The 53,877-nt window shown below is 49.4% G+C and overlaps 1 protein-coding gene across 1 annotated transcript; it reads right to left on the reverse strand.

Annotated features, from left to right (window-relative positions):
- Positions 1 to 30,949: 30,949 nt before the first annotated feature.
- On the reverse strand, positions 30,950 to 43,722 carry LOC133359643 (E3 ubiquitin/ISG15 ligase TRIM25-like). The gene is made up of 6 exons (XM_061578114.1): positions 43,109 to 43,722; positions 41,133 to 41,228; positions 40,577 to 40,813; positions 39,928 to 39,950; positions 38,452 to 38,567; positions 30,950 to 31,077 (listed from the first exon to the last, which is right to left on the reverse strand). The coding sequence occupies exons 1-6, from the start codon at positions 43,664 to 43,666 to the stop codon at positions 31,046 to 31,048; spliced, it is 1,062 nt and encodes a 353-aa protein (XP_061434098.1). The 5' UTR covers positions 43,667 to 43,722; the 3' UTR covers positions 30,950 to 31,045.
- Positions 43,723 to 53,877: the final 10,155 nt, after the last annotated feature.

The raw sequence follows: 53,877 nt of genomic DNA on the forward strand, positions 1-53,877 counted from the left end.
ACTTTCTACAAACAAACTGAGGGCACCCCAATGGGCTCCCCCCTATCTCCGGTTGTAGCCAACGTTTTCATTTAGAAATTTGAGACTGACGCCATCCAGACTGCCACTCTACGCCCGACCTTATGGAAGAGGTACGTAGATGACACTTTTGTCATCTGGCCACATGGCCGGCCTGCTCTAGACCAATTCCTCGACCACATCAATTCCATACACCCAGCCATCAGATTCACCATGGAAGTCGAAAAAGATGGAAAGCTACCCTTTTTGAATGTTCTAATCAAAAGGAGACCTGATGGTTCAATGAACCACTCTGTCTACAGGAAAGCCACCCATACGGATACTTACCTAAAACCGGATTCCCACCACCATCCATCCCAGAAGAATTCCCTCATCAAGACCCAATTACCATAGAGCCCAATGCATCTCCGACCAGGAACACATTGCCAGTGAACTCAAGCACATACGCCAAGCTCTTAAGGCTAATGGTTACTCTGACTACACAATCCGCAAAGCCATCACTCCAACCATCAAGAAGGATCCTGTTGAGGAGCCATTCAAAACCATCACCATTCTCTACATTGCGGGGGTCACAAAAAAGATCTCCAAAATCCTGAATAAACACAAGATCCAGGTCCGATTCAACACAGTACATAAAATCCGTGATCTGGTCCCGTCTGTAAAAGATGTGGTTCCAGACATACAGAACCCTGGCGTCTACAAACTAAGTTGCCTCTGTAGTAGCAGTTACATTGGAGAAACCAAACGACATGTCTCGAACCGAATCCGTGAACATAAAGCAGATCTGAAACACGGTAGGACAAACACCTCAGCCATGGCAGATCACTGTTACAATTCAGTGGGCTCACATGACATTGACTTCTCCAAGACAGAGGTTCTCTGAAAGCCATCTGGCTACCATGAGAGATTCGTTCATGAGGCGATCCACATATACAAACACAGAGACAATTTCAACCGAGAAGATGGATTCTGGCTCAGCAATCATTGGAAGGATGTAATTAACCATTTCGGATCTTAACTGATTGTGTTCACGTTTACAGTGACTTTCAGACCGCAGTCCACTCACTGGCATTGACGATATATCTTTTATTCTCCGCAGGGAATGGATTCTTTGCTCCGCTGCAAGTCTCCTATCACCACTCTCCCATTGACATATTTCGTTGCTTCCTCTTAGTACCTTTCACGCGACGGTCAATGGTATAGTGTATAGCAGATTGTATAATAATAAATAGTATAAAAGTGTAATGTTTAATATAATGTATAAGGTAATATATAGTATCGTAATTGTATAGTGAATATACAGCAGTGTGGTATACAGTGGGGTGGGTAGAATAATACATACTGTAATATTACAATGTATAGACACAGGTGCTGTATAGTAATGTAGTATATAATTAAATGTTGGGTTTGTCTATGGCAGTATAGTACGGGGTAGATCCGTGTGATGTAAGGAAAAAGTTTAGCTGGAGGCATATTATATTTTTTGCGACATCGAATTGTAATGTATGACTTACTGTTAGTAGCTCAGCTTATTGGAGAGTATATTTAGTATATTGATGATATTGATGTAGTTTATATTTTAGTTTTTTTACGTGGTGGTTTGGCTGCTGCAGCTCCTTACTATTAAAATTCCTTCCCTTTATTACTGCTATCCCTACTTCCTGCCCTTAATTACTGCTAATCCTACATAATACACGAGCATAATATGACTTTGAGACCACCACCACCTCCTACACATTCCACAAGTAGTGACCAATCCCATATCTGCATTTTCAATAAATATGCTAAATTCCTCTGTTGATATGCAAATTCCTTTTGTCAAGGCGCCCTTCCTCCTCTAACCCAGCTTAAATATACGCTGCCAAGCTTGGTGGTGTTCATTCAGACGCTGTCTTTCCGACAGCCCTGTTCTTCACCTGAGGACAGCTGCTTGCGTTGTGGCCGAAACGTCGTGAGAATTGTATTTTATTATGTTGTATTTTTATTATTTTATTATTTCCCTTCTACGTGACTTTACCGAAAGAACCAAGAAGATGAATCCCTGCAGTCACGAAAGCTTTAAATCGAAATGTTGTGTACAGTACTACACAGAGACACACAGAAGTGTTTATATAGTGTACAGTACTACACAGAGACACACAGAAGTATATATAGTGTACAGTACTACACAGAGGCACACAGAAGTGTATATATAGTGTACAGTACTATACAGAGACACACAGACTAGATACACACATAAGTGTATATAGTGTACAGTACTACACAGACACACACAGAAGTGTATATAGAGTGCACAGTACTACACAGAGACACACAGACTAGAGACACACAAACGCATATACAGCAATACACACACAGAGGCACAGAAGTGTATATATAGTGTACAGTATTTCGATTTAAAGCTTTCGTGACTGCAGGGATTCATCTTCTTGGTTCTTTCGGTAAAGTCACGTAGAAGGGAAGTAATAAAATAATAAAAATAAAACATAATAAAATAATTCTCACGACGTTTCGGCCACAACGCAACCAGCCGTCCTCTTCACCTGAGGACGGCTGCTTGCGTTGTGGCCGAAACGTCGTGAGAATTATTTTATTATGTTTTATTTTCATTATTTTATTACTTCCCTTCTACGTGACTTTACCGAAAGAACCAAGAAGATAGTGTACAGTACTACACAGAGACACACAGAAGTGTATATATAGTGTACAGTACTACACAGAGACACACAGAATCGTCCACAGGGGTATACAGACAGGACACAGAGGGCTTCACACAAGCGGTGAGTAAGAGAGAGAGAGACGCAGGCCCCCGTGTGTGCTGTGTGTAGCGATCAGCTCGCTGTGCCACCCGGGTTCGACTCCTGCTCACGGCCAACGCCGCTGACGATTATCCAAACCGGTCCCGGGCCTCCCCTAGGTCGACTCAGCCTCAAATGAGTACCTGGCACGGCCTGTAAACATCGCCAGCACCGGGGAGACAAAGACGGTCGGGCGTGGTGCTGTCCACACAGCCCTCCCCGTGTACCTCTCCGGCCTTAAAAGGCGCTCGCTAACAGCACTTGCCCTCGCCGCCTGTGGAGGCTACGCGGGGGATCTTTGTCTGTGCGCTGCCGCACGGAGCCGCGAGTGGCGGCGCCGCGCGCTGCGCTGCCGCCGTGCGCTGCGCTGCCGCCGTTTAGTGGCCACTCTCGCATCCACACACGCGCCACTCGCTCGTTGGTTACTTGTGTAGTGGGTTCGAATTAGGTGCACACACACACAGCTTGGAGGCAACACTATTTATTAAACGGTAAATAACATAACACTGTACATGAGGTGGTGACCACCTTCCTCAACTCACTAACACTCTGGAACGCGACACAGACTGGACCAGGCAGGCAACGGCCTGCCTGGCCCAGGACGACGACTCGGGACTTGACGACCGATAGTGTCTTCACTCTTCGGAGTACAGTACAACAGCCTTGCTCTGCGTTCACACCACGCTTATATCTGCTTTGGCGTGGCCGGCTCCGCCCAGGCGTGGCTGGCTCTCTCCAGGCCACGCCTCCCTTCCCAGGACACGCCTCACTTCCCCCACCTCTGGGAAGGTCCGGATCCCTCCAGCACGTGACCCCCCAGGCACCCCCTTGGGGCCCCCAGCCCTCGTACGGGCCAACACAGTAGTGACCGTTCTGTCACTACATCACCCCCCCCTGTATAAACACACAGCCGTCCCCGGCTGTAACACAACTGTGAATATCGAAAAGGTGTGCCTCCGAACCAGCAACATCAATAAATGACCGGCGACCGATAAGAAATACAATCACGTAATATATACAGAATCGACGATGGTAAAAGGGAACCGCATAGAAAACGGGGAATTAACAACAAATATACATGAAAACCGGCTAACCCACTTACGCTCCATCACAGCCCCCCCCCCCCCCGTTAGAATCACGCATGCAATGACAGTCACCCGTTAGCACCCCCCCGCCTTTCCGACGTGGCGTCACAACCAGTAGGACGCGTCGGCCATATCGGGGGGGGGGAATTTCCATGTTACCACCCCACCGCCTTTCCGACGCGGCGTCACAACCAGTAGCACACGTCGGCCATATCGGGGGGGGAATTTCCATGTTACCACCCCACCGCCTTTCCGACGCGGCGTCACAACCAGCAGCACGCGTCGGCCATATCGGTGGGATTTTAACCCAGTCTCTCTCCAAGACTCGCATCGCAGCATATAGCTGTACCGACCGAGCTGAGACGACCCAGTCTCTCTCCAAGACTCGCATCGCAGCATATAGCTGTACCGACCGAGCTGAGACGACCCAGTCTCTCTCCAAGACTCGCATCGCAGCATATAGCTGTACCGACCGAGCTGAGACGACCCATCGTTCACTCACTGCACAACATGCACCCTAACAACTGAGGGAAACAGTCTCAACGTAACAGGACAACTCCACCTGAACCTTACGAATCTCCAGCCCACTGCTTCAAGGCGCCTCAGAGAGTCTCAACCTCCGAGCCGTCAGGTCAAGCTGTCAGCCATAGCATGACGGGACCACCCTCCCTGAGCCATGTGAGCGCACAGCCCACAAGGCTAGACAAGCCACAGAGTGTCTCGATCTCCGGGCTGTCAGGTCAAGCCGTCAGCCATTGCATGACGGGACCACACTCTCCGAGCCATGTGAGCACACAGCCCACTAGGCTAGACAAGCCACGGAGTGTCTCGATCTCCGGGCTGTCAGGTCAAGCCGTCAGCCATTGCATGACGGGACTACACTCTCCGAGCCATGTGAGCACACAGCCCACTAGGCTAGACATGCCACGGAGTGTTTCAATCTCCGGGCTGTCAGGTCAAGCCGTCAGCCATTGCATGACGGGACCACACTCTCCGAGCCATGTGAGCGCACAGCCCACTAGGCTAGACATACCACGGAGTGTTTCAATCTCCGGGCTGTCAGGTCAAGCCGTCAGCCATAGCATGACGGGACCACAACGTTCATGTTAGACACGCAACACTCACTGGGCCATCCTGGTCAGGACCTGCGCCCCAAGATAGGTGACAGCCAGCAGCACAATTCCAAATCCCTGGCAGCATGTCACCATCGCAATTCAACACCATCACAACACATACAATTTGAATTATGATCCCCCAGAGAACTGATCCAATGCCGAACAGGTACGCACAATTTGTGACGATCCCGAATATTCAATGGTCACAACAATACACCTCACATCCCGTATCCGTACACATCATCTCTGAGACTTGCATTGCAGCATGCAGCTGTACCAACCGAGTGGAGAGAGCAACGCATTTAGACGGCAATTAACGGAAACGCACCCCAGGTCCATGTAGAACACAAAGGGCATTCCCGCACAAAATACATCTGTGCAACAACGGACAGGAACCAACCAGTGAGTTTGAAACAACCCGAACCTGTCATTTCAAAATCCCCTTCAACATTAACCATGGGACTCAGGGCATTCGAATTTTGAGAGCAAAAAAAACTAGACACAAACGTCAAAAATCGCCGAATTGATTAATACAGTATATGCAGTATACGTAGTTCGTACAGTCAATCATTTGGCGCAATGCTTCATCCAGTCCCCACATGGCAACACACACAATCAATACTCCAGACAATCCGTACATAGTAAATAATCACAAGCAAGTACCCAACATTCCATACTCTGTTAACAATTCCAAGCAAAGCTCCATACGGTCTGTACCTTGGCAACAATGACGATCAAAGTTTCTTACAGTTACACGTGACAATCACGAGCGAAACTCCATACAGTATACACAATAACAATGGCGATTTCGCAACAAAACGATGTAACAACACGAGTCATTAACACGGCAACATACAGGATATCAACGGAACTCGGGACACCAACAACGAATTAATCATTAACTACACGCAGAAGATACCGATCTCGACGCCGTAATTAACAACAACACTGTTACAAGCAGAAACCCGCATGGTCGCCGCGTCATTTTATCACGCACACAACCGGACGAACACGCTCCGCAAACCAGCGAGTAAAAAAAAAACCCGCGATCGCAACCCGGCACACGCAAGATCGGTGAAGTTATTATTATTTTTCTCGTGTCATGTCACGACTCGCCTGGCAAACTGTGAATATCGGAGGGCGGCAAGGTGGAGCACTGGGACGGCCTGAAGAATCTTGCATGGTGAATAAGGCCTGCTCTTGCGAACCCCCATCCACAAGACGCGCTCGAGCAGAAGGCTGGAACTCCCCCTCTGCAGGCGTTGATGTCGGCGGGAGCGGCATTTCGGCAGCAGGAGCGGCGTTTTGGCGGGAACAGCGCACCGACCCGCCGCCGAAATGGCGGGAACAACGTTTTGGCGGGAACAGCGCCCCGACCAGCCGCCGAAATGGCGGGAATGGCGTTTTGGCGGGAACAGCGCCCCGACCAGCCGCCGAAATGGCGGGCCCACCGCGTGGCCCGCATGCCCGGGCCTCCCCCGCCAGCCCCCGCAGCGACGATGGTGTCCTCTCGCTGCGGCTCCGTCGCTCCGTTCCCGATGGCGGCGAAGCAGCAGTGCGATGCAAGTCCCACCGCTCCGCGTGCAGCGCCATCTCTCTCTCTCTCTGTCACCGGGGCTGCCATCCCCGGGGCTGTCCGAAGGACGGTCGTCACACCATCCCCGTCGTACGAAGACGTCCAGATGAGTTTTGTATTTGTTTTTCGTGTGCCCATTTTACTTCCCTAGGATAACACCTAGCAATATTTATTTTTCCACAACTGACGCCAAATGTAGTGGGTTCGAATTAGGTGCACACACCAGAGGTGGGACAAAGTCATTGTTATGCAAGTCCAAGTCGAGTCTGAAGTCATCAAATTCATGACTCGAGTCTGACTCGAGTCCAAGTCACATGACTCGAGTCCACACCTCAGAGGTGGGACAAAGTCATTGTTATGCAAGTCCAAGTCGAGTCTGAAGTCATCAAATTCATGACTCGAGTCTGACTCGAGTCCAAGTCACATGACTCGAGTCCACACCTCTGGCACACACACACAGCTTGGAGGCAACACTATTTATTAAACGGTAAATAACATAACACTGTACATGAGGTGGTGACCACCTTCCTCAACTCACTAACACTCTGGAACGCGACACAGACTGGACCAGGCAGGCAACGGCCTGCCTGGCCCAGGACGACGACTCGGGACTTGACGACCGATGGTGTCTTCACTCTTCGGAGTACAGTACAACAGCCTTGCTCTGCGTTCACACCACGCTTATATCTGCTTTGGCGTGGCCGGCTCCGCCCAGGCGTGGCTGGCTCTCTCCAGGCCACGCCTCCCTTCCCAGGACACGCCTCACTTCCCCCACCTCTGGGAAGGTCCGGATCCCTCCAGCACGTGACCCCCCAGGCACCCCCTTGGGGCCCCCAGCCCTCGTACGGGCCAACACAGTAGTGACCGTTCTGTCACTACACTTGTACAAGGGTAACGAATACATAAACATTTATACTGGTAGGAACGAAGTGAAACAGCCTACAATAGATTATATCGTCTGTCCGTCCGTCCGATGTCCGATTAGGTGTAGCAACATCGCCCCCTACTGCAAACACTTGGCAGGACCCTACAAAAACCTTTAGACTCAGTGAGGCTTTCCAGGCTAAACAAGTGTAACATTCCCTTATAATTCCCTGAGAAAGTTTTTATTTAAAACATTTAAATGAAAAATTAACTCACAGCGGCCTAAAGCCTACAGCTAGGCCTAAAGCCTAGAACTAGGCCTCAAACTCTCCCTTCGTATCGTACCCACGCCATTTCATTTTATTATAGCCATTCATTTGTTCGTTCCTACCAGCCCACCCCGCAGGGACCTGTTAATTATTCAGTTGTATGTTTAGCCCCGCCCACCCCCCCCAACACGTTCCATTCATTGGCTACCACATTCAGATAAGCACCTCCCCCTTAACTTGTATTTAAGAGCTGGTCTCTTGGAATTTTGCCTCACTTGATACAGTAAATTTAGCTGTGACGGAGACTTGTGTTGCCTCCGAAACGTCGTGATTTATAATTTTACTTCTATTATTATTTCTATTATTTTTATGTTTAATATTTATTTTTACCTACGTGACTTTACCGAAAAAACCTAAGAGTATGAATCCTTGCAGTCACGAAAGCTTCTTTCTAGAATTGTGTGTTCAAGTGGATAATGTAATCGCTGCACTTTCTACCTACGTGGCTTACCAAAAGAGCCAAAGAGAATGGTTTCCTGCAGTCACGAAAGCTTCAAATTATTTGTATTTGTACAAGGATAACAATTAAATAAACACATTTATAATTCAGTTGTATGTTCAAGTGGATAATGTAATCGAACTTAATTTATTAATCTTAATTTACTTATATTTAGTGACTTGCGCACCTTTTAAAAAAAGGAGCTAATACCTCAGTCGGCTTTACCTATTAAGATAAAACATCGTTTAGTTTTATTTGTATAGTTTTGTAGAATTATATTTGTATAGTTGTATTTGTTTTTACATCGCTTCTTTGCTTTTCTCCCTATTTACACACCTATCTGTTTTATTTAGCATTGTTTGCTGCTGTAACTTGCCGTGACCCCGTGCCCATAGTGGACATCTGTGAAAACTTAAAGAGCTTCACAGCTCATCGGATTCCCCCTCCTGCAGTCTAAACCACGACTCTGACACTGCGCAGCTGCGGCGGTGTGGGACGTGGAGCGGGGTGGTGGTTGTAGTGGTGTTAGTGATGGTGTTGGTGGTAGTGGTGGCAGTGGTGGTGGTGGTTTTGGTGGTGGTGGTGGTCTTGGTGGTGGTGGTTGGTGGTGGTTGGTTGTGGTGGTGGTTGGTTGTGGTTGGTTGTGGTGGTGGTGTTGGTGGTGTTGGTGGTGTTGGTGGTTGTGGTGGTGGTGTTGGTGGTGGTGTTGGTGGTGGTGTTGCTGGTGGTGGTGTTGGGGGTAGTGGTAGTGGTTGTGGTAGTGGTTATGGTAGTGGTTGTGGTAGTGGTGGTAGTGGTGGTGGTAGTGGTGGTGGTAGTGGTGGTGGTGGTTTTGGTGGTGGTAGTGGTGGTGGTGGTTTTGGTGGTGGTGGTCTTGGTGGTGGTGGTTGAATGTGGTTGGTTGTGGTGGTGTTGGTGGTGGTGTTGGTGGTGGTGTTGGTGGTGGTGGGGTGGTGGTGGTGGTGTTGCTGGTAGTGGTAGTGGTGGTGTTGGGGGTAGTGGTGGTGGTGATAGTGGTGTTGGTGGTGGTAGTGGTTGTGGTAGTGGTTGTGGCAGTGGTTGTGGTAGTGGTAGTGGTTATGGTAGTGGTGGTAGTAGTGGTGGTAGTGTTGTAGCGGTGGTGGTGGTGTTGGTGGTGTTGGTGGTGGTGGTTGTAGTATTGGTTGCCGTGTGGGTCGATGCAGTGTCTCCTGGCAAGCGGTGACGGTGCGAGAAGTTCACTTGAAGCAAGGGCGGCCCAGTTTGGGTGTGGAGGAGGGGGGCACGGGGGCACAACGCCCCCCCCCCCCTAAAAAACCTGGACACCTTTATAAATTAATTTTCATGATTTACATATAAAAATAAAGTGAATGCTCCCACGATTCCCAATGTGAGGGACATATACAGTGAGGGAAAGAAGTATTTGATCATCTGCTTATTTTGTACGTTTTCCCACTGACAAAGAAATGATCAGTCTATAATTTTAATGGTAGGTTTATCTGAATAGTGAGAGACAGAATAACAACAACAAAATCCAGAAAACCGCATGTCAAAAATGTTATAAATTGATTTGCATTTTAATGAGGGAAATAAGTATTTAACCCCTTCTCAATCAGAAAGATGTCTGGCTCCCAGGTGTCTTTTATACAGGTAATGAGCTGAGATCAGGAGCACACTCTTAAAGGGAGTGCTCCTAATCTCAGCTTGTTACCTGTATAAAAGACACCTGTTCACAGAAACAATTAATCAAACAGATTCCAAACTCTCCACCATGGCCAAGACCAAAGAGCTCTCCAAGGATGTCACGGACAAGATTGTAGACCTACACAAGGCTAGAATGGGCTACAAGACCATCGTCAAGCAGCTTGATGAGAATGTGACAACAGTTGGTGCGATTATTCGCAAATGTCAGAAACATAAAAGAACTGTCAATCTCCCTCGGCCTGGGGCTCCATGCAAGATCTCACCTCGTGGAGTTGCAATGATAATGAGAACGGTGAGGAATCAGCCCAGAACTACACGTGAGGATCTTGTCAATGATCTAAAGGCAGCTGGGACCATAGTCACCAAAAAAACTGTGGGTAACACACTACGCCGTGAAGGACTGAAATCCTGCAGCGCCCGCAAGGTCCCCCTGCTCAAGAAAGCACATATACATGCCCGTCTGAAGTTTGCCAATGAACATCTGAATGATTCAGAGGACAACTGGGTGAAAGTGTTGTGGTCAGATGAGACCAAAATGGAGCTCTTTGGCAGCAATTCACTCGCCGTGTTTGGAGGAGGAGGAATGCTGCCTATGACCCCAAGAACACCATCCCCACCGTCAAACATGGAGGTGGAAACATTATGCTTTGGGGGTGTTTTTCTGCTAAGGGGACAGGACAACTTCACCGCATCAAAGGGACGATGGACGGGGCCATGTACCGTCAAATCTTGGGTGAGAACCTCCTTCCCTCAGCCAGGGCATTGAAAATGGGTCGTGGATGGGTATTACAGCATGACAATGACACAAAACACACGGCCAAGGCAACAAAGGAGTGGCTCAAGAAGAAGCACATTAAGGTCCTGGAGTGGCCTAGTCAGTCTCTAGACCTTAATCCCATAAAAAATCTGTGGAGGGAGCTGAAGGTTCGAGTTGCCAAACGTCAGCCTCGAAACCTTAATGACTTGGAGAAGATCTGCAAAGAGGAGTGGGACAAAATCCCTCCTGAGATGTGTGCAAACCTGGTGGCCAACTACAAGAAACGTCTGACCTCTGTGATTGCCAACAAGGGTTTTGCCACCAAGTACTAAGTCATGTTTTAGCAGAGGGGTCAAATAATTATTTCCCTCATTAAAATGCAAATCAATGTATAACATTTTTGACATGCGTTTTAAATTTTTTTTTGTTGTTATTCTGTCTCTCACTGTTCAAATACACCTACCATTAAAATTATAGATTGATCATTTCTTCGTCAGTGGGCAAACGTACAAAATCAGCAGGGGATCAAATACTTTTTTCCCTCACTGTATAGAAGTCAAACTCCGCCAATGATTTAAAGTCTACAACGTTTCCTCATTCGCCGCTTTATTTTTTGGCGCCAAAAGTGTAAATACAAAATGGCGTCGGAGACTCCATTTTGTTTCATTTCTTTTTTGACAATTAACGAGCGTTGACAACTTCGTTATGGATTTTTTGAGGTAAATTAATGCGCATATAGCGATCGGAAGGCGGTTACAGCGTTATGAATGGTAAAACAACAAAAAGATAGAGATCGTTATTGGCGTAGCTTGTTGAATATAATATTAATTATTTTTATGTGTTAAAGGTTAAAACGTACAAAATGGCTGCCTTCAGGTTGAGCGTTTGTCACGAGCCGAGTTGGTTCTGCGTCTTGGTCGAGATGACTGCAGTGGCTGATTCAGAAAGGAGAAGCGTTTTTGTTTTATTAGTTCACCATTAGTACGGTATTATTTGCATCATAAATATGATGAGATATGAAGATGTATTTATTATTATATCTAAATATTGTTTCATTTCCGTATTATAATAGCGGTTTTGAACAGGAAACGTAGGCTAACATATATTTGAGGATTGTTTTGTTAAAGTACGTATTGTATTCAGTGCTGGCTCAATAGGCCATGGGGGGAGGGGTGAGCAGAGTGTCATATTGTGGCATGCGGGATGATGCAAACTAAAAACTATTTTTTATTTACTAGGCAAGGCTTACTGAGAGAAGTCGCTCTTGTTCACATGTGACCTGGTTATCACAAATTACAGCTCAACGGAGTGGCTTGTCACGTGGATATTTATAGCAGCAACCAAATACTCTGAATGCAAATTGATTCTAAATGTGGATGGGAAAAACGGAGGACCGGAGAAAAATATGCGCGACAAAGGGGAGAGAGACGAGATAACGGTAGATTTTTAAGAGATAAGATGCTCAACTTTGCTGAGCCTTGTGCCAGTGTTTGCTGAATCATTCCACTTCGAGTTGGCCTCCAAAGATCGCAGGTACATTAAGCTTTAATCTGGCTGTCAGTCCTCAACGTAAAACAAACCTATATAACTTGTAGGTTTAGAATGGTTATTTAATGATACTACGTTGACAGTTGTGCACAAGATAATAAACTCTCAAAACATTGCTCAAAATTAGCCAGATAATAGAAAATGCACAACTGGTGACGTTTCAGACAATGGCTCTTCTTGAGAGCATATACCAAATGGATATAAGAAGAATGGCAATACCTATAAACGTCGCGTTTTATGTGTATGAATGCATTTTCTTTAATGGTGGTGTTATTTATGAATGTGTTGAGTTGTTTTGAAAAACTATGAAGATTATAACAATTCGTAAAGTGCAGCGCACTGTCAGTAGAACACGCGCACAGACTGAAGAGGCTTCACCACCATCTTGATCAGCATCACTCGGTGGAGCCCACCTGAATGGAAGACTTTTGAGGGGGAGGAGGTTGGTGGATCACGAATATTTGTGAAACTCAAAAATAGTTGAGGCTGCAAAGAAGCCAGATGTTGTACATGAAGTGGGTTCATTAAACCTTCTGTGTGGCCCTATATGTGCTTTGCTTCCATCTCAGTTCTTTTCCAGTTGCTAGGCTGGACATTGATGTGGGTAGACCAGGGTAGATCAGAACAATCCAATGTTGTACTACAATATGTACCTCTGTCTATAGATCCCACGTCTACCACCAACCCGTACTGGCTGGCGTGGTGAAGTATTGGCAAACAATCCCCAAGATCCGCACGGCCTGTGGACACTATACATGATATATTCTGAGTAACTGCGTGCGTTGAAATGGGTGGCTCGTAGATGAATAGCTCCGTCCATAGCAGAAATCCCCAACTTTACCGATCTCTCTCGACATCTTTACCCCTTTTTACTCCACCAGCTAAAGCCTTCGGTTGTTTTGTTGTCATTCATAAACTTCTCCACAGACTTTCCAACCACCCTCTTCTTGCCCTCCAACAACCTACTGTGCTGTACCTGCATAGCACGGCCTGTGGTGATGCCTGCCTGAAATCCAGCACTGGATTCCAATGAGCAGGGAGGGATCCCCTGTAATCCAGGTGGATCACTCCCTTCTCCCTGGTCACTGAGATCACCATACCCTGGCTTGCCAGCAGATGGCAGTACAGCAAGTGGACTCATCTCCAACTGCTCCATTGCGTTCGATGTGTCTGGGTACTCGGGTTCATCATCAAACTCCGCCCCTCCTCCTCCACTCGAGCAGCTGCGCTGTGAGCAACTCGGCAGCGTTGCTACTCACGACGCCTCACGTCCATTCTCATTGACGTGCGCACACTCCTTCACTTTGATATTGTAACTCGTGTGCCTTCACTCGGAGGGTTCTGTCACGTGTGGTTTCTTTGATTTAAAAATAAAATATATTCTCAACAGCAGTTATTTCCCCCGTACTTTATGTGATGTACAGTGGGTGGTTGGCGTTCGTGCGAGTGAATAAGTCCATCCAAACCGCACCGGGATTGTTCACCCGACGCTGGTGGGTGGAGCCATCTCGAGCACGCCCTGCCCACAGGACGTACACAACGCGCCCAGTGGCTCTCAACTCCGTGCTCTGTACAAGACGCAGCTACTCACACTCGCCTGCCCCTAACAGCCACCATTTATTCATTATTCAATCTTGATGTAAAGCTTTCGTGACTGCATACCGAAAGACCCAATGAGTATTTATTATTCACACATGTTTAATTTAATTTAAATTATTACATATTTTATAAATCTTATTTTCTCATATTTAATTTAAATTATTACGTAATTAAAACGTACTAATTTGTATTCTTACCTCATTATTGATAAAAAAATTAACGTTATGAAAATAATTTTATATTATTTTATTTAAATGCGTCAATAATTGTACTATGCATGTGTGGTGGTCATGTTGACACACACACGCGTGCCAGAACCGGGGTGCTTACCGATATGGGATGGTTGTGTAATCCTGGCTGGGACCCGCCGGGGGGAGGGGGCGGTGGGCAGTGTCTACGAGCAAACAGGATCCACCGCCCCTCGGTGGGGAGCGGTGGAAACTGGTCTGGACCGGTGGAGCCAACGGCGGTTGGAACCCCTCTGAGGGGAGCGGGCTGGGGGAGCTACGATCCCCCAGAACCCCGCCACTCAGGGAGAAAGAGTATAAAAAGCGGGTCCTTGAGAGCGCAGTTCAGTTCGTCTCAAGCCGAAGTCAGAAGCCGCCTGGAGAAGATGACCCTGGACCCCAAGCCACCGACGTCCTTCTAAGGGCCGGGGCTCAGTGCGGTGCCAGTGGTCGAGAGGTTAGGACCCTGAGGTTCCCTCGGCCTGATGTCCTTATAGGGGCCAGGTCCGGACGGGCCAGCGATGGGTCAGCCTCCCCTAGGTCTAGCCTGCCAGAGGGCTAGAGGAGTCAGAGTGACTAGGTACGATAGCCCGGAGGCTGTACCTCCCCAGGTTGTGGGTGAAAGGGGCCATTAACCCCTTTGTGTAGGGTTTAAGTGTAATCTGTTATAGTGAAATAAACCGTGTTGCCTCTACGACGACTCCGTCTCCCTACAAGAACATTACACATGTTTATGAGATAGTTAATTATTTATTGGCTTTACTTATTCATTTCATTTTATTTACTTATTATTCACTTCATTTGCTACTTAATGTTCTCCAGCTATTCGTTGTGCGCAGTTGCAAATTGACCCGCTGAGGTCGTGACGGTTTCTTTTGTTCCATTCCTGTTGCTCTGTGGCCCCGCTACCGTTCCCGTGCTGCTGCGATGTGCACCGATGCCCACTTCAGTGAGGGCAATTTTGGCACGCAAACTGAAGATCGATTGAAATGTAAAAATGCAATATCTTCATGTCCAGTCAATGTCTCGTTACTTAGACAAATATGTAAAACCTTACCCATGGCTCAAGGAGTATCCTGAAGCTCATTAAAAAACGTAACAATTATAATTGGAATCTCAGCTCCACCGTAACGAAGAATGAAAGCTGTCAATGCTCCTCACATTTCCACTTTTAACTGAAGAAGCTTCAAATCTTGACTATGCTCCCAGCACGTGGAGGGAACGTCACAGACATTGCGCTGATCAACAAGGGGCAGAACCTGAAAGCGCATCGGAGTGATGCACAACGCGTAATCTGCACACCACACTCCGACGTGCACACTGCTCACCAATCCCAGCGTTACAGTCCATGCTCAACCTTGCGCAGCTTCCGTAATCTGGAAAAAAATCATCGACATTCCGGGTTGATTTGGCCACAGCCTCTTTTGAAATCTCCCGTGCACTTTAATTATTCAGCGCGCCCCGCGAATCCCTGCGGTGGAGTGGAAGCCCTCGCGTGGCGCGCACCAACACCGCTCCAGGCAGCGCCGGGACCTAAACGGCGTCTGGGAATCGGTCCAGTGCCGCAGTGAAACAAATGAACCCCACGTGACCCCCAACATCCCCATCTCCCCCACCCCCTAGGAGTCCCTCCTCTCGCGTGACAACCCCCAAACCCCCCCCCCCCACACAGAAAACCCCCCCACCTCACGCCCCCTCCACTAGCACCCCGCACCCCCTACCCCTCTCCCTAACCCTCCCCCTACCCCTTACACTCCCCCTACCCCGCCCCCAAACCCGGTGCGCCCCCCCACCCCTCCTCGCACCCCACTTCATGTGCTGGTCTCTGATTGGTGAGGGCTGGGCCAGGTCTCGTGCTCGTCACGTGGTAGGTGACAGTGAGCTGCTCGCTCAGCGGATCCTCCGTGCGGTCCATCGCTGCCGCTCAGCCAGGCCGCTCGCTCACTCAATGCAACGCGTCGTGTTAGAGGCATCCTGGACTACGGCAACGGTGTGAAGGGGCGACGTCAGCGGCGAGAGTACACGTTGAGACGTCTCCACGTGGGGTCTCCTCGTGATGGGAGCCCCACGGTGTCCGCGTTTCTGCCGCTCAGGGCTGCGCTGCCACCCGGCGTGGGGAGTGGTGGCGCAGCGGTTAGCGGCGTGCTGCGCAACGATCGCTGGCCAAACGAGTTGGATTCCCACTCACGGCCGCCAACGTCAGTGACGAATTATCTGAACAACCGGTCCTGGGCCTCCCCTAGGTCGACTCGGCCTCAAGAGAGACAAATGCGGCCGGACGTGGTGCTGGCCATCGACACCCTCGTGTGCCACAGTGCCGGCCTTCACAGGTGCTGCTACTCGCTAACAGCACTTGCCCCAACAGTCTGTTAAGGCTACACGGGGGATCTTGTCATTGTTTCTGCTAGTCTGGGTTGTGCTGCCATCTGGTGATACAAGAAGATTAATGTAAGTTGTTTTTACCGCCTTCAATACAAACAGCTGATTAATACAGAGGCTGGTTGCTATGGAGACACGCGCCAGTCACAATGAATGGGGACGTGCGTGGGGACGTGCGTGGTGACTTCACCACGCACAACACGTGACAATCAGTGTCGACTTCAGCACTAACTGGTTGTGTGTTGGAGAGTGAACCCACTACAACGTTGACAATTTGAGTTCCGTGACGTCTCGCTGGTGACTACAACAACAAGCAGCTGCATCGGGCGATTTGCCAGGCAAGGCCCACTGAGCTATGCAGCTCTTTTAAAGTTCTACTCACAGAAGCGACCTCGCCACACGTGACGACAGCTCAATGAAGTGGCTTGTCACGTATACATTTGTAGTAGGTTCCAGGAGACTTGGACGACGTAGTTGGAGGCACATTTATTTATTAAGCACAAAGTACATAACAGGCCGAGATGTACAACACTCGAAGGGGTACCGGCCCCTTCACCCGTCTAACTGGGAGATCAACACTCTATGTCACAGCTAGCCTACTCCTAGGTCCTCCACTACCGGGCTAGGGGAGGCTAGCTAACCCAGCCCTGGTTAAGCTGGGATTACGGCACCCTGAGTCCCCAGACCGGCTCTTACAAGAGCATCGGCTCTGGGCTCTCGGGGCCACGCCACTGGCTTGCCCTGGTCGGTCCTGAGAAGGACAGCGATCCAGGGGAGTCCCAGGGCCTATCTAACCGGTCTTCTTGCTTCACTGGTTAAAGCTGAACACTGAACCCCGAGCCCTCCGGCTCACCGCCTTATATAGCAACTCCCCCACTGAGGGGTGGGGCCGTGGGGGATCCCAGCGCCGTGTTAGCCCCCCAGGCTAAACGGTGCGGACGTGGATGTAAGCACCTCTCGGCGTACGGGCATAACCACGCCCAGTGTGTTTGTTTGCCCTCCGTAACACCTCTACAAATTTATAGCAGCCAAATACTCATAATACTAAATCAGGAAGAAAAAACTGATTATCCGGAGAAAATCCACATAACCACAGGGAGAGAGAGACACAGAAACTCGAAATATACAGCAGGCATCAGTGTTGGGATCGAACCCACGAGCTCCTGTACACCAGGCGAGGTATTTAACATCTCCTAGCTGCCGTGGCGCTGTGATGTGGAATGATGCTCGGAGCCTCGTGTCAGCATCTTGTGCACCAAGATACTTCTCATCCTATTGTCATCTTTTAGTTGGCTGTCGGCATCCTGAACAGAATGAAATAATAATCGCTTGCTAAACTTCTGAAAATCATAAAATATGAAGGGGGGGAGGAAGGGGTGGAGGAGGGGAGGAGGGGGGAGGAGGAGCAGGGGGGAGGAGGAGGAGGGGGGAGGAGGAGGGGGAGGAAGGGGGTGGAGGAGGAAGAGGAGGAGGGGGAGGAGGGGGTGGCGGAGGGGGGGGTCGAGGGGGGTGGAAGGGGGGAGGAGGGGGGTATGAGACACGAAGCCTTTTGAAGGCGAGGGTCACGCTAGGGGCAGAGAGGTGGCCAGGTGGCGCCACGTGGAGCAGGGAGGGGAGGGAGAGAGGGGAGACACTCTATCCCACACAAACTGAATAGGTCTCCATTATGAGGGGTTGGTGACCGGTCTTGTGTGGGGAATGTGTGAAATATGTGATTATATAATAATTATTTGCTAATTACAATTCGGCATCACCCAAAGATTATTCCTCACCGCCCCCCCCCCCCCCCCACAATTGTGTTGTTTTTTTGGGACCCAGCCCCAAGCGGTGCCAATGGAGGATCACGCAGCAACATCGGTGATGGTTGTTGTGGTGATGGTTTTGTGGTGGTGATTTTGGTGGTGTTTGTGGTGGTGGTCGTGGTGTTTGTTGTACAGTAATTGTTGTGGTGGTTGTTGCGCTGTTGGTTGTGGTGGTTGTTATTGTGTTGGTTGTGGTGGTTGTGGTGGAGGTTGTTGTGGATGTTGTGGTGGTTGTGGTGGATGTTGTGGTGGTGGTTGTTGTGGCAGTGGTGGTTGTGGTTGTGATGGTTGTGGTGGTTGTTTTGGTCATAGTTGTGCTGGTGGTAGTAGTGGTGGTAGGTGTGGTGGTTGTGGTGGTGATTTTTGTTGTGGTGGTTGTTGTGGTTATTGTGGTAGTGGTTGTTGTGATTGTTGTTGCTTTACCGCCTTCTCCTGACGAGCACCAGGGCCACGTGGTGCCCTTGCGGGAAGTTCCCAGCAGCGTCAGTGGTTATCCCCCCCCCCCCAATACAGTGCTGGGTCACAGCAGCGAGGCTGCAGGGTGCCCCTCAGGGCCTCTGTTTGTTTTTGTTGTCGCCAGCGCGGTGACGTGGTGACGTCACAGCAAAGAACTCCCCCAATGGCGGGAATCCATAACGTCAGAATCTGTGTTTGTAGTGCAGGAGGAATCCGATGAGCTGTGAAGCTCTTTGTGTTCACAGATGGTGCAGTGGTGAAGGGCGGGGGTGGGGGGAGCGCGTGGGGGGGTGGGGTGACGTGGTGACGTCACCACGTAGTAGGAGCGTGCGTGGTGACGTCACCATATTATGGGAACGTGCGTGGTGATGTCACCTCGTTGGGGGAGCGTGCGTGGTGACGTCACCACGTCCATGACGCAGCAGCAGATAACTTGAACAGCTCGGACATTGTTGGCGCCTTTTGTGTTTGGCGCCGTTTTTTTATTATTTTGTAGATTTAATTTGCTTGGCAAATTAAATCTTGGGGCGTCTGCCCTCTGCGCTGTTCACGTTCACCTCTCTCAGCGCGCACCACTCAGATCCACAATCCTCACTGAGGCACCAACACCACCCCCAAACCACCACCCCACCATCAGCCCAGGGTGTAGGGGCTGAGTGAAGGTTTGGTGAAACGAGTACAACAGCGCCATGGAGTCGGCGCTGTAAAACGACAGCAGCCCCGCGTCCCAGTCCAGATGGACCCCGACTCTCCGCGAAGGCTGCGGCACCGACAGTGAGGTCTCTACCCCCCCCATGAAGCACTGAGAAGCTGTTGCCATCTTTCTGTACACACCAGGAGACGTCACTCCCTCCCAGGAGGCACTCAGCTCCACGCCCTCTCCGTGGGATCGTCCCGTACGCGACTCCAACCCGACACCCCCACCTCGCGCTCCCCACGTCCACCTCCCAGTAGTGCTGACCCGACGAGAAGCTCTCAGTGCATAGCGCTTGGTCCCACCACTCAAAGCGGTGTGGGTGATGGGGGCGACCCTGGGGGACATTGCTCCGTGTCACCGTCCTGAGATCCGAGGAAATCTGCAGGAGGTCGTAGGCTGAGTTTGTGTCCAGAGTCGGTGAGCGTCCATCTGTTAGTAAGTGCACACATAGTAATATTAGTTAGTATTAGTGTACACACACTAATATTAGTTAGTATTAGTGTACACATACTAATATTAGTTAGCATTATTGTACACATACTAATATTAGTTAGTATTAGTGTACACAGATTCCAAAGAACACAGGATGAGATGTTACTATCCTTTGTGCAAGCACTTCCAAGAGTTCAAGAACAGTGAGCCTGGTGAAATTTGGGGAGCGCATCGTCAGTAGTGAACCTTTGGTTCCTAGGGTGTTTCGGCCTTTCACACTATACACCCTCCCCAAATTCTTAGGTTTTTTCGGTAAAGTCACGTAGGTAAAACATCAAAATTAATAAAAATAAAATAAAATAAAGATCACGACGTTTCGGAGGCAACACAAGTCTCCGTCATCAGGTGGGACCGTCACAGCCAGATTAGCTGCATCAAGTGAGGCAATGATTCAAGATGTAATCCCTTAAAAGCGAGTTGGGGGGGGAGGAGAGGGGGGGGGAGCTCATCAGAATGTGGTAGCCAATGAATGGAACGTATCGGAAGGGAGGGGGGCGGGGCCAAAAGGGTGGGCGACGGCGTGGAAGCGATTGTGCGCAAGAGACAAACTGCTGCACACGCCAACGCATTGGACAGAGAGGGGGGAGGGGGAGGCCTGATACAATGATACAAAAGAACGGAAATGCCATTGTTTATACCAATGCTGGCTGAACAATGAAGAGATTACTGTTAAACACTCGGTGAAGTAAAGTAAAATAGTGCCTGTCAGATAAGATGGTCCAAAAAAGTGTAATTAAGTCTTTTTTGCGTGGTTAATAACATCTTTCCAATGATTACTAAGTTTGTACCCATCATCACGGCCAGCGACAGGGTGATCAATCCTACGCTTGCGTCCCATTCCCAATTAGTCATAGGAGTTGCCTTGTTGTTGATAGCCAACATCCCATGGGACTATGCATGGCAGGGGCGTCCTCCTCCCTGAGTCAAGCATTGTTGACTGCATACCTCCTGGCCCTCTCACTTTGGGGCCCAGCTGGGGTCTTTCCTCTTCATCCAGAGCCACTGACTGCTGCCTTCTGCCGCCTCCGATACAGCTCTGATTGCCGAACGCTGGCTCTGGCCCTTAATTCCCAGGTCTCTAAGCAGTCTGGTTGTAGATGTTGCCACAAAACCTCTGCAGCCCACCTCCACTGGTCGGACTTCTGTGTTCCAGCCATGATGCCGTGCTTCGGCAGCTAGATCGGAATAGCGCAGATGTTTTCGCTCATAAGCCTCATCTACTGAGTCCACCCAGGGTACTGTGAGCTAAATGATGAAGACCTTCTTGAGCGAACGGGACCAGAGCACCATGTCAGGTCTAAGGGTGGTGGTTGCGATCTCCGGAGGAAACACAAGTTGCCGGCCAATGTCAGCTAGCATTTTCCAGTCGCGGGCCAAGCGCAGCTGGTCTCGCTCTATTGGTGTAGAGCCGCTCTTCGGTGGTTTAGCCCCTTCGCGGACAAAGGTCGTCCGTAAGAGGTGTGATGCTGCTGGGGGTGGTAGGGAGTTGGTGGCAGCTCGCTTGTCCTCCAGGGCGGACGCAAGGTTTTTAAGGACTTGGTTGTGACGCCAAGTGTAGCGTCCTTGGGTGAGGCTTGTTTTACACCCTGTGAGAATGTGCCTGAGGTTGGCTGGCATGGAACAGAGGGCACAGTCCGGATCTTCACCATACCATTGGTGAAGATTAACTGGTGTTGGAAGGACGTCATATGTTGCTCTGATGGAAAAGCTCAACCGCCTCGCTTCCATGGCCCACAGATCCTTCCAGCTGATCTTCCTCTTCTCCACACTGTCCCATCGAGTCCACTGTCCCTGTTTGGCAAGAGAGACTGCCTTGGCCCACCTTACAGCCTCCTCCTGATGGCGTACTTCCTGCACTACCATCTTCCGCCGCTCTGGTGCAGTGGCCTTACTCCAAGCAGCACGGCTAGTTAGCCCAAGGCCTCCTCTCCCTTGCTGAACATGACCCACAATGTCAGCATGTCTGAGGGCTGCTGTTGCCTCCTGGACTGCTTTTTCTGGCCTCCATTTGCGCCCAGTTGCCAAGGTCGGCGCGTTGTTGCTCACCACTGGGTCTCGAGATTCATTCAGTGTCATCTGGAGCCTGGTTTTTGCACACTTGAATTCCTCGGTTAGACTGGTGAGGGGCAGCTTGAGGACACCATCTCCATAGAGGCCTATGGTGGTAAGGCATCGTGGAACTCCGAGCCACTTCTTTAAGTAGCTCGTGACTCCTCTTTCCATCTTCTCCACTGTTGAGATTGGAACCTCATACACTGCTAGGGGCCACAACACCCGGGGTAGGAGACCAAACTGCAGACACCAGGCCTTTAACTTTCCAGGTAGCTGGGTGTTGTCGATGGACTGTAGGCTACTACTGATGTCTTTGTGCACCTGGTCTTTGTCCTTCAGGCTTGCATCATACCACCTTCCAAGGCTTTTTACCGGCTGCTCAGACACTGTTGGGATTTGGTCATCTCCGATGAAGAATTTCAGGTCACAGAGTACTCCCTTCACAATCGAGATGCTGCGTGACTTGGATGGTTTAATCTTCATACGGGCCCAGCTGATGTTCTCCTCGAGTTTTCTGAGCAGTCTCCTGGTGCATGGGACAGTGGTGGTCAATGTTGTAATGTTGTCCATGTAGGCTCTGAGTGGAGGGAGGCGAAAACCAGAGTCGACTCGCTGTCCACCAGCAACCCATTTTGAGGATCTGATGATAACCTCCATTGCCATTATGAATGCCAATGGAGAAATGGTACATCCCGCCATTATACCTACATTCAGGCATTGCCATGAGGTGGTGAACTCTGAGGTGGTGAAGCAGAACTGCAGATCCTGAAAGTACGACTTCACCAGGGTTGTGATGGTGTCCGGTATGTGGAAAAATCTGAAGGCAGACCACAGGAGTTCATGGGGCACAGAGCCAAATGCATTGGCGAGGTCGAGGAAGACTACATGGAGGTCCCTTTTCTCCACCTTGGCCATTTGGATCTGGTGCCAGATCATGCTGGAATGTTCCAAGCAGCCAGAGAACCCTGATATTCCTGCCTTCTGTACAGATGTATCGACGTACGCATTCCTTTGCAGGTACTCGGCCATCCTCTGGGCAATGACCCTAAAGAATATTTTACCCTCGACATTCAGTAAGGAGATTGGGCGGAATTGGCTGATGTTCACTGCATCCTTCTCCTTAGGGATCAGGACCCCGCCTGCCCTACGCCACACTTTGGGTATTATTTTCTTTTGCCAAGCTGTTCTCATAAGCCTCCAGAGGAACCTCAGGACGTCTGGTGCGTTCTTATACACTTTGTACGGGACTCCATTTGGCCCCGGGGCTGATGCTGTTCTTGCCCTTCGAACTGTGTTTTCCACCTCTTTCCATGTCGGAGGGCTGGTCTCAATATGATGTTCCGGGGGTTCAATGGGTGGGATATCTGATGGGATGGCCAGATGTTCATGTCGCTTTGAGTCAAAGTTTGTTGTTAGTATTAGTGTACACATACTAATATTAGTTATTATTAGTGTACACATACTAATTAGTAAGTATTTTTGTACACACTAATATTCGTTAGAATTAGTCTACACATACTAATATTGGTTAGTATTAGTGTACACACACTAATATTAGTTAGTATTAGTGTACACATACTAATATTAGTTAGTATTAGTGTACACATACTGTGAGGGAAAAAGGTATTTGATCCCCTGATGATTTTGCACGTTTGCCCACTGACAAAGAAATGATCAGTCTATAATTTTAATAGTAGGTTTATTTGAACAGTGAGAGACAGAATAATAACAAAAAAATCCAGAAAAACGCACGTCAAATTTTTTATGAATTGATTTGCATTTTAATGAGGGAAATAAGTATTTCACCCCTCTGCAAAACATGACTTAGTACTTGGTGGCAAAACCCTTGTTGGCAATCACAGAGGTCAGACGTTTCTTTTAGTTGGCCACCAGGTTTGCACACATCTCAGGAGGGATTATGTCCCACTCCTCTTTGCAGATCTTCTCCAAGTCATTAAGTTTTCGAGGCTGACGTTTGGCAACTCGAACCTTCAGCTCCCTCCACAGATTGTCTATGGGATTAAGGTCTGGAGACTGGCTAGGCCACTCCAGGACCTTAATGTGCTTCTTCTTGAGCCACTCCTTTGTTGCCTTGGCCGTGTGTTTTGGGTCATTGTCATGCTGAAATACCCATCCACGACCCATTTTCAATGCCCTGGCTGAGGGAAGGAGGATCTCACCCAAGATTTGACGGTAATGGCCCCGTCCATCGTCCTTATGATGCGGTGAAGTTGTCCTGTCCCCTTAGCAGAAAAACACCCCCAAAGCATAATGTTTCCACCTCCATGTTTGACGGTGGGGATGGTGTTCTTGGGGTCATAGGCAGCATTCCTCCTCCTCCAAACACGGCGAGTTGAGTTGATGCCAAAGAGCTCCATTTTGGACTCATCTGACCACAACACTTTCACCCAGTTGTCCTCTGAATCATTCAGATATTCATTGGCAAACTTCAGACGGGCATGTATATGTGCTTTCTTGAGCAGGGGGACCTTGCAGGCGCTGCAGGATTTCAGTCCTTCACTGCGTAATGTGTTACCAACTGCTTTCTTGGTGACTATGGTCCCAGCTGCCTTGAGATCATTGACAAGATCCTCCCGTGTAGTTCTGGGCTGGTTCCTCACCGTTCTCATGATCATTGCAACTCCACGAGGTGAGATCTTGCATGGAGCCCCAGGCTGAGGGAGATTGACAGTTCTTTGTGTTTCTTCCATTTGCGAATAATCGCACCAACTGTTGTCACCTTCTCATCAAGCTGCTTGGCGATGGTCTTGTAGCCCATTCCAGCCTTGTGTAGGTCTACAATCTTGTCCCTGACATCCTTGGAGAGCTCTTTGGTCTTGACCATGGTGGAGAGTTTGAAATCTGATTGATTGATTGCTTCTGTGAACAGGTGTATTTTATACAGGTAACAAGCTGAGATTAGAAGTACTCCCTTTAAGACTGTGCTCAAAATCTCAGCCTGTTACCTGTGTAGAGGAGTAGAGGAGAGTGGTGGCGTCGTGTGCGCTGTCCGGTGCGGTGACATCACGGAACGTGGGGTCGCACGCGCTCGGCAGTGCACGTGACGTCACGCCTCCTAGGGTATTTAAGGAAGACCCCGTGACGTAAACGGGGTCACTGGAGGAGCGGGGATAGTCAACAGGGTGAAGAGGGAACCAGGGATAGTGATACGTGTTAATAAACCTTGGCGGAAGCCCCTAACTCACCTCCGTCTCCGAGTACGTCCGTCGGAACTACTCAACAACTGGTGTCAGTAGTTTACACCGTCGCCACAATGTCAAAAGCGGGCGCACGGCGTAAGAACCCACCGGCACATCACTTGGAGGGTTCCGAAGGCGGAGAGGAGGCTCCAGCAGCGACCCCGGAGCCCGGGACCCCGGTGACGGTCCCCATGGAGACGAGCGGGCCGGAGCGTGAGGAGTCAGCTGCGGGGAGTGCCAGCTCACCGCCGCCGCCAGAGACGGAGAGCGTCCCCGCAGCTCTGCTGCAGCAGGTCCTGCAGGCGGTGGGGCAGCTGACCGTCAGGTTGGCCGAGGTGGAGGCGCGGACGCAGCCAACCGGCCCGCACTCGGGACGGGAGCAACCGTCAACCGCCATCGTTGAAACCGCCGCCGTTTTCCCAGCGATCGCTCCACCGGAAATGGCCACCATGTTGGCTGCAAAGCAATCCGCGGCGGCCATGTTGGCTCGGGAGCCGTATGCGGCCGCTGCTACGGCTGGGACGCGGCGGCCGGCGGACATTGTTGCTGCGACGCCGCAAGTCGGCGCCATGGCTGCCATGGCGACCGCGACGCCGCGTCTCTCCACCGACGCGGCCGGGGTTTCTCGGCACGCCGCTCCTGCGGGACCAGCCGCCGGCGACGACGCGGCTCCACATCAAGCTGCGCCCGCCGGGGGGGCCCCGGGTAAGTACGCGCGTGCCGTCCTCGCCGGGCCGCCGGGGTGGGCAGCGGCAGCGGCTGCCGCTGCCCCGTACATCGCCGTGCCGCCGGAATGGGCCGCGGGTGCTGCCGCGGCTCCACCTGTCGCCGCGCTCACGGGGCCAGCCACCGGCGATGCCACGGCTCTGCACCTCGCCGTGCCTGCGTCCCTAGTCATGGATGCCGCCGCGGCTCCGTGTTATACCGCCGTTTCTTCGGCGTGGCCCGGGGAGGCCGCAACGCCGTGGTGCCTCGCCGCGTCGCGAGAGGTTGCCGCGGCTGCGGCCGCTGTCCCGCACCTCGCTGCGCCGGCGGGGTGGGCCGCGGGGGCCGCCGCTGTTTCGTGTTATACCGCCGCGTCTTCGGCGTGGCCCGGGGAGGCCGCAACGCCGTGGTGCCTCGCCGCGTCGCGAGAGGTTGCCGCGGCTGCGGCCGCTGTCCCGCACCTTGCTGCGCCGGCGGGGTGTGCCGCGGGGGCCGCCGCGGCTCCGTGTTATACCGCCGCGTCTTCGGCGTGGCCCGGGGAGGCCGCAACGCCGTGGTGCCTCGCCGCGTCGCGAGAGGTTGCCGCGGCTACGGCCGCTGTCCCGCACCTCGCTGCGCCGGCGGGGTGGGCCGCGGGGGCCGCCGCGGCACCGTGTTATACCGCCGTCCGGAGCAGCGGGGGCGGCCGGGACCTTCCCGTCCGCAGGAGGCGGACACAGTGGCCTGCTTCCGCTGTGGTCAGCAGGGCCACATTGAGCGGGGCTGCCGGAATGCACCAGGGGCCTTTGGAAAAGGGACTCCACCTTCTCCCAGACCCTCGTTGGCATCGGGTCCGGGGCCCCAGGCGAGTCGCGACGCATCATCTGCGCGGCCGCTCCCTTCACCTCATGCATCTAGCGGGGCTAGGGCCCATCGTCATGGGGTTGTCCTCGAAGGGTCGGGTGCACCATCGTCATCACCCCCTCAATGGCCCAGACAGACCCGCCACTGGGATGTGCTTGCGCATAGGATGGTGGCGGCAGCTGCCGGCTCCTCAGCGGTGGCAGGATATGTGCAAGGGGTGCACGTTCGCCTCCTGGTGGATACGGGGGCGTCGGCCACCATTATTTCTGAGGCCATTTTTGGGCTGCTACCCCGCAGCGTGGGTCCGTTAAGGCCGGTTCGCGGGGCTTGTGTCGCCGCGAACGGCGGCAGTTTGGGCATCTTGGGCCACGTTGTAGCGTCGGTTCGGGTTGACGAGATTGAGTTGGCCGGGCCTATTTTGGTCTCCAGGACCTTGGCAGTGCCATGCCTCTTGGGGACCGACTTTTGTCTAGGATGCCCATCCGAATTCTCGTTGACCAGGGCTGTGTGGAAATGCCATCAGGGAGGCGGCTTGCAATTCCTACAATCGCCTACCGTCCTGTCTCCATTGGTCGCCAGTGTACGGGCCTTGAATAAAGCGCCGGTGACCGTACCACAGGCGTCACAAATCCTGATACCCCTTAGGTTGCGCAAACCGCTCGAAATGGGCTCCACGGAGACGGGTATCCTCCTGTCCCCGTCAAGCTACTTTTCAAGGATGAAGGGGTTGGTGGGCGCCTTGACAGCCGTGTCGGGGGGCCAGGACCTTTTTTTGCAGGTCCTCAATTCGGGACCCTTGCCGGTCGTAGTCCCGGCCGGCGCCGTCCTGGCACACGCGACCCCGGCTCCTCCACCCGAGAGCGCTGCCCCAGATGGAGGGGTCGTGGCGGCCGTGATGCGCACGGGGGACCCCGACGCATCATGGATCGCCACGTTGTGCGACGAAAATCCCTCGTTGTCCTCCGGGGAACGTCGGCAACTCCGCGACCTCATCGAGCGGTTCACCGATGTGTTCAGCCAAAGTAAGTTTGATTAGGGTCGCACTACTCTTTTGGACCCACCACATAGACACGGGCGACGCGGCCCCTATTCGACTTAATTCCCACCGCTTTAGCCCAGCGGAAAAAGATCATGTCCGCTCGGCTGTCGACGAAATGTTGGCGGCGGACATCATCTCCCCATCTACTAGCCCTTGGGGTGCCCCCATTGTGCTAGTCAAGAAACGGGACGGGAGTCTCCGGTTCTGCGTCGATTTCCGTAGATTGAACAAGATCTCGGTGGCTGATGCATATCCATTGCCTCGCATGGATGATTCCCTGGACGCCCTCTCGGGTGCGCGGTTCTTTTCGACTTTAGATTTGCTCTCCGGCTTCTGGCAATTGCCACTGGATGAGGCCTCTAGACCCAAGACAGCGTTCCGCACGCCCCAGGGGTTGTTCGAGTTCAATCGGCTTCCTATGGGTCTCCATTCGGCCCCGGCCACCTTCCAGCGTCTCATGGAGATGGTCTTGGCGGGGCTGCAGTGGGAGTCTTGTCTAATCTACTTGGATGACGTTATTGTTTTTGGCCGTACGTTTGGTGAGCACTTGCAATGCCTTGAGGCGGTGTTCGTCAAAGTGCGTGCTGCTGGCTTGAAATTCAAACCCCAGAAATGCCACTTACTACAACCATCGGTGAAGTATTTGGGACACATTGTTAGCACGTCAGGTGTCGCCACGGACCCGGAAAAAACGGCTTGTGTCCGGACGTGGCCGACTCCCACATCTGTCGCGGAGGTGCGTAGCTTCGTTGGCTTCGCATCGTACTATCGCCGGTTTGTCCGCGATTTTGCGACAATTGCGAAGCCAATGCACGCCCTTTCCGCCAAAGGCCATAGGTTTCATTGGGGCGCAAAGGAGGAGGCGGCTTTTGCGGCGCTTCGCACGGCATTGGCGGATGCGCCGCCCTTGGGGTACCCGGATTTTTCGAAACCCTTCCTGCTCGATACCGATGCCAGTGACACGGGAATTGGGGCTGTCCTGGCCCAGGTGGTCGACGGGGTTGAGAGGGTGGTAGCCTATGGCAGTCGCGTTCTGTCCCCGACGGAACAGCGATATTGTGTGACCCGGAGGGAGCTTTTGGCCATAGTTTATTTTGTTCAGTTGTATAGACCATATTTGTAGGGAAGGCTGTTTACGGTCCGAACCGACCACGCGGCCCTGCAATATTCGCTGAAGATTAATCAGCCCTCGGGTCAGCTGTCTCGCTGGCTCGAAGTGCTCCAGGATTACCCCTTTGATGTAATCCACAGGAAGGGGACACAGCATGGAAATGCGGACGGTTTATCCCGATTGCCGGCAGGCGGCGGGTGTGCTTGCGCCCTGGGCTCTAGCCGTTGCAAGGCCCCAGGGGACGCCGCGGCCCAGTTGGTCGCGTCAGCCGAGGCGGCCACCCCTCCAGGTGCGGCTGCGCACGCGGATTTCGGCCTTGGACTTCCCCGGGAGGTATGGTCCAGCTTGCAGATGGAGGATTCCTCTCTGCTGAAGCTATGGCGCCGTGTCGGCCATAAGGCCCTGAGCTCAGCTTCGTCGGCTGCCCCGGCGATCGCCGTGCATGACGGACTCCTCATGCGTTGGGATGCCCAATTGGAACGCTATTGTGTGGTTGTGCCCACTAGCCTGCGTGGTAAATTAACCCGAGCCATTCACGAGAAGCTTATGCACCTTGGCTACCACAAGACCTTATTGACCCTTAAGCGGGACTATTACTGGCCGGGTGTTGAAGGTGACGTGGCACTGATTTTGAAGGGTTGCCACGATTGCGCGCGGAGGAAGGCCCCAGTTGTCCGGGACCGGGCTCCGCTGCAGTCCATCCGGGTTTCTCGCGTTAATGAGCTCGTGGCGCTCGACATTTTGGGGCCATTCCCTGCATCCCAACGGGGCCACAAATACCTCTTGGTGGGCGTTGAGTACCTCACACGTTGGCCCATGGCATGGCCTTTGGTCGATCAGTCGGCCTCTTCTATCACCGAGGCCTTCGTCCAGGGGTACGTGTTTGACAAGGGCGCGCCGGAACAATTGTTGACTGACCAGGGGCAGAATTTCTCGTCTAAGTTGCTCAAGGAGGTGTGTGACCTCCTTGGCACCAAGAAAATCCGCACCTCGCCCTACCACCCCCAGTCAGACGGGATGGTAGAGCGCTTGAACCGCACCCTTACGTCCATGCTGTGCCACCAGGTAAACACGTCCCAGTCAGACTGGGACCTGTTCGTCCCGGGGGTCTTGGCGGCGTATCGGTTGGCCCCTCATGCCTCCACGGGATTTTTGCCTTTTTATTTGATGTACGGTAGGGAACCGGAGCCCCCGGTGCACGTCCAGATGGACGTTGGCTCCTCCAAGAAGGGGTCGGCAGTGCCGACCCCTTTGAAGGTCGCGCTTGACCGGCTGCGCGAGGCGCGACAGGCCGCTGCCGAGAATTCCGCAAGCCGGCAGGCGGCTAATGAGCGGCTGCCCAAACACCAGGCAGCTGGCCTCCCGTGGGTAGCGGGTCAAAAAGCGTGGCTGCATTGTCCCCAGGTCCCCGTTGGCACATCGGCCAAATTGCATCACCCTTGGCAGGGCCCCGTGGAGGTTGTGGAGGTCCGCCGGCCGCAATGCGTCCGGATTCGGTTCGGTCGCCGGCAGTGGATAGTGCACCCGTCCCGGCTCAAACGTTATGTTCCATCTACCCTGGGGGATCCACCCCCAATTCCGGAACGGCCGGCTGATGATGTATCCGGCGTGCCTGACCGGCCGGGTCTCGTTGACGGAGGTGACGTCCGACCTGTGTGTGTGCCCCCAGGCCCCTCCCGAGTGAGGCCGACAGAGACCCCCCAGTCACCGGAGGCCACGGCGGTGGGCCTGTTGCCCGCTGACGGGCCACCTGCACGGGTGGCGGACACCGCACGGGGAAGCGGGCCAGCAGCGCATACCCGCTCGAGGGGGATGCGGCTCCGGTGACGGCCCTGATGGCCATTCAGCGGGCCCAGCCCCTGGCGCCCGTTCGGCGCTATCCGGCGGATGAGGCCTTCGGGCTCTATTTGTTTTGTTTTTTTGTTGTTGTGGTTGTTGTTGCTGTTCTGCTTGAGGGGCCGTGCTGCCCTAAGGTTGAGTTTTCTAGCAGCCGGTTTTACCTTCAGGCACACGAACTCGTGATTATTCGGTCTTCGGTCCGGTGTGGGGCCCCGCTTGCGGGGTGATTGCAGCCGGGTCGGCTGTTTTTTTTCCCGGGGGGGGGGGGGGGGGTGATGTAGAGGAGTAGAGGAGAGTGGTGGCGTCGTGTGCGCTGTCCGGTGCGGTGACATCACGGGACGTGGGGTCGCACGCGCTGGGCAGTGCACGTGACGTCACGCCTCCTAGGGTATTTAAGGGAGACCCCGTGACGTAAGCGGGGTCACTGGAGGAGCGGGGATAGTCAACAGGGTGAAGAGGGAACCAGGGATAGTGGCACGTGTTAATAAACCCTGGCGGAAGCCCCTAACTCACCTCTGTCTCCGAGTACGTCCGTCTGAACTACTCAACACCTGTAAAACGACACCTGGGAGCCAGAAATCTTTCTGATTGAGAGGGGTTCAAACACTTATTTCCCTCATTAAAATGCTAATCAATTTATAACATTTTTGACATGCGTTTTTCTGGATTTTGTTGTTGTTATTCTGTCTCTCACTGTTCAAATAAACCTACCATTAAAATTATAGACTGATCATTTGTTTGTCAGTGGGCAAACGTACAAAATCAGCAGGGGATCAAATACTTTTTTCCCTCACTGTACTAATATTCGTTAGTCTTAGTGTACACATACTAATATTAGTATTAGTGTACACGAACTAATATTCGTTAGTATTAGTGTATACATACTAATGTGGTGGTCATATTGACACACACGGCCCGCCAAAACCAGGGTGCTTACCGGTATGGGATAGTGTGTACTCTTAGCTGGGACCCGCCGAGGGGAGGGGGCTGTGGGCAGTGTCTACGATCCCACAGAATCCCCCGCCCCTCGGTGGGGAGCGGTAGAAACCGGTCCGGACCGGTCGGGCCAACGGTGGTTAGGACCCCTCTGAGGGGAGGGGGCTGGGGGAAGCTACGATCCTGCAGAGCCCCGCCCCTCAGGGAGAAACAGTATATAAAGCGGGTCCTTGAGAGCGCCTCAAGCCGAAGTCAGAAGCTGCCAGGACAGAAGACCCTGGACCCCAAGCCACCGACGTCCTTTTAGGGGCCAGGGCTCAGTGCGGTGCCAGTGGTCGTGAGGTTAGGACCCTGAGGTTCCCTCGGCCTGGTGTCCTTCTAAGGGCCAGGTCCGGACGGGCCAGTGGTCAGGGATCCATCGGACCAGCGGTGGGTCAGCCTCCCCTAGGTCTAGCCAGCCGGAGGGCTTGAGAAATCAGAGTGGCTAGGTAGATAGCCCGGAGGCTGTACCTCCCCAGGTTGTCGGTGGAATGGGCCATTACCCCTTTTGTGTTAGGGTTTAAGTGTACCCTATTATATTATACATAAGACCGTGTTTCCTCTACAATGACTCCGTCTCCCTACAAGGACATTACACTAATATTAGTTAGTATTAGTGTGCACATACTAACACTAGTTAGTATTAGTGTACACAAACGAATATTCGTTAGTACAAATACTGATATTCGTTAGTATTAGTGTACATATACTAATATTCGTTAGTATTAGTGTATATATACTAATATTAGTTAGTATTAGTGTATATATACTAATATTAATTAGTATCAGTGTACACATACGAATATTAGTTAGTATTAGGTACGCAAACTAATATTAGTTTGTGTTAGTGTACACACACTAATATTAGTTAGTATTAGAGTACACATACCAATATTCGTTAGTATTAGTGTATACATACAAATATTCGTTAGTATTAGTGTACACATACTAATTTTAGTTAGTATTAGTGTACACATACTAATATTAGTAAATATTAGTGTACACATACTTAAATTAGTTAGAATTAGTGTACACATACTAATATTAGTTAGTGTTAGTGTACACATACTAATATTAGTTAGTATTAGTGTACATGAACTAATATTCGTTAGTATTAGTGTACACATACTAATATTAGTTAGTATTAGTGTACATGAACTAATATTCGTTAGTATTAGTGTACACATACTAATATTCGTTAGTATTAGTGTACACAAACTAATATTAGTTAGTGTTAGTGTACACATTCACTAATATTAGTTAGTGTTAGTGTACACATACTAATATTAGTAAGTAATAGTGTACACAAATTAATATTAGTTAGCATTAGTGTACACACACTAATATTCGTTAGTATTAGTGTACACACACTAATATTAGTTAGTATTAGAGTACACATACCAATATTCCTTAGTATTAGTGTACACATACAAATATTCGTTAGTATTAGTGTACACATACTAATTTTAGTTAGTATTAGTGTACATGAACTAATATTCGTTAGTATTAGTGTATACATACTAATATTAGTTAGTATTAGTGTACATGAACTAATATTCGTTAGTATTAGTGTACACATACTAATATTCGTTAGTATTAGTGTACACAAACTAATATTAGTTAGTGTTAGTGTACACATACTAATATTCGTTAGTATTAGTGTACACATACTAATATTCGTTAGAATTAGTGCACACATACTAATAATCGTTAGTTTCAGTGTACACAAACTAATATTCGTTAGTATTAGTGTAAACATACTAATATTCATCTTCTTGGTTCTTTCGGTAAAGTCATGTAGAAGGTAAATAATAAAATAATCAAAATAAAACATAATTAAATAATTCTCACGACGTTTCGGCCACAACCCAAGCAGCCGTCCTCAGGTGAAGAACAGGTCTGTCGGAAAGACAGCGTCTGAATGAAACACCACAAGGCTTGGAGCGTATATTTAAGCTGGGTTGGAGGGGGAAGAGCGCCTTGACAAAATAATTTGCATATCAAGAGGAATTTAGCATATTTATGGGAAATGCAGATATGGGATTAGTCATTACTTGTGGAATGCGTAGGAGGTGGCCGGGGTTTTTTGTCTGAAATCCTCCAGCCTTTCGCTGGAAAAACCACCTCTGCGGTAATAAAATCTACTGACCTGGTATCGACAATCAAGAGAATTTCCCTGTCCCCAGACGACCTGCTTGTCAGTTTTGATGTGGTTTCCTTATTCACCAAAGTTCCTGTACCTGACACCATCGCAATCATTGAAGACTTGGTTCATCAAGGACTGAATACTGGGGTACCCCCCTGGTGAGACACTGCTTAACCAATACATACTTAACCTGGAATGGAACTTTCTACAAACAAATTGAGGGCACCCCAATGGGCTCCCCCCTATCTTCGGTTGTAGCCAACGTTTTCATGGAGAAATTTGAGACTGACGCCATCCAGACTGCCACTCTACGCCCGACCTTATGGAAGAGGTACGTAGATGATACTTTTGTCATCTGGCCACATGGCCGGCCTGCTCTAAACAAATTCCTCGACCACATCAATTCCATACACCCAGCCATCAGATTCACCATGGAAGTCGAAAAAGATGGCAAGCTACCCTTTTTGGATGTCCTAATTAAAAAGAGACCTGATGGTTCAATGAGCCACTCTGTCTACAGGAAAGCCACCCATACGGAAGGTTACCTAAAACCGGATTCCTACCACCATCCATCCCAGAAGAATTCCCTCATCAAGACTCTACACCATAGAGCCCAATGCATCTCCGACCAGGAACACATTGCCAGTGAACTCAAGCACATACGCCAAGCTCTTAAGGCTAATGGTTACTCCGACTACACAATCCGCAAAGCCATCACTCCAACCATCAAGAAGGATCCTGTTGAGGAGCCTTTCAAAACCATCACCTTACCCTACATTGCTGGGGTCGCAAAAAAGATCTCCAAAATCCTGATTAAACACAAGATCCAGGTCAGATTCAACACAGTACATAAAATCCGTGATCTGGTCCCGTCTGCAAAAGATGTGGTTCCAGACATACAGTACTCTGGCGTCTACAAACTAAGTTGCCTCTGTGGTAGCAGTTATATTGGAGAAACCAAACGACATGTCTCGGACCGCATCCGTGAACATAAAGCAGATCTGAAACACGGTAGGACAAACACCTCAGCCATGGCAGATCACTGTTACAATTCAGTGTGCTCACATGACATTGACTTCTCCAAGACAGAGGTTCTCTGCAAGCCATCTGGCTACCATGAGAGATTCGTTCATGAGGCGATCCACATATACAAACACAGAGACAATTTCAACCGAGAAGATGGATTCTGGCTCAGCAATCATTGGAAGGACGTAATTAACCATTTCGGATCTTAACTGATTGTGTTCACGTTTACAGTGACTTTCAGACCGCAGTCCACTCACTGGCATTGACTATATATCTTTTATTCTCCGCAGGGAATGGATTCTTTGCTCCGCTGCAAGTCTCCTACCACCACTCTCCCATTGACATATTTCGCTGCTTCCTCTTAGTACCTTTCACGCGACGGTCAATGGTATAGTGTATAGCAGATTGTATAATAATAAATAGTATAAAAGTGTAATGTTTAATACAATGTATAGGGTAATATATAGTATCGTAATTGTATAGTGAATATACAGCAGTGTGGGATACAGTAGGGTGGGTAGAATAATACAGTGTAAGACTACATTATACAGTCTTTAAGCATATTAGTTGCTGCAGCTCCATACTATTAACATTCTTTCTCTTTATTAATGCTAACCCTACTCCCTCCCTTTGATGCTGCTAATCCTGCATAATGCACAGGCATATTATGACTTTGAAACCCCCCGCCCACCTCCTACGCATTCCACAAGTAATGACTAATCCCATATCTGCATTTCCCATAAATATGCTAAATTCCTCTTGATATGCAAATTATTTTGTCAAGGCGCTCTTCCCCCTCCAACCCAGCTTAAATATACGCTCCAAGCCTGGTGGTGTTTCATTCAGACGCTGTCTTTCCGACAGACCTGTTCTTCACCTGAGGACGGCTGCTTGCGTTGTGGCCGAAACGTCGTGATAATTATTTTATTACGTTTTATTTTTATTATTTTATTATTCCCCTTCTACGTGACTTTACCGAAAGAACCAAGAAGATGAATCCCTGCAGTCACGAAAGCCTTTAATCGAAATTTATACTAATATTCCTTAGTATTAGTGTACACATGCTAATATTCGTTAGTATTAGTGTACACATACTAATATTAGTTAGTATTAGTGTACACATACTATTATTAGTTAGTATTAGTGTATGCATACTAATATTAGTTAGTATTAGTGTACACACACTAATATTAGTTAGTATTAGTGTACATATACTAGTATTTGTTAGTATTAGTGTAGATATACTAATATTAGTCAGTATTAGTGTACACACACTAATATTTGTTAGTATTAGTGTACACATACTAATGTTTGTTAGTATTAGTGTACACACACTATTATTAGTTAGTGTTAGTGTACACATACTAATATTAGTGAGTATTAGTATACACATACTAATATTAGTAAGTACAGTATTAGTGTACACAAACTAATATTAGTTTGCATTAGTGTACACATACTAAAATTAGTTAGTGTTAGTGTACACATACTAATATTCGTTAGTATTAGTGTACACATACTAATATTCATTAGTATTAGTGTACACATACTAATATTCGTTAGTATTAGTGTACACATACTAATGTTTGTTAGTATTAGTGTACACACACTATTATTAGTTAGTGTTAGTGTACACATACTAATATTAGTGAGTATTAGTATACACATACTAATATTAGTAAGTACAGTATTAGTGTACACAAACTAATATTAGTTTGCATTAGTGTACACATACTAAAATTAGTTAGTGTTAGTGTACACATACTAATATTCGTTAGTATTAGTGTACACATACTAATATTCATTACTATTAGTGTACACATACTAATATTCGTTAGTATTAGTGTACACATACTAATTTTCGTTAGTATGAGTGTACACATACAAATATTCGCTGGTATCTGCATACACATGCTGTTAATCACTCGTGAATAATAATTAGTGAATAGTAATCAATAATAACAATAGTGCTACACTAACATGACCCTGTGTGTGTGTGCAATGGTAGTGAAGAGTGGTGATGATGCCAGCACCACGATGTTGATGCACACTCTCACACCCACACACAGACATTGTGTGTCACAGCCTCGCACACTCTGAAATCCACACACACAGACATTGTGTGTCACAGCCTCGCACACTCTCACACCCACGCACAGACATTGTGTGTCACAGCCTCGCACACTCTCACACACATACATTGTGTGTCACAGCCTCACACACCCTCACGTCCACACACAGACATTGTGTGTCGCAGCCTCGCACACTCTCACACCCACACACACAGACATTGTGTGTCACAGCCTCGCACACTCTCACACCCACACACAGACAGTGTGTCACAGACTAGCAAACTCTCACATCCACACACAGACATTGTGTGTCACAGCCTCGCACACTCTCACATCCACACACAGACATTGTGTGTCGGAGCCTCGCACACTCTAACATCCACACACACAGACATTGTGTGTCACAGCCTCGCACACTCTCACACCCACACACAGACATTGTGTGTCACAGCCTCGCACACTCTCACATCCACACACAGACATTGTGTGTCACAGCCTCGCACACTCTCACATCCACACACAGTGGGTGAGTCATTGAGTGAGTGAGGTAGTTAAAGTGTGTGTGAGTGTTTAGTCTGGGTAGTATTTTGACCGTGATTGCATCGTCTGTTGTGTAGTCCGGCTCTCTGAACCTCGTGTAGCGATGCACGGTGATGGCTACGTGCGGACAATCTCGCTGCAGTGTTCCACTCAGCTGTGACTTGAGTGAGAGTGATCTCGTGCTGGAGCAGTGGGTGCACCAGCAGTTGTTGTTGTTCACTCGTGTCGCTGTGAACCGAGCGACCTCAGTTTGATTACCGGCTGTGGCTAACAACGGGGCCGAGCGACATCAGAACTGGTCCTGTCCTACCAATTCGTAAAAACACAGACACACAGTGGCCACCGTGGTGAAGTATGGTCAAGCAACCTCCATATTCGCCACGCTATGGGAGGCCTTCATCCAGTGATGGATTGATAAAGGGCTGTAAATGTGGATCTTACACTGAAACTCTCAGACCCAGTCAATAATTTACATTCCGTTGCACTTTTTTAAGTTCTGGTTGTGATGCTTTCGCGATATTTAAACAGCTGTAGTCTGCATCCTGCACTTCATTTAATGTTAACAGTTTATTCCCAATTTGCCCGCACCGAGCACCCTAAGTACATTAAGTTACTTATCATTTGGCTCACGTTCATTTTAATTCTCACCTAGCAGAAACTTTCCTCAACCAACCGTGAACCCACTGCACCCACGCGTGATGGTCAGCATCTAAATGAGCGTGACAAGACTGGAACGTGCTTCGTCCGTAGCTTACAAGTTCGCCCTTTTGCTCTCAAGAAACGCACTGTCACGTTGCTGTTGTTGTTTGCAACTCTTGATGAGTGAGACCCCTCGTGTTGTTAGAGATCTTTCACCCAGCACATCGGTGCCTATTTCATGACCTGAATGTACGCAGGTCTCCCTTGCCAAGGGATCGTGCTGCATAAATGCACTCAAGCCTGGGTAAAACAAAGAACGCCCTCCAAATAGATAGGATTTGTCGGAAATCCACAGTCTGTAATGGAGCCTAACGAAGATCGTCGTGGCAGAGGGACATACCGAGAAAAGGCAGAAGTTTAATTTGGACGCCGCCCACTGAGATTACTTTTGCGAGGTTCAGACCGTGGGAGACGGGGGCTGGGTCATCCTGAGTCTCCTGGGAGACGGAGCTCCTCCTGCACTCACAGCATAGGAACACAGAGTCTAATGAGGATCCATGTCTCTCTACACACACAGCATGAGACACACAGAGTCTAATGAGGGTTCACGTCTCTCTACACAGACAATACAGGCAGCCCCCGACTCACGAACACCCAACCTTACAAACCAGTTTCCATGAAATGATAAAAAAAGTTGACTTAAAGTGCAAACTCCCAGTTGTAGACTGAACCGCAGAACTATTTTGTTCAGAGGAGCGATCCTCCACCAAATGTAATGAGTCGGCCTCATGCCTGGAGTGGTTGCATGTGTACAGACATTGTGTGTGTGTGTATGGAAGTGTGGGGGATACACTCTCACATCCACACACAGACATTGTGTGTCACAGCCTCGCATACTCTCACATCCACACACATACATTGTGTGTCACAGCCTCGCACACTCTCGCATCTAACCAGTCATCTCAGTTAACCAACCCATGGCACCTGGGTCTGTCCCGAGACCTCCTGTCAGCGAGCCTTCGACATTTCACTTGACCTCAAAGTACACCTGGCCTGGTACAGGCGCCGTGATGACGTTACAATCACTTAGTGGTGAATGTTGAGTATAGGTATTGGTGTGGGGAGCGGTAGTGTAGCAGTGAGAGCGCTATGCTACGAAAGCGGCGACCCGGGTTCGATTCTTGCTCACGGCCAAAACCAGTACCTGGTGTGGTGCGTAAACATCGCCACCGGGGAGACAAAAGCAGTGGGCCGTGACGCTGGCCACCCACCCCCTCGTGTGCCATAGTGGCGGCCATCTTAGGCGCTGCTCTCTGAGAGAACTTGCCTCAAACAGCCTGTTAAGGCTACACGGGGGATTGTTGTTTGTGGGGTGTCTTTGTCTTTGTGTGCGTGCATGTGCGCATGCCCTGTGTGTGTGTACAATTGTGTTGATTCATTTTCCCCCTTCCAAAAAACAAGTTAGCATCAAAGTAAGTGATAATAAACTTTTTCTATACTAATGTTACTTTATTTTATCTTTTATTTACTATACAGTCATTTTATAGTGTTAGCTGAAAATGTGCAACATTTCTTAATTATGAGTTTAACAATGCTTCCGTTTTTGTTGAACCGTAACATACTTTATAACACTGACCGTGTTGGCATTTAAATACGGTGCATTATTGAGTTCCGAATTACGAACCGTTCGACCTACAAAGGCGTATCATTAACAAATAACGTGTGCAACCCGAGGACTGCCCATATGGGATGCAACTGCTCGTATTGAATATGACTGCATATGATGGGATTAATTAGGAATCTCATCACGACCGTTTGCTGATTTGTCCACCAGGTGGCAGACAGAGCTCGAGTTTGAGTCTAGGTTGGTACTGACCTGAGACTCTCATGCAGGGGATCCTGAAAAACACAAACCCGCATTTCACATTAACATTGATATCCTAAACAGATGCCCCACCTCCACACAGTCGCCTGCTGTTATCAGTGGATTGCGACATCAGGGAATTAGCAAATACCTGCACACCGAGAATGGTGAAATACAGGGTTCGTTTAATTGGACACGAACGGACGTCTAAAAATTACAAAACCACTCTTTACAGGTCTAGTCCAGCACCTACATGAATGGTTAAATAATTCGTAACAACTCATATTGTTGAGTTCTGAATAACGCAAGGTAAACTATTTTTATCTTACCAGGTAAAGGCCACTGAGCTATTTCACTCTTCAACAGAAGTGAACTGGCCACAAATGACAGCTCAACGAATTGGCTTATCACGTGGACATTTATAATAGCAGCCAAATACTTTAAATGCTTGCTGTTGATTCTAAATGTGGAGGGGAAAACTGGAGGACCCGGAGAAAATATATGTGACCATGGGGGGAGGGAAAGAGAGAGTGAAAAACGCAAACTCTAAATTTACAGCAGGCATCGCCAGGGTCAGGGTCGAACCCAAGAACGCCTGCATACCAGGTGAGGCAGTTAACATATCCTAGTCACCACGGCGAGTGAATGGAGGTGGTGCCACCTGCAGGAAGGAGAGCGGGTCCTGCACAGCGAGGGCAGCGAGCAGTTGGTTGATCTCCTGCTCCAGGCCGCGTGCTCTGCTCTCGTAGCGAGCGATGTCCGCCTGGATGCGGGACAGCACGGAGCAGCCTTCCTCGTCCACGTGCTCCAGCGCCTCCCTCTTCTCCTCCCTCGTCAGCTGTTCCCTCCGGCGCCCAAACTCTCGTCTGATCCGCGCCTTGGCCCCACGCAAAGACTCCTACGCAGAGATATGATGACACGCTATTGAAACGCAAAACAGCACAGTGCGATATGACTTTATAAAGGACTTCGACACGGCCACGTCTCATAACTCCAAACAAAGAGGCAGGTTACTCAACTTTTGAGAACGTCGAGGAATGAAATGCATGAAAGGAGGAGATTTAGTGAGGATATTCATGGGCACTCTTATGCCAAAGTCTAAGTACCCATATTGTTTGCGTGTTTGTTAATATCTGCACATGTCTATGTGTCTCTCTGTACCTGCACGTGCCTGTGTATCTCTCTGTACCTGCACGTGTCTGTGTGTCTCTCTGTACCTGCACGCGCTTGTAGACACCCTTGAGCTGCTGTATCCGTGATTCTGCCGTAGTCTTCTTCTTCTCTCTCACAGTCATCTCGAGTCTGAACGCCTCCTACACACGGGGTAGACAAAAACACGATTGTTGGTACTGCTATCATCATCATCATCATCAGGCTCATGTCTTTAACCCGGAGCCTTGCAGGCCAGTTTCCTGGATCGCCCAGCGATAATCATCGCCCTTTGAATCTTCCATGCTCCCAGGTTTGAGGTGGCCATTAGGAGGCAGTGTCTGAGGTAGGTGGCTGGATCACAGTGCAGTGTATTGCGGAGTCCCCACTCCCTACGCTCGTGTTTTCTACAGTGTTTCCCAACAATAGAATCTCACGGAACCGACAACCATGACCCCCCCCCCCCGAGATATCTACAGCACACACTGTGCGCGACAGTGCGGTAAACACCAAAACTTAAATCCAAAATTTGACAGGAAACTAAGCTGAGTGCCAGAGCGGTATTAGGGTAGGGACAGCTCTGGTGCTGATGGGGCTGCTGCTCGGGTGTGTTGGGACAAGTTGGACAGGACTCAGGGGAGGGAGAGCCATGTGACCAGATTCGCAGCATGCGAACCACTACTCCACCGCTCCCCAACGCATGAACAACTGCACACTCATAACACAGTTTAAACAAATTCCTAGAAATGCAGTGTACGTGATACTAGTAATTTTACGAATATTACTGAAAGCAAATATATGCAGATGAAGTTTAACAAATAGGCGTTGGCGACCAATAACATTCATAAAATAGGTTATTGGGTTATATCGTGTAAATATAGATGTGTCATTAAACATCACACCACCCGACACAGTGCCAATTAGTCACTAATTCAGCACACCAGTGTGTTGGAAAGTAAACCCACAACATTTACAATTAGAGGACCATGACGCTTTGCTTCACTACTGATTACAACCAGCATCATCAGGCGACAGCCAGAATTGAATATGCAGAACAACATTGTGAGTAGCAGCAAACACTATAATGTAAATTTTTCAACACCATCATATTAACACTATAACGATAGAGGAATATTAACAGCGCAACAACGACAACAGAAACAACAAACATCCAAAATCATGACGATGATGATTGACTTGAATATCCTTCATTGTGATGTTTGACTTAAGCTGCCCCCATTTGATTGCCTCTGGCAGGGCCTGACACTGGCAGGATTAAGCTCTGTGAACAGTGAAACTGCCCACGCCAAGTCCCACCCAGTCTGCTGGCTGTGTGCCCTTAGACCCGCACTCTGTTGCCCCATTTCACCTGCCAATCAAAGCGTGGCAGGCTAAACGCTCTGGTAGTTAGCCAAGCTGCACCGTGGCAGCGCTCAACCACAATCCACTGCTCTGTCACGGAATGCAAATACACGGCGTCTATGTTAGAGGCAGGGTGGCATTTTAGACACTAAACATTGCGACAAAATGAAATCTAAATCTGTCCTATGGACAATCAAACCGTGCCTGACGGCCTGTCTCTCCCACTGGAATGGTTTCTGCTTTGCCTCTTTTAAGTTCATGGTCAGTGCACTTTTGAACCGTCTCACGTTTGGAGTATCTCGCTTTAGTCCACCTTTCTTTCCACCCATCATTGACACTCACAAGTACGAATCTTATAATGCCAAGTGTAGTTTACAACTTGGCCAGCTATGTCACAAAGTGCTTTGTCTTGTAACTAAACCACGGAACACCCTGCTTTGCTATCCATTCAAATCAACATTGCCATCTTGCGTGTCTCTGCTGTCTACCGTGTGCCAGTTTTACAATCCGTCTTGCCCAAAGTAATTTGATTGACCGTCACAATGCTGAGACAATAGAATTTACCGAATAATATGCAAATCTAAATGATAGAATAAAGAGCCTCTATCTGAACAACACACACACACAGAATGCAGCAGTCACACTGAGGGATATTGGATTACAGCAGCGATTTATATCTCACCTGTTTTGTCTGTTGTGCATTTTCCACTTGAATGACCTCATGCCCTCTATGTTCCCCAGCGATGGTGCAGACTGTGCAGACCGGGCTCTCATCTTGCTCACAGTAAAGAATGAGCTCCTGTCTGTGCTGCCGGCACCGTCGCTCTTCCAGGTTCGCAATGGGAGCCACCAGGACGTGGTCTCTCAACCTGGGGTTCTCTACATGAGGCTGCAAGTGTGTTGCACAGTAGGACATCTCACATCTCAGGCAGGTCTTCACTGCAGGAGTCTGGCCGCCACTGCAGTTGTCACACGCGATGGTCGCGGCCATCCCGTCTCCAACTCTGAGCTGCTCCGCCAGGTTGGCGAGGGCCACGTTCCTCCTCAGCTGGGGTCGCACAGGGAAGGTCGCTCGGCACTGCGGGCAGCTGAAGCTGCTCGCCGTCTCCCAGGCCGCCTCCAAGCACTGCAGGCAGAACGAGTGTCCGCAGCTCAGCGTGGAGGGACAAATGAATATGTCCAGGCAGATAGAGCAGCGCAGCTCACTATCTACACTCTCACTGGGAGTCGCGCTCCCCATGACTCATGGGCTGAGATGGCTCCCTGTGTGGCTCATCGAGACGCTGAACCAGGACCTCTCTCTTATAGCGATGGTGAAGAAGGAAGTAAAATTATTTAAATATTTTCATTGTCGTAACTGACATCACGAGACACCGCCTGGAATGTGAACCCGCGCCCCGAGGTGCGCAAACAGCAGCCTCAAGGTGAACACGGCTACTGTACATACCTTGACATTTACATAAATGAGTGCTGTTGTTAATATAAATCGATCAGGTTCAGTTACGGTGATTCATTCGTGCGATCAGTGTCGAGAGATAAGTTATTCCTACTACAAAACGTTGGTGAAAATATGTTATCTCCCTCGCCCGGTATGCAGGAAGTCGTGGGTTTGATCCCGACCGTGACACCCAATTTATATTTAAAGTTTGCGTCTCTCTCTCTCTCCTTGGTCGCGTGAATTTTTCTCTGGGTTCTCCGGTTTTTCTCTCTGCATTCACAATCAACATCACGCGTTTAGAGTAGTTGGCTGCAATAAGTTTCCACGTGATAAGCCACTTCATTGAGCGATCATTTGTGGCCAGGTCTTTCTGAAAAATATCCACATTGCTCAGTGAGCCTAACCTGGTAAAATAAATAAATAGTTGGCATAGTTGTAGATATATCATGATGTCCTTTAACTCCATCTCAGTGTAATTACCTCAACATGATGAGTTGCTTGAATGTCATTGTAGCATCCGAGATGGAACTTGTCTGTAGACTCCTGTGACCCATCCTAGAATGTTGAGCCTTTTGCTAGCAGTGTGAATCTATCACCAACTTTACCTGCTTCCATCACCCACTGCTGGCGATGTCACCGTCTCTCACTCTCACCTTGTCCGAGACCGCAGATCCCCGTGCCGGCAATTCACAGCCGCACCCACCGCTTACTTCAGCTGCGTTGTTGTTTCACATTCACACGCACGGCTACTCAACACGCATGCACACGCAGCAACACAAATGCCCATTGGCGTTCACTATGATTGTAAAAAGAGAATGGAATTAAACTAAACTATTTTCATGTTACAAGGTGTAATACCCCACTGAGCGATTAGCTTATTTTTCCAAAGCGGCCTGCCCATCACAAATGATAGCTCAACAAAGTGGCTCATCATGTTGGATATGCATAGCAGCTAAATACTCTAAACACTGAACTCTAAAAGCTTGCTTGAACCCGGAGACGCTCTCTTGGGCTCTGCGGGCGGCCGACGGAGGCGGGGGGGAGGCGACGGAGCCGGGGGGGGTCGACGGAGCCGGGGGTGGGCCGACGGAGCCGGGGGGGAGGCCGTGATGAAAAAAGAAAGATGGCCGCCTGAGGCGCGCGCACCCAGCGGCTGGCGGAGCCGTTTGTGGTAGGCGAGAGGCGCGAGCAGAGGGGGCCGACACTGAACTCACTCACACTACCACTGACTCACTCACACATCATACACTGACTCACTCATCATACGCTGACTCACACATCATACACTCACTCACACTACCACTGACTCACACATCATACACTGACTCACTCATCATACGCTGACTCACACATCATACGCTCACTCACACTACCACTGACTCACCCACACATCATACACTGACTCACTCATAATACGCTGACTCACACATCATACGCTGACTCCAACATCATACACTCACTCACATTACCACTGACTCACTCACACATCATACACTGGGAGTGTCATGCTGCCAGCGATGGCTGCAAGTTTGGTCGTACGTGCTATGTATTTCGTTTGTTGTTAAATTTGAATCACAGTTCCTATGATTACTGTTGTTACATTGTTTTTATAGCTTTATTTTGGTGATTAGAAAACATATGGTTAATCTAAATTGTCTTATGGTTGTTATTGTGGGACTTGCACCACATTGGGATTTTTGCACACAGCGTTTTAATACATCATTAGACCTCCTTTGCCAGTACAAAAATATAATAATAGTTTTTTTCCCCTTTTTCTGGCAACAAAACTGAAACTTTTTTACGAGGATTCATGTATGCATTAACCACAATACTTGTAGTCAAAATGCAAACAAAAACACACTATGATAATATATGCATTGTCTAATGATGTAGATGCTCACCCCGAGCCCTCATTACTTTAATAGTGCATTGTCTTTGAGCTGTACGCCTTCTGGCGTCCTCTGGTCGAGCACCAATTGGGTCGAGGCTCAAAAGAAAGCCGTATCTTGGTGTGGACCAATCATTTTCAAGTATAATGCATATATTTTTATAGTGTGTTTTTGTTTGCATTTTGACTGCAAGTTTTGTCGTTAATGCAGACATGAATCCTTGTAAAAAGGTTTCAGTTTTGTTGCCAGAAAAAAGGGGAAAACCCCTATTATTCGCGTTTTAATACGGTTTTTTTAATATTTGCTGGTTCATTCCAGGATGTTTCTGTTACGCGTCGTCGCTTTAAGATGTTCTGTGTTCATATTTTGTTTGTTGTGGTTGCACCCGACTTAAGAGCCGCATGACTCACAGGGCTATACCTAATAAATGAACTTGAACTCACAGCAGATAACGTATTCCTTTGAGTCTCCACTCAAGTCGGACTTGTGGGAAAACAAGAACCGGATTCTACTGAACACGGCCTGGACTCATCCACTGCGTTTGAAAGCTTCCTTCTACAAGATCACCAATGCGAGCGAAAGGGGTTCCCACGATGTCCACGGCTCATTCCTCGGTGCAGCAGTAGCGAAGGCTCAGTGCTCAGTGAGGTGCAGAGGCTTCAGGCTAGGTAGGCAGCGCGATCCGCCGCGGGTTTTGCAGCCAAGAAATCCTCGCAGCATCCCGGGAAAGCCGGTTAGGTGACAGCTCAGCACCCCTCGGGTGCCAAGCAGCCCACACCCGGCTACGCATCCTGTTTCACTCACTCACACACTCACTCATTTGCGACTGAGTCGACCTAGGGGAGGCCCAGGACCAGTTCAAATAATTGTCACTGTGTCTGTGAGTAGGAATCGAACTGGGGTCGCCAGATTCATAGCACAGTGCACTAACCGCTACACTACCACTCCCCACACTCATACACACACTCACAACAACAACAACAACCGCCATTCGCCACTAAGTGGCGGTGACATCACCACGACGTTTGTGCCAGGCCATGTGCACCTTGAGGCCACGTGAAGTATCGAACGCCCACTGGCAGGAGGTCACGGGGCAGACCCAGGTGACATGGGTCGACTGACCGAGATGACCGAGATGACTGGCTGATGCACCACCTGTGCCCCCTACTGTACCAACTTGCTGTGCTTTAGCCACCCGGCGCTCCGCTCGTTGTTGTGAGCGTCGCTCCTCCGCCCTCCATTGTTGTTGGAGGGCGACTGTCTCCAAATGCCCAGTAGCGCCCTTCACGCGCCTCCTCTACAGAGGCCGATCTTGACACCGCTGGTACCAGTCATCGGCATGTCCACTCAGCTCCACGTCCTCCTGTACCACATCACTCAATCTCTTCTCTAGCCCGTGCCGCGCCCGTTTAGCCCCCTCGATCCGGCCGAACAAAGCTGTTTAGGCATGCAGTGGTTGGGCATGCGGGCTACATGACCCAGCCAACGCAGCCTTGCCTGCCGGAGGAGCTCACCGATGGGACTTTGCCCAGATCTTTCAAGGATTTGTGAGCTCCTCACACAATCCAGCCTGGTTAAACCCAGGATGGATCGTAGGCAAGTCAACCTAAATTTTTCCAACCGGCGAAGATGCTCCATTAGGGGGGTCCACGTTTCGCAAGCGTAGAGAAGGGAGGGAATGACTGTGGCCGAGAAGACCTGAAGCTTCGTGCGAAGCGACAGACCAGGTAGCTTCCACACAGCGTTACACAACCGATGAAAACATATTGCCGCTTAACTGATTCGGAGTGAGACCTCTGCTGTTAAACTGGAGCCGGTCATAAGCACACTGCCCAGGTATGGGAAACTCTCCACTCTCTCCACTACTGCCCCATCACCGATTGGGAGTTGTGGGGGTGGAGTGTCCGATGGTACAAAATACCCAGGCAGGTGCTTAGTTTTGGTGGGGCTGATGGTAAGGCCCCACCTCTTAGTGGCACGCTCCAGTCTCAGCAGCAGCGTCTCCAACTCCTCTTCTGAATGAGCAGCTATTACCAAATCATCGGCATACATAACGTGGTTGACGAATAGGGAGCCATCCCTTGATCGCACCCGGGAGTCGATCAGCCTCCCATTATATCTGTACCAAATGGAAATTCCCCCGGTACAGCTATTGAAGGCTTCACGACCTACGCGGTCAAAATAGATGTTAAATAATGTGGGAGCCCGAGGACATCCCTGTCGCACCCCAAGGTGTACAGGGAAAGACTCTGACTCCCGGCCACGTAGTTTTACCCGGACCCGCTCACCATCATGAAGGTCCTTAATGATCGTGAGCAGAGGGTCAGGGACTCCGAAAGCACGAAGAACAACCCAGAGCCCAGGCGTACTGATGGTATCATAGGCCTTGACCAGGTCAATAAAGCAGAGATGTAGGTCTTGTTGGAATTCCCTACACCTCTGCTGTAGCAGACAGAAAATATGGCATCTGTGCAGACCGCCCTTTCCTGAAACCGCATTGGGGCTCCGCAAGCCTCTCCTCAGCGTGCCTAGCAAGGCGATGTTGAATAAAGTAGTGAGATGCCCCTGTAGTTGTTACAGTCTGTGCGGTCCCCCTTCTTAAAGAGGGGGACCACCAGGGCATCCTTCCAATCCTGCAGAACTCGTCCAGTGGTCCAGACTGTTGTTATGATGTCATATAAGGCAGTCTGTGCACAAACGCCACCCTCAGCATTTCGCTTGGGAGATCATCTCTGCCCGGTGCCTTTCCTGGTCTCAGACTCCGCATCGCCTTCAGTACTTCCTCAACAGATGGCACCTCAGCCAGCCACTCACAGGGGGTGACCTCTTCCAATATTTGAGGCACCGCAGCCTCAGCAGGGTTTTCCCCACTTTGTGCCATGATGTTTTCCTGGCTGAGGGATTTCCCCTCCCCCAGGACCTCACAGAAATGCTCAGAAAATCTGCAAACCTGTTCCTGGGGGTCGGAGATTGGATCACCGTTTTTCCCCTAATGATGGTTAATAGGTGTGGCGCTGCAGGTTACTTTTTGATGGAGTTAAATAGTGATTTGTGATCGCGGGCCACTGAGGCAGACTCTATCTCCTCAGCAACCCGCGACCACCACCCATCCTTGCAGCGCCTTACAGCTCTCCGAACCTCCGAGCGAAGGCTGCGGTAAACCTCCTCATTCTCTGACCTGGGATGCTGTAGCCGATGAGAGTGGGCTTGTCGCTTTTTCTCAACTAACCTGAACACCTCCTCTGTCAGCCAGGGTTTCTGGGGAGGTCTGGACCGCATACCCAAAGCAGCCATTGCAGCTGCATGCGTCACAGTCATAAACCTCGCCCATTTACCCTCGACATCAGGAGGAGTGGGGGACGATGCCAACCCCAGCTTATAGCGATGATGAAATTCTCGCTTGCAACTTTCATCAGCTAACTGAGACCAGGGCACTTTTGGTTGGAATGGAGTCCTGGGTGTACACCCACCACCGGAGTGGAAGAATGGCAGGCGCATCTTACAGATGACTAGTCGATGGTCAGAGGGCACACTCACACACACTCACTCACACACACTCACTCACACACGGGCCGAGGGTCTGTCTCTTTCTTTCTCATTCATCGCTTGAATAAAGCCCTCTATGTCCCGTCTGTATACTCCCGTACATAAATCTGTCTCTCGTCTGTGTGTCTCTAGTTTGTATATCTCTATAAAAAGTCATCTGTGTCCTGTATGTGTTGTATATTTTCCTTTTCCAAAAATGTATATTAAGAGTGATATTGCCTATTTTAACGTAAAAGTGTTTTCTCTCCAAATGTCTGGATTTAGCACATTCTAAAAAAAGCATAATACGAATTATATCAATTCTTCACGACCAGAATAAAATGTGTTCCAGGGGTATAACCAGAGCCTGCCCAACCGCCTTTGTCTTCCCAGTGACTGTCATTGCATGCTGCAGCAGGAATTCATATTAAGGATGAGTCGACCTAAAGAGGGGGGAAGGCCGTTTCAAAATAAACAAGGCTACAGACACACACAACACCAGGGGCAATTAAGAACATCTGCGCTCACACATTCTTAATTACACTTAGCACGCATTTTTGGTTAATCACAATTAATTGCACACGTTAACATATTGAACGTATTTTTTACTGTTTTATCAATATTTTGAAAAAAAAGAATTAAGTCACAATATTTAACAGGGGTCACAGATATGTGGACCACTCCTGTACAAGGCACGAATTGGGATGGCCCACGCAACGTTGACAGCAGTGGTTCTTGACTGCAGCCTTGCACCCCTTTGGTTCTCAATCGTAAAAATGTTTAATAATGTTAATAAATACCTGGGGGTTTGATAAACAAAGGTGTTGTACTTACGTGCCCGTGCTTAATTTATGTTTCGATTATTTAGCTTTAAAAACAGTCTGGCCACGTCTCCCACCCCCCAGAAAGGGCATCTCGCACCCCCAGGGGCTGTGTGCACGCCAGGTTAAGAAACCACTGTCTACAGCAGGCATCTCCAAAGTCCGGCCCGCGGGCCAAATACGGCCCGTGGTCAGATTTCATACGGCCCGCAGCTTCGGTCTTATAATGTGTTATTTATGGCTTGCTTGCTCTGTCAGAATAAATAAATTCCTCCTTCCGCCACACGGTGGCAGCACCATTCTAATGCTATCTGGCTCTGCATCCGTGCCGCGAACCCTTCTCGAATAATTTCTGCCATGGCGACTGCAAAATAAAATTGAAAAGTTGACAGTGAGGGCCGCCGCTTTCAGGAGCGGTGGGAATTACAATACTTCTTCACTGAAAATCAAGGCAATTGTGTTTGTCTAATTTGTAAAGAGACGGTTGCCTTGTTAAAGGATTTTAACATAAAGAGAAACTACGTGACTAAACATGCTACAACATACAACAAGCTAACAGGGAGTGACCGCGCTGAAAAAGTGAAGCAACTCCATGCTGCTCTGGCATCGCAACAGCGATTCTTCACGCCGGCCTGTGAGTCAAAGGAAAACATCATCAAAGCCAGCTACGAAGTGGCCATGTTAATAGCTAAACATGGCAAACCTTTTACTGAAGGTGCGTTTATCAAAGACTGTGTCATGAGAATGGTGGAGAACATTTGCCCCGAGAAGAAGCAAGAATTTATGAATTTATGAATGTTTGCCTGGCACGCCACACTGTGGCACGGAGAGTTGAGGACATATCGTCAGATATTCAGAGACAAATGGGGGACAGGGGAGTGGCTTTTGATTATTTCTCATTAAGCCTGCGATGAAAGCACCGATGCATCTGACACTGCACAACAACTTATTTTTTTAATAGGAGTTGATGACAACATGAACGTGACAGAGGAGCTGCTTGACCTCAAAAGCCTTAAAGGGCAAACCAGAGGAACAGATTTATTCGTTTCTGTTTGTGAAGCTGTTGATGATATGAAACTACCATGGAGTAATGTTTCTGGGATCATTACCGATGGTGCGCCTGCCATGGCTGGTGAGCGAAGTGGATTGTCCACACTGATCTGCAATAAAGTCAGCGAAAAAGCAGGTAACGCTATTAAACTTCACTGTATCATTCACCAGCAGGCTCTCTGCACCAAACAAATCAAAATTGACGATTTTATGAAACCAGTGGCAAAGGCAATACATTCTATTCGCTCTAAAGCTCTATACCACCGACAGTTTCAGCAGTTCTTGCGTGACATCCAGGCTGAATACGGTGACGTAATATATCACGATATGTGGTGGCTAATTCGGGGGTCCGCACTGCAGCGATTTTTCTCTCTCAAAGAGGAAATTGGACATTTATTGGGTGAGAAGGGACAACCAATGGAAGAACTGTCCGATCCTGTATGGCTGGCAAATGTCTTTTTTTGTTGACATACTGAAGCATCTAAATGCGCTCTGGTAATCTTCAAGGAAAAGATGCAGTGGTGAGCCAGCTATACACTCACATCAAGGCCTTTGGAACCAAACTGCAACTTTTCCAAAGACACTTGTCCAAAACAAAGCCCTGCACCGCGCACTTCTCAGCTTTGAAAGAGGTCATTGACAGTTTTTCACAGGACAACATCGGTGCGCAAATGAAGAGTTATGCAACAGCTATCGCATCTTTTTCTGTGGAATTTAACAAACGCTTTCGGGACTTTGCAGTTATTGAAAAGGACATGTTGCTTTTCTCTTCTCCCTTCTCCATGGACCCTGATGATGCTCCTCCACAGCTGCAGCTGGAGCTCATTGAGCTGCAGTGTGACGAGGAGTGCCGCGGAAAACACCAGCAGTGTTCTCTTGTTGACTTTTACCGGCAGCTGGACAAAAGCAGGTTTCCAGAAATGCGGTCATTCGCTTCGCTAAGAAAATGCTGAGCTTTTTCGGCTCCACATATTTGTGTGAGCAAACATTCTCAGTCATGAACTTTAACAAGAACCGATTGAGGTCAAGGATGAGTGACTTCCACTTGCGTGACATTTTACTCATCTCAACCACTGCCCTCAAGCCATACCTGATCTCTTTACTGAAATCTAGATCTCAGTATCACCCTTCTCATTAGTGTCAGCAAGTTATCTGTTCCTTGATCAATCTGAAATTGAGTGTTTTGAACGGTAACATCTGTCACTATTAACAGCGAAAATCCCAAAGCACACTAATGCACTTGGACTTATGGCACTTGTTTTTATTAAACTCTTGAATAAGATTTGGTTATAACTGTTGATGTTATGTACCTGTAGATGTGACACAACCTATTGCTTTCTGAAAGATCTTGTAAAAGTCAAGGGCAAAATTCACTTGTTTTAAAGTTTAATGATAACAGACCACTTTGCATTACTTATAACTACTGTTTAAAATGTTCATGAGGCAAAGATATTTAACTCATGGAAATTTAAGGTATTCTATACAGTTTGTTCAATGTTATCTGACTGAATGAAAGGCAGAATTGTGTTTTTAGAGTTGTTCGCGTCTGCCTGAGTGACTTATATTTGGTTACATTGTCATTTGAAAAATATAGATAATTGTGACAATGATAATTGTTTTATAACAGTGTGTATTTTCACGTAACTTTTGTGGTAAAAAAAATGTCAGAAGGAACTATTGGCCCCCGGGCATCTTCACTTTATCAAATTTGGCCCTGTTAGCAAAAGGTTTGGACAGCCCTGGTCTACAGGGACCGATCTCAGCTCAATAACCAACGAGACCCCTGAGGCCTACGGGTAGCCTCCTTCTAAGGACTCCGAGGTCGTGTGTTGATCGCGTGGGTGGGTGGGTGGATGAGTGAGTGAGTGGGTGGGTGAGTGAGTGAGTGGAGGTGGGTGCGTGGATTGGTGAATGAGTGGGTGGGTGAGTGGGGGTGGTTGAGTGGGTAGGTGGATGTGTGGGTGCGTGGGTGGGTGCGTGGGTTATTCGGTGGGTGGGTGAGTGAGTGAGTGCGTGCGTGGGTGAGTGAGTGATTGGGTGCGTGAGTGGGTGGGTGCGTGAGTGGGTGGGTGCGTGAGTGGATGTGTGGGTGCGTGGGTGCTTGGGCGGGTACCTGAGTGGGTGCTTGGGTGATTGGGTGGGTGGGTGAGTGGGTGAGTAGGTGAGTGGGTGGATGAGTTGGTGGATGAGTGGGTGAGTGGGTGGATGAGAGGGTGAGTGGGTGGATGAGTGGGTGAGTGGGTTGGTGAGTGGGTGAGTGGGTGGGTGAGTGGGTGAGTGGGTGGGTGGGTGAGTGGGTGAATGAGTGGGTGAATGAGTGATTGAATGAGTGGGTGAATGAGTGGGTGAATGAGTGGGTGAATGAGTGGGTGAATGAGTGGGTGAATGAGTTGGTGGGGGAGTGTGTGGTTGATTGAGTGGGTGGATGAGTGGGTGAATGAGTGAGTGAATGGTTACATGAGTGGGTGAATGGGTGATGGGGCTGTTGCCTGCACTGTACAGCTCGCAAGACTGAAACACCGCTTTGTCTTTACGTATCAGACAATCTGAATCGTTAGAGCAGTTTTTTTTCCGTTTTGAAAACTCACCTCTTTAAACTGGCCTTCATCCCGTTTGCCCTGTTGGTGAGTGAGTGAGGAAATTCGTTTGTAAGTGAGGTTGGTTGGTGAGTGAGGTGGGTGAGTGGGTAAGTGTGTGGATGGGTGAGTAGCTGATTGAGTGCGTGAGG

Source organism: Lethenteron reissneri, chromosome 65 (assembly GCF_015708825.2).
Source record: "Lethenteron reissneri isolate LAM-NWPU_2019-01 chromosome 65, ASM1570882v1, whole genome shotgun sequence".
In the NCBI taxonomy this organism is placed as follows: Eukaryota; Metazoa; Chordata; class Hyperoartia; order Petromyzontiformes; family Petromyzontidae; genus Lethenteron; species Lethenteron reissneri.

Excerpts from the sequence above, each read along its gene's own strand:
- LOC133359643 (XM_061578114.1), bottom strand. The coding sequence starts at position 43,666 with ATGGGGAGCGCGACTCCCAGTGAGAGTGTAGATAGTGAGCTGCGCTGC. Across the intron at positions 41,229-43,108 it reads ATGCACAACAGACAAAACAG|GAGGCGTTCAGACTCGAGAT; the intron begins GTGAGATATAAA and ends CCCCGTGTGTAG. Across the intron at positions 38,568-39,927 it reads CCCCTGCATGAGAGTCTCAG|GAGGAGCTCCGTCTCCCAGG; the intron begins GTCAGTACCAAC and ends CTGTGAGTGCAG.